We start from the raw sequence: 63013 nt of genomic DNA on the forward strand, positions 1-63013 counted from the left end.
AAAACAAGCTAGCTTGATGAAAAAAACAAATCAAACAGTAAACACTCAGAGAGCGTGAACCTCCCCAAAGGCAGCTCACTCTCTGAGCAGTATTCAATTTTAAGGGAATATTTTGTGTATATTTATTTTATTTTATTTGTACTTTTTAAACATACTTTACTGCAGTGCAGTAAAAAAAATCAGGTATGCCTGCTTTAACTACAAGGTGACATCAAGAATGGTGTTTTGTTAACTATCAATGTCTTTACCTTTCCAAGGTTAGTTAGCATGTAACAATGAACCTGAACACAACCCTTATATACATGGAGATGAAATAAACACTACTGATAATGTCTGACTGTTGACACCAGGTTAGATCAATAGCCAGGCAGCCTATTGGCTGGCTGCCTCAACACTTGAGTGCCTCAAACTACTGATAATATGTGATAGACTGTGCTAGCTACAGGCATTAGCTTCATGCTGCCTGACTGGCTGCCTGAGCATGAGTGCCTCTAAGTATACTGATAACGTCTAATTGTGACGTCAGCTAAGAATACGAGCAGCATGACATGTTTACCTTGGTTACACAAACTAGGAGTAGGTAATGGATACTAGGTACTGATTTGTAAATAGCCTGACATGAGCTTATTATATAATATTATACTACAGTATATTTCTAACGATGCAGCTCATTCTCCTTCTTTTTGAGCAAAAGTATAATAATTTCAGTTCAAACCATTCAGTCTGCTGTATATTGTCTGCATTGCAACTGGTCTTGTATAACAGACGCCACAAAAATTTATTAATGCATGTCATCTTTTTCTATGTTTCTGTATATTTACCAAAACAATCATCTAAATCCCATAAATTAAAGACCTGCAGGTTTTCTGCAGGTCTTCCAAAGTTTTTCTTTGGTCAATTTGTTGCTAGTTTTCAGTCCAGTCCTCGTACCTCACCATTTTCAGAAGAATGGTTTTTGCTTTTTATTAAATAGCACTGACCTATGAAATTACCAAGCATAAAAAAAAAAAAAAATACCCAAGTCAAGGGATGAAGCTGTGTGGTGTCGACACATTACAGACAGCTTAGCACAGAACCAGTTTTAAATTGTGTCTTTAGGCACTTTGTTACTAACAGCCTGTCACAAAAAAACAGACTTTGTTCCCATTTCTTTAGCTGAGTCTATGAAAAATGCCAAAGATAACACCGTTTGACAGACAATAAATTGTATTTTAGCACCAACAATGTGATTACCAAAGAGCTATTAGCTAAATAAGGTATTAGCTATTTTTTTTATATAGTGTATACAGGATAAAAAAGAAATAAGGGTATAATGCTGTAAATGTGTCTTTCCTTGAGGAAATCCAGGTTACAGATATTTTAGTTCCTGTAGTGGAAGTGCAAATAACATCCATGATCATCAACCTAATTATATAGCACATTTAAAAAAGAAGTCATAATCATAGAATAATGATAATAAAAAAAAATCTACAACAACCAAAATTTGCCAATTAAAATCTAAATGTTCCTTTAATTTTGTCCTGAATCACTGTGATTCTGACTGTAGAACAACCAACTTAAATTCCTTTTAAATGACTTTTGGTGCAAATAGAGCGAATGTTGTGGAGTACTGGCAGTCTTATTTATAATTTAACAGCACTTGATTCTTTTGCCACAAATTCTCTTTCGTCCGTGGGAGACATTAATAACTGTGTCATGCTCAAGTGAAGCAGCCTGGCCACGTTAGCAGCTCCAAACTCGGTGCATTTACGGCGCCTAAGTTAGAGGCGTGTCAATGAGTTTCATTGTAAGAATTGTTTGGTGAGTGTGTGAAGCAGCTGAAGAGGCACCAGTCCCAACTGTATCTCATTAGCACAACAATAAGGAGCATTATCATCAACCCTGCTGTCCCCTCCCAAAACACAGGTATCACAGGCCTAAACACACACACACACACACACACACACACACACGCACTGACACACCTCACTTACTGACCCTAAATCAGGCCAAACTTGGAGGGCCACCTTGAATTAATCATTTGTGGAATCTGGGCTGTGCTGCTGTATTTTGCAAGCCAACAGTTCCACACACAAAGGTGTGTTTTCTCTGCCTCAGAGAACATTTTATTTACTTTTATTTGTCTTCTGGAGATCAGTCCTCATAATACCCACCACCTGCCTGACCCCTTCTTCCCCTGTCAAAGCAAAAAGGTGCCCCAGCCCCCTGGTGTAGCTGCGTAAACTGATTTATATGACCACGACATGAAAAGTGCAAGCGCACACACACACACACACACACACACACACACACACACACAGGTATGACGCTGGCCCAGCAGTTGACAACATAGCTGGCATTAGCACAGCTCTTATCTGCTTTATGACTTCCACACTGGCTCGTTTATTTGTGTACTTTGACTTTCGCTGTAAAGCTGACTCTGACCTGACACAGCACCGTACGGTGTCAAAGGTCAAATCTGGATTTTATTTCAACACATAAATTACAGCTAAATACGCTCATATTTGGGCCACTGGAAGAGTTTGACCTGCAAATAAAAGTAAACGGAGTGTGCTGCTTTATTTTTTCCTCGTGTTTCTGATTTATTTCCATCTTATTTTTTGAAGGTGGCAGCTAAAGTCTTAGATTTCTTTAAGCACCCTGGTGACTGAAGCAGGTATCATGTGACCATGTTTGAATCCGGGCCGGGACCTTTGCAGCTTGTGATTGCCCCCTCATTCTCCAGCACCTCCTGTCTTTTTTCACAATAAAAACTGTGCAGCAGAGGCAGACAATAATATACTGGTGGAGCTGAAGTGCTGTGAGGATTTATAGGGTAACAGGTTTGCTAGGTGACAAATCTGATTGTGCAAAAACTAGCATATCATGACTAGAAACAACTGATTTTGGAGGCCTTCCTTAAGATTTTCATGTTCAAAAAGTTCAAAAATATGCAGACAGCTGAACTCTGCCCCCATATTTATTATCCAAAGCCGTGGGGATCAATGTGCTGCTGATCCATCAAATTTTATTTACTGGCTCATAGTTGAAATTCCACATTCACCACATAAGTGTTGCACAGGGTATGGCTGTGCAACACTTGCCATCCAAATGGCAAGGTTTAGGAGCAGAACGAGGCTGTGCTCACTCCAAAATACACAGTGTACAATGGCGTGTAAAAATCAAGAAACTGCATTGTGATGAAACACAAACTTGCTCATAGAAATTGATGTGTTATGCATGCACATTTTTCTTCCTGCACTGGGTTAAAATATTGTTTCATTTGAGTGCTGTAAAATATGTTGGTCAGTGTCTGCGGTGTTTAAATGTTCTGTATAAACTGACTTGATTTTTCACGTTTCCAGGCTAAGCAGGCAGGTCGTGACATCAAACTGTAAAAATCCAAATGGGCTGCGGGTTACATGCACCTTGTCCTGCTGATTGGAGTGCTGTCAGTATGATTTCGTTGTGTCCCCACGAATTCTGCTGTCATGCTGGTGCTGCAGTCTTTTATCAAACTGAAAGGTCTCTGTTTCTTTGCTGCATCCTAATAACTCACTTTACTTCACAATATTCACGTTTTTTGGGATCTCACAAAGACTGCTTGATTGGTTGCGTCTTCTAAAACGCAACTGACGCGATAAATTATGACACCTTTAAGTAAACTCGTTAATGGCGTGATTTATGTGGTTAATTGCTGTATGAGAGAAAAATGTTTCTAGCAGTTTTGATACCGAATACCGTTAGACAGATTTCAACTACACTGCAGAGAGGAGAGGGAGGCAGAGTCTCGGGTTTTATTTGGCAGCTCTGTGGAAGGATAGGGTTTTTTTTTTTTTTTTTTTTTTTGTGAGGTGGTGCCAGGGGTGTACCCCTCCCCTCTCGCTCTCTCTCTCCCTTGTCCTCTCCCCCTCCTCTCTCCTCCTTCTGCTCCCCCAGCCGCTCTCAGACCATTGTTGTTGTGACTGCCGTCCAGAGAGCAGCGGAGTGTTGTTGGAGGGCTGGTGTGCGAAGGTCGCAGTCACTCGCTCCTCTCTCTCAGCAGCTGAACTAAGCAGGACTGTGGAGGGAGGCTGAGCTGCACGTTTGATCAGCAGAGCTTTCTGGGATGAACCCACTGAGCAGTGGAACCTGTAGAAGCGCTGCGTAAAGACGCGCGTACAGAGTTATCCAAAACGGTGCTACAGTATAACCAAGAACGGACTCAGAAGTACGGGGCACATTTTTTTTTTTTTTTGCACCCGTCTCTATAAATAGGATCCTTTTCAGCATTTTCATACAACTTTTACACTAAATTCCTCGCTTGCTGTTTGGTTTTGTTTATCTCCATGGATTTAGCGCTGTGAGCGGCAGACTGCAGTGGACTTTGTCCCGGGGACCATAGCGCCTTCCCCCGCGTCGCTGGAAGAGCCCGACAGCTGTCGTTCGTGTAACAGGCCCCTGCTTTTTGATGGATTTAAGACTCAACTTTGAGTTCAGTCGGATACATAAACGCTGAAACCTGCTTACAGACTGATTGGAGGAAAATCGGCAAACGTAGAGCTCCAAATGAGGATTTCAGTATTCGCTGGGATCGACCGGGACACGGAGTGATTTCCACCCCGGTGCCAATCATCACTGCGAGGACAGAGCCAACGGAAAGGTGGGTGAAAACAGACGGAGACAGCTGGAGGTCCTTTGAGAGTTTCATTCATTTAATCGTTTCAGCGGGCATGGCGGAATGGGGGGGTAGATTACGACAAAGTTATAGATCACATAATGGCCAATATTTCCAGAAGTTATTCCGTCTTTCTGTTCATTATGACAAAAATTAACGCGCCTCTTAAAATACGTGTAATCAGTGTTTTTAACTATCCCGGTCCCCCAGCTTCCACTATCACCCAACATCAGTTCATTTTTGGTCAATCGGGGGTTACAGGGATGAAAGTTTTGGTGTTTTGTGATACACACAGAAAAACAAATCAATTCACAGACACTGAACTTTCCACACACTGAAAAGATTGTGGACATCAACCAAAACGGAGTCTGAACTTTATCAAACCGCAAGTGCCATTAATGTGTAAAAGAAAGAGAGAAAATATAAGTAAGTAAAAATTTATTTGTATAGCACATTTCAGCGGCAAGGCAGCTCAAAGTGTAATTAACGTAAGAGCTCATATATTCTGCTGATCGCATTTACTGACTGAGGAGTGCACACACGTGCGAACATCACAGACTTGCCGGTTTATAACTGTACAATAAACACTTGGATTCATTATAAACTACATGAGCTGTGTGACACTAATATTGTTTTGGGGCGGTTCGTTAAGCGTGAATTATGGGACTGAAATATGCAGCTGTGACGCCCTTCCCTCAGTTTTTGGGCTAAAAAAGTACAATACAGCAGAAGTGTTTTGGCTCCAGCTGAATGCAGCAGAGTGCAGCAGCCGGGCTGCGTGCCAGCGGCATCAGCAGCAGCGGGAGAAAAATGTTTTCCAGTCCTTAATTGAGAAAGAATACGTTTCATTCAGCAAGCTGGTTCTTTAAACAGTGTGTGTGTGTGTGTGTGTGTGTGTGTGTGTGTGTGTGTGGGTGTGGGTGTGGGTGGGTGGGTGCGACCTGCCTGCATGGAGCGCACGCACCAGGATCTGGCGCCTGTGCTCAGTCGGCTTTGCTTGCAGCAGAAAAATCACTGTATTATTCATACAAACTGTCACAGTTTATTGTTTCTATGCAGAATGTTCGCATTTATATACTTACACTTTACTAACCCTTATGCCGTAATATCGTTTCTATCTCAGAGTGAACACATTTGAATTGAATATTTGAGTTTTTCATTGACTTCTTTAATGATGAGCTGGATATCAGTGTGGTTCTGGACTGTTTAATAGATAAAACAAAACATTTCAACCCACCATATTTTACAGATTATTAGATTAAGCACAAAAATAGAATAAAACTATCCTTGGTACTGTAGCTGGCCCTATCACCAGATCTGGTCCTGGGCTTTGGCAGCACTATCAAATGATTTTTCCATCACTAAAATAATTTGATTAAAAGTGAGAAAATGCTTCCCGAACACAAAACTCCTTTCTCCCCCCTCCAGTCACCAATTTAACTGTATTTTTCCGCCTCCTGAGCCTGAAGTCTCATCAGCTCCTAGTCGAATCCCTCTGCTGCTCCTTCAGATTCTGTAGCTTCCTGGCAAGTTTCAAGTGTTTTCCTAGTAAGGGCCCATTATCCCGGGACAGACCAAGCACCATCCGCTGACAAACAACAGGCAGTAACAGCCCTGCTCCTTATTCATCACGCAGGAGAGCCTGGACAATGTGAGGCATACGAGTGGGACAGATAGCAGGACATCTGGTTAAGAATACAGCTGCTCACAGTCAATACAGGCTCTCTCTTTAACTATTTGGCCTGACAATTGTTTGTGTTTTTGCCATCTGGCTTAAAACTGAACAGAAAAGTTTGTGTCTTTAGCTGCTCCCCTGCTAGATCTCCTTAGAGAATCAGGTTTCTGATCAGCAGATAACCGTCTGCCATGTGTTTGTTTGCCCCAGCAGGCTCCACATTTAGAGACTTTGGGGGTCTCTGAAGTTGCCAATGCCAGCGGCTGGAGCGTGAGGCCCACTATAGGCTTCAAGCTTTCAGTTTTGCCTTTTAACCACGAGACACGCACAGCACCCCCAGAAGATGACGCCGGTCTGCATGTTCTGTGTTCTGCTGCTCTGTCTGGTGAACAGAGTCACGGCTAGAGCCACCGATGGCTTAAGAATAAAAGGTAAGTTGGGAAATTCTGCTCTGATATCACACAGTTATTATTAACTCACCCTCTTGGGGGTTTGTCTTTGCATAAACGTTAGATAAGCATGTGAGGCTGGGGGGATTGCTGGTTTGAGCACAGACAGATAGCGAGCCTCATTTTCATCTTTAGCCATCGTTTCATCAGAAGCAATATTCTGAATACGTGCCTGGATTTGTATGGACCAGCACACTTTCCCTTATGTGAAAGTTTAGCTCAGAGGAAGTCGAGGTGACAGCAAAATGATTATGAGAGTTTATAGTCGAGACTCAGAAGGAGTGAATAAGTCGGAAGCTCTCAGTGTTTGTGCTGCCGTAAACTGAGCTACCTGATCCATCCGTGGCTCCGAGGCACGGAAGTGTAAATCTGCCTGGCTGCATGCCAGCTGTGGAGGATGGGGAGGGGTTGGCAGGGGGCTTTTCACTGATGCTTTATAAACAGAAGCCAATGCAGTGCACCAGTCACTGTTAGTTTAAAGTTCCATTAAAATGTCTCTACTGAGCTAAGCCACAATCAGCTCTTTATACCACCACCAGCTTTCAGAAACTACACTTACATGTGTAAGAATGAATTTATCTGCTGCTGCAAACTGGTTTAAAAGTGAGATTAAAGACTTTAGGGTGACATTTTTTTAAGGATGTGTGTAGATTGATGACAGACAGGATGGACTGTTGTCCCCGAGGCACAGAGAACAGCAGCTATCTCTTTTTCCGTCTCTGTGGCCCCAGTTTGGACTGTGGGGCCATCGAGGTGTGCAGGAGGGGGCTCCAAAACACCCCCTCAAGAGATGTGAGTAAACAGGCAAACCAAGATGGAGAACAGTAAGATCTTTATGTTTTGTAACATGCACAGGATACCAGGATTTGTATTTTACATGCACAAATTATCTGCATTGTAAATTGTAGCAGTTCATACACTATTGCTTTGATTCCTGGCAGCTTGGTGCAGGTTGACGGTCACGATCTGAGGTTGTCTGTATGATGTCGGTCAGAAAGGCCTTTTCTACATAAGTGTAAACTTGGCGTGAGAAGAGGGAGTAAAAGTACTAAGAGAGTACTGCGATGACTACAGCTTAACAGAGGCTGCAAAGGTCACAATACACTGGTCTGGCTCCAGAGAGGACAGTTTTATCAAACTGCCACTTTTGAGGGAAATGATGCAAAAAAAATTACCTAAGAAGGAAAATTTAAGCTCAAGCTGAAGAAGAAAACACACGTATGTTTTTAGCCTGATTTCCTTTAAAGAAATATACTTGTGCATCCAGGTTGGCAGTACCAGTACCACATATCACCACCGTTTTTGGAGCTGTGGATGGCCTCGAAACAGTGACTGACACTTTCCTAACTTCTGGTCTATATTGATATTCACCTTCCACATTATTTGTTTATACAAACCAACTCTTGTAGTCGGCTAAAGCTGGCCCTGCCCGATATAAAAATGTTACTAAGCTTTTAATAATCATCTGAAATAATTCTGTGGGCATTTTATGTCATGTTACTAATTTGAAACCAGCTCTGAGTGCAAATAAATCACAGTGCACCTCAAATGTAATTATGGATCTAATGTTACTAACTGCATGTTGCTACTAACAGCAAACTTGTTTTCAGTCCAGATTTTTTTTCTGCTGCATCATTAAAGATTACATAAAAGTCTAAGTTTAGGTTTTGTCTACGGATAAAACACAAGATAAGTAATTTACCCAGAGCTGTCAGAGTTTAGAGGCTGGTTCAAACTTTGGTTGGTTGAATCTCTTTAATTTTACATGCATATGTTTTGTCTTTTTCATCTATGAAATCAATGTGCAGCAGCCGTTTGCAACAATTCAAAAAACAGATTACCCATGATGCAGTTTTTGCATAGAATATGGCTGACTGCATGCTTCCTTTGCTGGTATGCGTGTGCACCCTAAAACTATTATTACTCTGTAATTATAACCGGGGGCTACAACCTGACGACATAATGAATTCCAGCAATTTTTCATGAAAAGGAACTAATCAGAAACCGGATGATTCTGAGATGTTTTTAGCCGGCCGGCCTCTAAAAATCACCGGATGAGAGTGCATGTCTGAGGGATCCGGTGCTGTGAGTTCTTGCATCAGGGCACAAATGCTTCTTCATTGTCCCACAGAGGGCTCTGCTGCCAGCCCTGCTGGCCGGCCGGCCGAGCGGGTTTGTTTGTGTTGTGTTGTCTTTGCCCCCTCGCCTCTGGGTGGCAATTCACACTCTGCTGTGAGTTCATCTCCGGGGCACCATGCCTGTTTCTGCAAGTTCATTAGCGTTGGTATAGTGTGTAGTTCATCTCTTGATTTACTGCTAGCTGCTTTTTTTGTTTGTTTGTTTTTACAGTTACAGTTTGCCTCATTAGGTTGAAAGGAAATGTGTTTTTTTGGGATGTCGTGTTCTTAAAATTTTGGACTCAGTCTAAACACAAAATGTTGAGTTTGTTTGCCACCAAGCTGTTTCTTTTAATTTGATTTCCTTTTGGTCAATTTGACCAATTGCCATTTCTGATTTTCCACTCAGAAGCTAGTGACTGTATATTTGTTCCTGAAAGGATTACCTGCATGTACTCTGGGTGTTTGGAAAAAGAGGCAGCACTTCACTCCGACAAGGGAACAGATTGCCTTTTCACTAAGCGCTCGCAGGAAGCAATCAGACAGAAAATTGCCCTGGAAAATTGCTCGTTCTGAGTGACTGAGCAGAAAGCGAGGTCCCCAGCCAGGACGCACATATGCTCCAGCAAGTGAGTGGGTGAGTGACCCACTGAATGGATGGCACTGTGGCTGATGGTGACACCATAGTTGCTGGGTTATCAGGGCACTCTATCTGCAGTTCCCGGTAGCATTAAATGTCTGTGGTTGTTTAGGAACGTTGGTGCGCTTCTGTTGCCGGACCTTTCAGAGGTAAACTGAAACCGCCGGGATGTGTTTTTACAATTTTTGCCTTGTTCACTTAGTCATTGAGACCATGATGGCTTGTAGTAGTTTACAGACTCCTTTGTTTTGCTAAATAGCAGTACTCTGGCACTTGAAATGGGTTCAAGGTTGAGAGAAGAAATCAGTGAGGAGGCTGTCGCTTCTGATTTTAAATCAACCATGAAACCAGCCTCATTGAAAGTAAAAATGATGACTGATCTTTTCTGTCTTTCTCTTTGCCATCTTCACATTTGTTTTCCAGATCTTCGAGTCACCAGGCCTCTGATAGTTCCCGGTTACCCAGAAAACACCACGGCAGTGGTAGGTAGTCAGGCAAAGTTGGTGTGTAAAGTCCACAGGCCAGCAACCACCAAGGTGCAGTGGCTGAAGGTAAATGTCAGCGGACCAGGACGGAGCCAGGGAGGGCCTCCTCGCCTCAAGGCTCTGACGGTGAGAACGGATCTGCCAAGCGATGCAAAATAAACACTGTATTTACTGTATTCTGAACTGTGTTTAAAATCTGTTCTCATCACTTCAAAATAATCTGTTGTGCAGGCACTGCAGAACAATGCATCCAAGGTGAATACCCTCCATCTGTCCAACATCACTCTGGAGGATGCAGGCGAGTACATCTGCATGGCCGAGAACACCCACGCGGGACAGACAGTACAGGCCATGCAGTCGGCATGGCTGGAGGTCCTGCCTGGTGAGGAACTTATCATTATATGGATATTTAAGGGTTATACAGATATCTTACCCTGAGCTTAGTGTCAATTTTAGTCCACTTTAATTTACCATCTCTTGGCTTTTTTTTTTTAAACTAAAACTTTTCTCTTCCACAGGAACCATCATTTCCCAAACTGTGGACCTGCCTGCTACTAAAATCCCCTCAGGTAACCTTATTCACTTTTTTACTTTTTCTCAGAGCTGTGTGTTTGTTTAAATGAAATCTCTTCCGGTGTCTGTAATGTGAAAAGATACATTTTAAAAGTTGGGAGTCGCAGAGTTCAAAACTTGGCATCCTCCTCCACAGACTTCTCTCTGCTCTCTCAGCTCATTAGTGAGCCTTCACCACCCCTTATATTCACTCTCCGACTGCTGTCACGTTGCAACATGTTCATGAGCTTCAGCCTCCCTTCTTTCTTCTTTCTTTTCTTTGCTTCTTTTTGAGGGAGTTTGCGGTGCTAGCTAGATCGCTCTCACTCTCACAACAATCCACAGAGGAACAAAAAGATGAAGAGGGGAAGGGGGAGTGGAGGTGGGTTGGGTCAGTAAGGCCCTGTCTCCATGGTAATGTCATTGTACTTGTGTGTATGTGGGGACTGGAGATAATGGGGTTTGAGGAGTTGAAGGTCATAACTGGAGGAATGGCTGCTTGACTGGCCTACACTCTGTGGTGAGGTAATTAGAAACACACAAGAAATAAAAAGAGATGGAAATAAAGAAGGAGAGCTTGAAAAAGGTGCACAGACTGACCATAAAAAGCAGCGTAGCGTGCTGATACCATATCTGCTTTTTGCAGATGTTCTCCGGGACCTGAGTGAGGACACCGTGGAGCATCTTCTGTTAGAGCCAGGCAACATCCTGAAACTGCGCTGTGACATGAGCACCCGGCCCGGCATGGCTGTAAACTGGTACAAGGAAGGAGCCCGGGTTCTGCCCACACCTCGCATTCAGATGCGTGGTGCCATCATGGAGATCACAGATGTAACGTATGAAGATTCAGGTGTATATATCTGCGTTCTCCGGGGAAACAAAGAGCCTGTGAGGAATTTCACAATCACTGTAGCAGGTAAGTGCACCTACAGTGCTGTCTCGGTGCTTCACCAGATGTGTTTTATGCATAAACTCGCTCCCTAGTTTTAAAGAAAGCTACTAAATATTGAGGATTGAGGCAGGCATGAATTGTTCTTGGTATGTCATCTTCTCAGACTCGCTGGGATCCGGGGATGATGATGAGGACAATGACTTGGAGGATTCTTCAGCTGAGATAGAAAATGACCAAGTTTACTTCTACAGACGTATGTTTGCTGTTTGTTTAGCAGCTGCAGTTCCTGAATTTTGTGCATTAATGGCTTATTAGCTGGTCTCTGTCCATGCAGGTCCGTATTGGACGCACCCCCAACGTATGGAGAAGAAACTATACGCTGTTCCTGCAGGAAACACGGTGAAGTTTCGTTGCCCGGCCATGGGCAGCCCCATGCCGAGCATCCGCTGGCTCAAAAATGGACGTGAATTTAGAGGGGAGCATCGCATCGGGGGCATCAAGGTGACGAGGGTTACAGTCTGTCATCTTGTGGACAATAAATAGATTTTTATTCACTCTCTTATTCATGCAGTTCTGTGCTTCTTTTGCCAGCTGAGACACCAGCACTGGAGCCTGGTGATGGAGAGCGTGGTGCCCTCAGACAGAGGAAATTACACCTGTGTGGTGGAGAACAAATATGGCTCCATCATTCACAGCTATGTTCTTGATGTCCTGGGTAAGTATGCTGCTGATGTCTTTGATGTTTAAAAAATAAACTAAAAAAACATATTTTATGACACCTAAAGTGAAGGACATGAACATTACATGAGTAAGCACTAAAAATAAAGCCATAAATAACAACAACAGAAACATGGTATTATTCTTAAAATGTAAATTTGGTGGATCTACAGTCTGGCTGATGGTGTTGAAAAAGCAGAATTCCTTCAAATATAAGCCTCCAGTAGGAGAAAGGGGATAACTGAGTGGGTGAGCACATTGTGACAGGGTGCCTGGTGTCAGGCCGCGGCGGACAGGATGTGGATGGTCAGACATCCACTGCAGTTTTCTACCTGACTTGTGACAAGAGACTGAGGAGGGCTGCGGTTTGTTTGTTCGTTTGTTCGCTGTGTCTCCACCGCAGGGTCAGTTTCCGTCCCCGCTGACGGGGGGAGAAGACTAACGAGGCAGCTAACGAGATCAGAGAGAGAGAGAGTGACCACAGATCAAAGAGACTAGCGGCAAATAGGCATGCTAATGGAACCAATTTTCATTCCAAAATGACATTTCCTGGTCTTTTGCCAGCATAGAAACACACTGAAAGTGACAATGACAATTGCTGGCTATTTTAAGGTCCTCATTTGCAAAGGATGCATTTTTGTCAGCTTTTAAATGATAAATAAAAAAATTAAATAAAAAAAAGTGTTTTTAAGAGGCAGGCAGGTGATTACCCATTACCTGCTTAAACAGACAGATCTTCGACAGATAAATAGTCTCCATATGCTCAGCTGTTGCTTTGAGATGAGCAAAAGCACTGACTGGTTTCTCTGGAGCTTTGTACAATGTTTCAGTCTGAGGCCTTTGCTTACCTCTGCCCTGTGATTTCTTCCAAATACAGAGCGTTCACCTCACAGGCCCATCCTGCAGGCAGGTCTGCCAGCCAACACCACAGCAGTGGTGGGCAGTGATGTTCAGTTCCACTGCAAGGTCTACAGTGATGCCCAGCCTCACATTCAGTGGCTCAAGCACATCGAAAGGAACGGGAGTCGCTACGGTCCTGATGGGACTCCGTACGTTCAGGTCCTCAAGGTTGGTAACACAACGAGATTCCATCCTTTCTCTTTTTGTTTACTGTCAACTACTCAGGTAGCTTATAAACCAAGTCATACATAACCTAACTGTTTTCTAGCTGTCTTCACATGTCCCCTTTTTGCATTTCGTGTCACACAGACTGGTAGTCTGAACATGTCAGAGGTGGAGGTCCTCTACCTGTCCAAAGTTACCATGGAGGATGCGGGCGAGTATACCTGTCTGGCTGGAAATTCAATTGGCTTTGCCCACCAGTCTGCCTGGCTCACTGTCATTTCAGGTAAAGAAGGAAGTGACATGACCTCATAAAAGAATAAACACTCTACACTACTTTGTGTGGTCCTTTAAAAATATTTTAGCATTGCCTTTGCCAGCTAATCAATGACCTGTAACAGTTTTGCTATCAAACACTGCACAAAGCTGCGTTCAGCAAATCGATTCTTGTTTGCAGACTTCGAGATGTTAGTTTCTAAATGTTGTTCTGAGTTCCCCCTCCCTATTGATTGAACTTTTTGTCTAATCTGTCCTTTTGCACCTGCAGAGGAAGAAGCAGCAGATGCGATGGACACAATGGAGACCAAATATAGTGACATCATCATCTATGCCTGTGGTTTCCTGGCTCTGATCATGGCCATCGTCATCGTGGTGTTGTGCCGAATGCAGGTCAACCCCAGAAGGGAGCCATTTGACGCGCTCCCGGTCCAGAAACTTTCCAAGTTCCCTCTTCGTAGACAGGTATGTGTGTTATCAACCTGCGTTGACACAATGACAAGTACAATTGACAGGTCATCTGAAGGATCAAACTAGATCTGAAGGTAAAACTGCTGAAACCTGATATCTTTATCTCTTTCTTCAGTATTCAGTGGAGTCCAACTCATCGGGGAAGTCCAGTGCGTCTCTGATGAGGGTGGCTCGCCTCTCTTCCAGCTGTTCTCCCATGTTGGCTGGAGTCATGGAGTTTGAGTTGCCCTATGACCCAGACTGGGAGTTCCCCAGAGAGAAGTAAGTCATTTGCGATGTAGAAACACTTCTGCCATTATTTATAAAGCTGCGGATGATATTTTGGAGTGGTTCCTGCATTCACAATTGTTTTGTATTATAAAAAAAAAATGTAGTCTGAAATGTTGAGTAACATTGAAAGTTCCGCTCTTTGCTAAAAGTATTTCTTCACTGAGTTTAGTTTGGCTGCTTGGATCTGTACTCATTTAAACATTGTAGCTCTCGCATCATGTGGGGACCAAAAAGGAAACAAGCCCGCAGGCCAATTTTGGCTCCGTCAAACCTATAGTTTAAGAAACCAGAGCTTCAAATTATGGATTTGTACAGTTTTCTTTTGGACATACTTATTTTGACTAACGGTCTCTTTCTCTTTCTAGTTTAACATTGGGTAAACCTCTAGGAGAAGGCTGCTTTGGTCAGGTGGTCAGAGCTGAAGCCTATGGCATCAACAAGGACTGTCCAGAACAGGCCACCACTGTGGCGGTCAAGATGCTCAAAGGTAAGAAAGGAATAGTACCGCAAAATATTTCCTGAGATTAACTTTGTTGTCTTTAAGGAAGGCAAACGTACCTAAACAAAACGTGTTTCACTCAGATGACGCCACAGACAAAGATCTGGCAGACCTTATTTCAGAGATGGAGCTGATGAAGGTGATGGACAAGCACAAGAACATCATCAACTTGTTGGGAGTCTGTACACAGGACGGTGAGTGTCTACCCTTTATTTTGGATGAAATCAGTATATTTCCTTGTCTTCCTCCAAAGCCATTTTGTTATTGTTAATCTAATGAAAGCCTACTTTATTTATTGATTGTTTCAACTGTTGAGGTCCCAAACCTTGAGGATGAAGTAATAACTGAAACAGCCCTTCATCCTATTTTTGCTTGCCCTCAGGCCCTCTGTATGTGCTGGTGGAGTATGCCTCTAAAGGAAGCCTGAGGGAGTACCTGCGGGCCCGACGACCTCCAGGCATGGATTACACTTTTGATGTGACCAAGGTGCCTGAAGAACAGCTCACCTTTAAAGACCTACTGTCTTGTGCCTACCAGGTGGCCAGAGGGATGGAGTACCTGGCCTCTAAAAGAGTAAGTTCTCTATAAAGAGTTGAAATGTACTAGAAGCTGTAATTGAGCATCGAGCATGGAAGGAATTCTGATTGGTCTTAAATCTTCTCTGCAATTAGTGCTTCCCTGTATTTTTCCCAAGCATTTTAGAAACTCTTTCAGAAAGGTAAGCTTTGGTGCTGATTTTTTACTCTTTTTTTAAAGTAACTTCATAACCTTAACCAGGTTTGAATCTGCAGTACAGCAAAAGTAGGAAAACAAAGTAATAATTGGCTACGATATGATAATACAGACATAATTATGATCCAGAAGAAAACAGGCTTCCCTTGAAATGCGACTGAAAATCCAATTGAGCTGCATGGGAACATTTTTAGGAGACAGGGCTGATCGAAGTAGATCCATTTTGCTTCAGTCATCTAGTTTCCTAACCCCTTATCGTATTCTGGGGTGAGTGGAGCCTATCTATCCCAACTGTCATAGGCTACGCCCTGGACAGGTTGCCGGTCCATGGGAGTGTATTGTATCCCCACAGAGTAACACAACCACAAAATGAAGGCAAGACTGAACTTCTTTGGGTCTTCAGAGTTATATATGCCCTAATGGGGCTGTAATATAAGAAATCTGGTTTTGATTGAAGGGAAGGGTGATTAGGATCGGGCTCCTTCACGTAATTCATCGTATTTTGGCACTTAGCCTTCAAATTGATTAGTCTGGATGGCAGCACCAGCTGCTCTTTCCCTCTTTCTCCTTCCTGTCACTTCTTTCTCTTTTTCTCCCCTCACCCACACGTCTCTGTTCCTTTCATTTTCCCAGCATGCACCGTGTTTGCGTGTTTCTTATCAACACGTCTGCTTGTCTGCCAGCCGATGTCTCAGACAGGCATTCCTCAGCAGAGAGCTGCTGCAGCTTCAGTCGTGTTTACACTTCTCCATCCATCTGTCCGTCCCTTCATTGCAGGGCTTTGTCCTTTTTAGCGCTGCCATAAATCTGTTAGCAAACAGGCAGCAGAGCCTTCGTCTGGGTGTAGGCATCAGGTTTCTGGCTGTAAGGCCTCCTAAGAATGCAGGAGCCTAATTCTAACCCTCCATTATGGGGAGACCCACAAACCAAGACTGGCTCATTTCGCACGTCCCCACAAATCCCACGTCTATTTCAAATGAAAACCAAAATAAACTTAATGACATCCATTCAATGTGGGCAAACACTGCTTTCTTTTTTCCTCCCAAAGGGTTGTTTTTTCTTAAAACTCCAGGATTTCTATATAAAGACATTATATTTTTGTGGACTTCACTAAACCGAGGCACTGCGTGTTGATTTTAGGCTCCCGCGTCTTTTAATTTTTGGAGAAATCTGCAGTCAGTCATTTTTACCTCCTCTGCCTCAGCATTTTCAGACAGAGAAATGTCATGGCACAAATCTGAGAGCTTCTCATGCATATAAAACCTTAGTGAAGTTTTGTTTGGCCTATAAATTTCAACTTTTGTAAAGGAGAGAGAAGCGCTGAAATAATCTAAAAATGAAAAGAAACAGGCAATATATTTTTCAGATATATTGCCTGTTTCTTTTCATTTTTGTTTCTTCTGAACAACAACTTTAAATGTGTTTATTTAGTCTTTATTCTGGAGGCTCGACGGCTCACGTCAGGATTTCTTTAATCTGACGGTTTCCTCTCTTTGCTCTTTGCAGTGCATCCACAGAGATTTGGCAGCCAGGAACGTTCTGGTGACCGAGGACAATGTGATGAAGATTGCTGACTTTGGCCTTGCCAGAGGAGTCCACCACATCGACTACTACAAGAAAACCACCAATGTGAGAAATATTTCTAGGGGGTCCTTTTTTTTTTTTTTTTAGGAATTTTTCTTCTCTAACTTTTAACAGCTGGATAGCAGCTAAATTATTGCTATCCTTTTAATTTTTCTAAGATAGAGAGCTAAAAGGATTTTAGGAAAAATACTATTTTTCTGTGTACCTTGATCTAGAATACCATATTTATTTCAGAAATAATAGTGCAGTAGTGTTAGTAATCAGTTGCTAAAAACTCTTGGGTCTGTTGCTGATCTTGACCTGTTGATATTGTCAACATATAAAAAAATGTTTAAAGATTAAAATGCAGTTGTTGTTGTTGTTTTTGTTTTAATCTCTCTACTTCTGCTTATAGACCCCTCTGCCCCTTAGCCAGTTTATTATGGACTGGTTCCCTTTACAGTTTTCGCACTCCTCAAGCCAGATGTTGGATTTTTTTCATCTGACTGGCACCAGGCTTAATGGGACTTAATTAGAAAAGAGTGGATGAAGAGGGTGCTGAGCAGGATCATGTGGGAGACGAGCGAGCATGGGGCAGCAGAGAGTGGGAATTTGGTTCAATTTGGGTATGCGGGGGCTCTGATGTGTCCGTGTCTGCCCTGCAGGGACGGTTGCCGGTGAAGTGGATGGCACCAGAAGCTTTGTTTGACAGAGTCTACACACACCAGAGTGACGTGTAAGTTCAGCTTGTCACAATAAAGTCTCAAAATGTCAGCGTGTCTCTGTATATGTTCTTCATCAGAATTGTTGCTGTTCTTTTCAACTTTAAATGCATACTTTTAACTGCTAGCCAAAACTTTAAATACTTTACAACTTTTTATTTATAAATTCAGTCAGTTACTGTCTCCAGAGTCCATCCATTGTGTGTAGCTAACAGTTAAACATTATGGATGCTATTTGCAAATAATTTCAATGCTTTAGCTGTTCTGACAGCTTTTTTCAACTTTTTGACTCTATACAGTGACTCTATGGTATAACGGTTAACCCGTTCACCTTACCCGGGAGAGATACCTAGTTTGATTCTGGGAGTAGACCCGGCCTCAAGCTAGCTTTGTGGGATCAAGCTAGTACTGCGGTTTCTCGTGTGACGTCATTGGCAGGTTACTTGAGATTTTTTCCGCCACACTGGACACGATAGAACCACTGGTCCAGGAGGCTGCTGGCTCTTGCTGGTTGAAACTGGTTGCAAAGAAGGTGATTTTTTTTTTTTTTTTTTTTGGTCGCTAGCAGATTGCTGCTGGTATTTTTTCATGTTTTACTGCAAACACTTACCACTAGTTGAGGGATAGAAAAACTTGAAAAAGTGTGACACAAACCATAAATGGGGAAGCTTCACCCACAGTTTCACTACAGCTGGGAGAGCAGCTGGCATTGGACAGACTTAGTCTGTCACTTCAATGCAAACTATGGGCAACCTGCAACAATATGCTAGCAACTGAACCAGTCACAATGAGGTTTTTGTCAATTCGCTATAGGAGTCATTTACTGGACTCTGGGCCTGTGACTGGGGCTTTAGTTTCTGTCACTGCCATCAACCTTCAGCAATCACTTGCAACTGGTTTGGGCAGTTTGGGTATTTGCCACGTGGTCATGGATCGGTTTAGTTAGCTGTTAACGTTTCTGTTCAGACCTGCTCAATTATTTAAAAGCGGAGTTAACGGCTGTACTTATCCTGTAGTTACTGCTGAAAGAACCCAGTTCAGAACCATTACCAGAGAAAACTAATGGAAGCATGAGTTCTGATCACTTACGCTCTTTATTTCCTTTACTTCTTTTCTGTGTTCAGGTGGTCATTTGGTGTTCTGATGTGGGAAATTTTCACGTTGGGTGGCTCACCGTACCCTGGAATCCCTGTTGAGGAACTCTTTAAGCTGTTGAAGGAAGGACATCGCATGGACAAACCATCAAACTGCACACATGAACTGTAAGCAAGTGCATGTTTTTTTTTTCTTTTTTCAGCTTCATTCTCTACTATTAACAGCCATGCCTGTCTATGCTAAGACACACTGCAGCACACAGGCAGAGAGCAGTAAATAAACTGGATCCACTACAGATGACACCAATAACCATGCTGACTTAGGGGGAGTGAAAAGATCAGAGCCTTGTAATTTGTTCTTTTCTAAAGGAGCTTTTGTGAAAATGACTTTTTGTCCACATCTTTTCCAAAAACAACAGCGGTAAACGTTTGTCCTGCTGTATAACGTGGATTTTTAAATCATTTTTGTATCTTTATTTTTCTGTAGCTATATGATGATGCGTGAATGCTGGCATGCTGTTCCCACCCAGAGACCAACCTTCAAACAGCTGGTTGAAGAACTGGACAGAGTGCTGCTGTCCATCTCCGATGAGGTAGGCTTCAAACATATTAACTATTATATCCAACTGTAAATAACTTATAGCACTGCAGTAGGTTTCAGTGACACACACACGGTAATGTATGGAGCCATGAAGATGTACACACACATTTTCATTGACATCGACAATCTGCAGTCCAGATGTTCAGTCCACAGACTGCCTGAGCCGAGCAGATTTCTGATCCTATAAACTCAAAGCAATAAATACAAAATGAAAAAGTGTTTGGCTGTTTGTTTTTTTACTCCTTTGCAGATGTGCCAGAAGTTAACATGTTTGATTTGTTTGCTTTTAGGTGTTCATGAGCTTAGATACAAATATAACAATCTTTAAAGTAAGCAAAGCAAAACTATCCTACGCTGTCCTGGTGGTCCAAAACCGTGATGGCAGCAACTCTCCACAACATGTTCAACAGCAGAGTGACAGCCTTTGAGAACCAGCCAAATTCAGTCTTCACTGATTTTTACTGACAGTTTTAAATGTGGATTTGTTTATGTTTTCATTTTCATGAGTTTGTCTTTTTGCAGATGTTTTTGCATGCCAGCATTTCTCTAATTGTTAAACTTCCTCTTCCCTTCAGTACTTGGATCTGTCGACGCCTTTTGAACAATACTCCCCCTCATGCGAGGACACATCCAGCTCCTGCTCCTCTGACAACGACTCAGTTTTTACCCACGATGCCTTATCCACTGACCCCTGCCTCTTGGGCTACCAGGACGTGCACTCTCGGATGAAGACGGCTCTTCGATAGGCGCCCGGACACATACATACAAACACAACACTAGAGTGGGGAAACACTACTTTGGGCTTTTGAGTGAGGTAACATCCTCTGGCTGCCAAATCGAAGGACTGCTGCTCCCTTTCTAAATGTAAAGATTTATTTGTGCAATGTTGTTCATTGGACCTCCACTGTGGCATCCAACAAAGCCCTTAGATATAGATAGCACTAAGTGCTCCATGGTGGAGATCTGAGGAAAAACGTTACATCGTGGGCTTAAGAATGAGCAGAAGAAATGAGGACAAACAAATCTTTGAACAGCTGTGGCTTTGGAGGCGCTAAACTCAACACAAGAGACCCTGGTGCTAAAAAACACCGTGAAGGGCTTTCTTTGAGATCTCCACAAACTCAACCCAAAACCAGGGCTGGAAAACCTCGGTCAGAAAGACATTTTGACAAAAACAAACAAACAAACAAAAGATTTATTTTGCTATGATAGAAGATAAGAAACTGTTTGTTAAATATAAATCTGTTTATATAAGATTATATTACTTTTGTGTTGCTTATTTAAAGAGAAAACAGTCTTAAATCTCAGGATCTCTCACGCTAAGAAGTTGCTGTAGTAGCAAAGTGCCTGAATAGATGATTTCCTGTGAATATATTCAAATATTCAAATATTGTATGTACATATCAACAACAGAAAGACAATGGCCTTTTTTAAATTATTCTGAATGACACAAAAGTGAAGGCTATTGTGGGCTAAAGAAGAGAGGAATTTAATCAAGTGCCAAACCTTCATGTCTTCACGTCCCGCTTTCTTTCCAAAATACCAGTTTTATCTCCGGTGGTATCCCCAAATGTAAATGAGAAATGAAACACTATTGGAACTCTCCAGAATCCACAACATTTTTAAAAACAGTCCACATTTTGAATTATGACTGATTGACTGAAACATAAAAATTAAAGCCTTAAGTCCTTGTGGTGAGAAGAAATGACGACTTAGGCATTTAATCATGACTTTAACTTGTGAAATTTGGGAATGAAGCCCTCCATTTGACATTTTCATTTTAACCTCAATGCCAAGAAAAGGTTCAGAACCACAAAGATTCCAGTTTTAATGAAGCTCTTATGGATTATAAGATAAGTTTTGATCGTGTCTCAAAGCCGCAAAGGTTGTGAGACTGACTCGTTTATATATTCAAGCAACCACATGACCTTTGAGGCAACATTACGCGGTGCTCCTGTAAGAACAGCTCTACACTTACACGAATGCTTTGTCAAGGACAGTGTGTCCAGGGTGGGTCCTCAAAGACGGGCTGACATTTTTAGCTTGAGGACTCTGTTGGGCTTCAGTGTCACTGCTGACAAGGAGAGGAGGGCAAGCATGGGGGGGACACTGAATGTGAAAGCCTGTGTGATTGATTTCAAATAGAGGAGGAGGGGGAAGGACCCCTATTGTCTGCCTGCAGCCCTTCACCCAGCCAGATCTGTTGGCAATAGGTCCTCAGGTCCACAGCCCGGCTGGACAATGAAAGCTTTGCAGGCTTAATGGGTGTGACTACAGACCAGAGGGAGTTTGGGGGGTGGTGCTGTGGGCATAGCTTGGGCTTGTGTGCAAATGAAGAGGCTCTTATTATGGTAATGTCTCCTCTTCTCTCCCTATCTTTATCCCCAAAGCCTCCATCTTTTAAATTACAAATCTTAATTCAGATTTGCAGCCCTGCCACTGCCATCAGGACCAGCTGTAGACAAATTCCCCTGTGGGCTAAAATGCCTCCTGGATCTGAGATCGACACAGATGATCAGCTTCTTTGGTTTTTTGGCACTGTTTGCATCACCAGTTCAAAGCTTTCACGTCTTTAAGATGTTCAGACGTTTAAAAAATGGAGGGTTTGATTTAAAAGAAAATGCTTTAAATTCATCAACTGGTCATTTTATTGTGTCTGGAGAAAACAAAGGATTCATGAATCTAAGTTCTCACTCACCTTCACTGTGTCATTTTGGAAAAACGCTTCATCCACCAAGTGTCCAAAAATCATTAATATTTCTACATTCCAGTTATCTGCTCTTCTCTCACATACAATTGTAAACAATCATGGCATTCTTAAACATTTCCTCAAGAGAATTATTTTAGAAATATCTAATTTATTGTTTTGTTTTTATATGAAATAAAGTATAATTTAAAATAAAGCAGCCCCGCGTGCTTGTCTCTGCATTTCAATTTTCAGTCTTTTTTCTTGGGTGATTACGGGTGAGACTACATACAGAAAGGCCCCAACCAACCCGGAGGTTCGAGCTACACCATGATCTGCCTCGGGGTGGAGGTCAAAAATATGCCAGCAGTTTTCATCCTTATCAGTTAAGCTGAAATGTTGAAAACAAAACCAGAAGCTCTGAGAATCAGTTTCAGAGGATAATCAGTCAGACAAAGGGAGGCCGACCCACGCAGCTTCTTCCCATCCTGGTGGTGGCCGTGCACTGGCTTCTCCTCCGTTTGCACACATCAGGACACACCCTTAAAATCCACGCATTACACACACTCATTCCTAATGTGGCTGCTTCCCACATCTCATTGTAGGAGGAACTTTAGTTATAATAAATTATATTTAAGTAAAGGCCCCTGTGGTCTGACAAACAGGATTTTATGTGGGATTTAGTGATTTAGCCCCACCATTTTAATCCTATTACCCCACAGCTTTAATCATTGGTATGTTTGGTATTTAGCACTGTGTTTAATATCTCTGAGTATTAAGAAATGTTTTCCTACTTTGATTTTGGCCTCAGTTGGAGATGGAAGTGGAAACATTTTTCCCCACTTTGTGTTGGAAATGTATTTTCTGGTCTTGTCCCAGGCCTTCACAGTTAACCCCTCATCAGGCGAGGAACCGTATACAGTAACTCTGTTTACAGCATGCTGAAGAATTTTGGAAAAAAGTCACAAAAGTTGAAAAGTCTTGTTAAAAAAAAAAAAAAAAAAAAAAAAAAAACAGCAGTAACACTGCAGAATGTGTTTGTTTTGTGTGTGTGTGTGTGTGTGTGTGTGTGTGTGTGTGTGTGTGTGTGTGTGTGTGTGTGTGTGTGTGTGTGTGTGTGTGTGTCTGCTGAGTACAAATTCAGTTCACGTTAGAAAGATGAAAACAAATGTGAGTGACTGAAACGCTCCCTGAACCACTACAGTAAACAAATATTCTTAAAAATATGTTTTCCACATTCTGTTGTTTTAGCTTTGACTCATCTGTAGATTCAAACTCATAAAATTCAGGACATTAGGACTTAGTACTGCATATTCAAAACTGTTTTCTTTTAAAGACTTTTTGCATTTGCTTAATATTTGGCCCACAGCTGGATGCAAATTTGTCTTTGTGTTCATTTCTTTAGCTTCATGTTTAGTTATCCATTTGGTTCTGATGGAATCTGTGACCTGAGTACTTTTTCACCCCTAGTACTTGTTTTTATTGCTGTCATCCCATTTCTAGATATAAGAAATAAACATGGTTTCTTTACTAATTCTGAGTAAATGACTCTTGATACATGAAAGTAGAATTTTCCACCAAATCTGTTGAATTTGTGCAATTTCACTTCTTTGTTGCAAACTCCTACAAAGCCCTTATCTTTGTAGGAGTTTGCAACCCTCATAAAACTAAAAACTAAAATAATTTTGATAACATTTGATAAAAACCTAAGAGAGAAAACTGGGTGCGGCGCACATTAAAGACACGGAGAAAAGCGAAAACAGGCAGAAAATAGAAACTGATGTGAGAAAGATGAAAGACAGAGCCGGCGAGACAGAAGAATGAAGAGATGGAGGTTAAAGGTCAAGAGGAGGGAGGAGAGGGCAGCGGTGATCCCATCCAGCCACGGCTTTTGAAGTGTCCATCTGTGTGTGCGTTTGTGTGTGCGTGTTGGTGTGAACATGATTATGTGTCAGTGTGTGAGATGTCTGCTGTGTACACTGTGTGTGGTCTGTGCATGTACGCAGTTGTGTTTGTGCGTCTTATCTCCTGCGTACAATAAATCTGGAGTCTCTTAATCGCCGAGCTCCGTTCCTGCTCCAGCTGATAAAGGTCTCAGTCTGAAGGATGTGCGTCTCAGTCTGAAGCGCTGATGTTTGTGTGATATCAGTTGTGAAGAAAATGTTGTTTTCAATTGCGGTTTTGAAGTAAAGAGAACAAGAAAATAGCAAATTGCCCACGCAGGCGGGTTCTGTATCAGCTTGTTTTAGCTTATAAAATATCAAAAACAAACCCCAAACTGTCCCCAGAGTGCAGCTGTTCATTTGTTTGCCGTCTGAGGAACAAGAAGGAGCCAGTATTGTGTCATTTTTTCCTTCCAGTGGATCTCCTTAGTTTAGGAACCAGCATATAAGTAATATTTAGTTAGGTAAGAATCCCAGAAATGTCCTGCTAAGTGGTGGCAGTGCTTTGTGAAGGTTCAGGGACTCTGGAGGTTGTGTTTACGGCACTGGACATTTCTGATTAATAAGGGAATTTCCAGCGTTTAAAAAATGCAACTGCAGACACTTTATTTGCTTTTTTGTGGCTGATGGAGATCAAGATAAAGCAGCCAGAAAGAACAACGTTCCGGCTTTTTTTATATGTTTCCTGAAGACAACAGTCAGTGGGAATTTGCAGCAGTGATTTGAAATTATTTGAAGAAGTTCTCATCCAAACGTCGTGGCTGTTGGAAGGTGATGAAATACAGGTTCTTGGGAGTTTTTGCTGCTTAGGTTAAGGCACCAAAACTACTTGGTTCGGATTAGCAAAACATTATAATTTATGTTCAACTCTGCCCCTTCCCCCCGTGCCTTTAAATGTGACACTAAGGGATCATAAAAGGGTGTCTTTATGTAATCACGTGGAATTGACACCCATCACACTATAGCTGCACTCAGTGAGCCCGGCACCAGTGAGACTCCAGTGGCTTTGACAAAAACAGAAGCATCTAACGCCCTGGAAGTAAGAACAGGAAAATTTAGTCTGCTAAAAAGTTCCAAAAGCAGCAGAAGCACACCGCACACATGATCCAGTAACACCTGAGTTATGCTTCTGTGGTGAACGCACGTGGCCAATGGCAACATGTAGTTACATTTCTGGGGAGGTGTGTGTCAGGTTACAGCGCAGGTTTTGGCATAGAGATTCAGAAGCGTTGCAGTTACAACATATCTGTACCCCAGAATTAACACAGAAAAACTAATGCACAGTAAATAACAGCATTGCTTCATTGTGTTACTTTGCTGGATAACTCAGAATTACAGTAGACAATCAGAATCAGATCTGAGGACCTTTAGAGCATCTCATTAGACCTGAAACAGAAACAGCGGGGGAACCAGCCAATCCTGATCTGTCTGATCATAGTTTAGCATCTTGCCCGATATGACCGCACAAATGTGCAGAGGCACAATTAGCTCTGTTTCTTTGTCACAATAACAGGTATAAAGATGTTACGCAGTTCTTGCATCATATTCTTACATTAATATCTATGAACACACTCAGAAAAACACGTCTACACGTGTGCAGCAAACAAACAGAAACTTCTTATCACTACAGCAAAATCTGTTCAATGTGCTGTGGTTTCTTAACTCCAGATATCACGGTGTGTGTGTGTGTGCGTGCACATGTGCACACATACATGCACATGTTTCACTGTGACCTCCAATGACCTGGCATCACAGGAAACTGCCGGGGTTATTTCATGTTTGTCCATGGCTTTTGAACCTAAAAATCTATATTTAGAGTTCAAATATGTGGCACTGCTGCTCATGGGTTCCTCACTGTGTGAGAGTTAGAAACGTGTAGATGGAGAACTTTGGCGCCTGTGGTCTCATCACCTTGTCAAAATTTCCACAGGACCAACACTATGGATTTGAAATAGAGGTGCTAGTGGGTTTTTTACTGAGTGTGAGTGCAGTGTTAGACTCAGCGGGCAGCATATCTGCTAACTTACTTCCTTCTCCATTTGTGTGATTACTCAGCAAGGGTCCGGCTTTCACTGTGTTACTGTGACAGCAAATCCAGCTTCCATTCAGCCACATAAACTACTGCTGCTGCTGCTAATGGGAAAGCCCAGGCTCCAGCTGTACTGACTTTCATGTTTTTAGGTGCTGCTAACCGAGGCTATTCAACATCCTGTAACTTAGCTTTTTGAACAAGATGCCTGACATTTGGAGGTTTACACTGCTAAAAGAAAATCAGTTATATTTCAGGATACCTGCATGCAGCTCAATAGTCCCACTAAAGCACGTTTGATCCTCATGCCACCGTCATGGGGTTTTCTGACAGTTTGAACAGAGTAGCCTGCTGAAGGTCATTCTGTAGGGCTCTGGGAGTACTCCTCCTGTTCCTCTTCACACAAAAGAGCAGAGTGCAGTGCTGCTGTTGGGTTGGTGCCCTTCTGTGTCCTTGTCCAGCTCTTCTCCTATAACGGGCCATCTCCTGGTATGTCCTGCACAATCTTGATGCTGTGTTGTGAGACACAGCAAGCCTTCTTTTGATGGATGTGCCATCCTGGAGTAACTGGACTACCTATGCAACCTGAACAGACTGCAGGTAGAGTCTCATGCTACTAGCAGTTACAAGGATGCCAGTAAAAAGCAAAACTATAGAAAAATCAGGCAGGTGATAAGGAGAGAGAATTGGTCTGTGGCCACCACCTGGACATGCACTTTCCCATGAGGTGAATCTGTATGTTCAGCATAAAAATTTTAAGCTGCTTAAAGATTAATTAAATTTTATTTATATAGCGCCAACTCACAGCAACCAGTCACCTCAAGGTGCTTTATATTGTACGATAAAGACCCTACAATAATTAGCTGTTATGGCTGTTTTATCAAGAGCTGCTTTGATTTCTCTGAATCCATCTTTCCCCACAGCACAAATTCCCCTTTCCAGCATGCTCTTTCTCAAGCTATTTACATAAAATCAGCATTTTTCATGACTGTCTCCCCAATGAATGTATTTTTACCCAAAGCAGTGGCTGCAGCTGTAGAGAGACTTCATCAGGATGTTTCACCGGCTCAGCTTTAGCGCTGCTCATTAGTAATAGAGGAAAAATTGTTTGCAAAAATAAAATTTTTCTCAGAACAGTTTCACTGCTTGACCATCAGTACACTTTGAGAGTGCTGCTGTGCTAACACTGCTCGTAGCACCAACGCGCGCTCAGAATATCTGAACATTTGTTGCTGAGGTCAGACATTTTCATGAAAAAGGAGAGAGAATGGACTTTCTGAAATATCTCCCCAAAACTTTCCTGTCTGTCTTAATTTTTTAAATGTAATTGAACTAGAAAAAATATTTGAAGTCATCCTGTAAGATGTGGAAGTGAGCAGGTTGTTATTCTACTCACTGTGTGAAAAGACTTTAGCTCAGATGTAACTGAGTCTCCTTAAGTTGTTTGATGAAAAAGCAAAATAAAAACAAAAGAAATTTCAAAACACCAAACAGAAGTTTATTGCAGCTGTATTTGAGTATCTGGAAATTAACACATTATCTAATTCCAGTCTGTAATTTTCTGTAATTTTACCTCAACAGGATGTCGAGCTTGTATCAGCTTTTCTTCTGTGGTTAATAAACAGAGCAGTTTCTTTTCTTCTCTCTTACTTTCTGTTGTTTTCTCCACTTTCACACTCCTCACAAACCACAGTTTTCCTGAAATGTCAGAGACATCCAGCTGAAATAAAGAAAATCTGGAGTTTGAACGAACCAGCTGTGATTGTGATTCACTGTGTCAACTGTGACCCACATCCTCATCTGTTACTGGGCTTTGAACACAAAGCACAACATTATCCGGATACATTTTCATCAAATTCCGGTCTGTATTTGTTAAATAAACAGCAGTTATCATCGCTTGGCAAAGTTCAGTAATCAAAGGATCATATTTGTTATGAAGGGACTAAGACTAGACGCTTTTATCCTCCACGAGGAGAGAAAAAAATGTCTCATCTGCAAAATAAACTGCACTGTTGACAACATCTGTCTCTCCTTTCTTTCCTCATCATCCGTATACATTCTCTCATCTCCAGCAGCCTAAATATTTAAAGTTCTCAGTGCCAACAATGTTATCATATCAACTCCAAACAGCCTCTCAGATCTCCCAAGTTTCCTGGTTACCTGAAAAATATAAACTCACAAATGCACAATAGGATAAAGAGTTTGTGGAGAGGCAGAAACGAGAAAGGTGTTTGGTTGACCAAGTGTTTGGTTTAGTTTGAAGGTCTCTGTTATTGCCTCCTTTTTATGTGGTTCGGGAAAGTCACCTACCTAATTGCTTAAATCCTCATCTTTAAAATCTCTTGGAAAAGTAAAACTGAAAATGTTAACATATAAATTTTATTCATTGGACAGCGTTATTCCCCAGGGTTAACAGATGCTGCTTTCATTGCTCGCACAAGGTGTCCTTTGCCATCAGTGCTTCACATTTGCATTTAAATGTGATGCTGACAGATCCTTATGTGAGCAGTTGGGAGTGAGAGGCTTGTCTCACTGTGTCGCAGCAGAGTGGCCAAAGGACACCTTGTGCATATTGTTGAGACACTTGAACAGTATTTGATGCTCTGGGAAAGCGAATGGGCTGTGTCGATCTGCCCAGTGTAGAACACGAGCCAGACTTTTCAGGTTAATGTACCCGAAGCACTAAAACAGTAAAATATGATGCACTGACAGACGAGCTCGGCACTGGGCTCGTGTGTCAGGGCTGTAAACTGTTTGCAGATTGAGTGTTGCAGCTTTTAGTTTGAATAATGATGCCTCTGTTTGCTTTTTATTGTAGTAGTTTTTAGTAATCTGCAGTACTTTGTGCTCATTAGTTTTAAGCGCTCTGCAGGAAGGCCATTTATGATCTATGTCTTCCTGCTTGTGTGTTGCGTGTCCTTAAGCACCAGCCTTAAACAGGACACAACTTGGACTGATTTATTGGACTTTTGCAGTAACAGTCTGATCAATAAACACCTGTGTTTATCGCTGTATAAAGTTTAACTGTTTGCAGCAGCACACTGAACCCTGGACTACACACACACACACACACACACACACACACACACACACACACACACACACACACACACACACACACACACACACAGATGCAGTTGGCTGTTGTGATTTTGTGTGCAGTTCAGTGTTTGTTGGTCTACTTTATCTACTGACCTCTGGAAGTATTTGTAATTCCGTCTACAAACACAGTGTATGATAAGGCCAGGAAGACAGTGTGGGTGCAGGATGTTTAGTTAACACTGGGACAACACCAGAGCTGCTTATTACACAGAGAAGCAGCCGTAATACAACAGGCAGCCACGTGGATCCACAACGGAGCCTGCTGATGGAGCAACTCATCCTCCACACACTGTCTTCAAAACTGTGAAAAAAAATAAATAAAAAAAACTTAACCTGACCTTGGTGTGCAAGTTTGAATTTGTTTTTGGATTTTCTATGATCCACAGATGGTCAAAAGTAAACACACAGGCATGAATACATGGATGCACTCACTTTTAATAAGTGGTGCTGAAGGTTTTATATCTTTTAACTTGGCAGGTCTAAAGCCTCTTAACTTCTCATACGTGATCATAATTGACTATAACTGGTAGTTTCTCTTTGACAGCACTCATTGGATTGACCAATACTCCAAACAATGGCAAAGACCAAGGAACTAAAGAAGGAAGGTCTAATCTAACTGTAATTTCATTATATGTGATGTATAATGACAATAAAGCTATTTTATTCTAAGAAGGAGACCTGACGGAACCCTCCCAAAGGGATTAATAAAGTTTAATCTAATCTAATCTATCTAATCTGAAGGTCTCTCTGAGTCATTTCTAAACAACTGCAGATTCCTGGATCATCAGTTCAAACTATGTAAGTCCAAGTTATTCAGATGTGTCACCGCTTTACCAAAGTCTGGAAGATCACCCAAAGTGTCACCCTCAGATGAGAACCACCAAGGCTCAAGCCCGCTATGTACTGGAAACTGCTGAACATTGTCAAACATGGTGCTGGGGCTGTTTTGTTGCCAGTGGTACTGGTAGATTAGATGGAATAATGAAGAACAAGAACTACCTCCAAATTCTCCAACATCACCTCGAATCAACAGCTAGGTGGTTGAAACTTGGACACAATTTTGTGTTCCAGCAGGACAAAGATCCCAAACAAACATCAAAGCTGGTTTTGAATGGATAAAGCAGGGTAACGTTAAGCTTGTGGACTATGCTTAAAAGTCCAGTCTATGCCTACCAATTGAAATGAACTCAACCCAATTCTGCAGGACGAGTGGTCAAACATCCAGCCAGAATTATACCAGAAGCTCACTGATGGTTGAGGAGCAACTTGCTAAGAGACATTTAACCAAATATTAGTGGGGGTGTAATGTATATATTTGAGCCTGCATGTATACTTTTTGAGCCTGTGTGGAGAACATCCAAAATAAATTCAAACCTGTGCACCCAATTCTTGTTTTTAAAATCATTACAGATGTGTGCTGCACAATCAGTCCACCCTGGACAAGAACAGTTCAGAGAAATCATTAAGAGCCCCAAATTACCACAACATTTACGCCCATGACGAAACTTCTGACCGCAACTGTATTTGGTGTTGGACATTTGAATGTGGCTCACAGGAACAAAATACTTCACTAACACAAAAGCAGCTTGGTCAGTGAAAGCCGCCCTTTGTGGGTACATTTATAATCATGCAGTTAAATCAACAAAATGGTTACAGTTAAAGAAACAGAAAAGCTGTTTTTAATTGGCTTGTTTGTGGTAGTTTGACGGTGTTTGAAATATGCACCACTGGAGCCCAGAAGCTACAGCGAATCTTTCTGAGCACACGCAGTGCCGACGTGTCCACGGTGAGAGGTTGTGGTGACATTCATTTCAGAGGGTCAAACTCTGTTTTCCACAGTTGTGCAATGAAGTTAATCAAACTACTTATTTCACAAACCTGTCATTATGTTGCCATCACAGTTTGTCTTTTTCTGTCAGCAACTGCTCCAAAAAAAATCCCAATATGTAATTTTTGTTCTCTCAGGTCCTGCTAATCAGCAAACAAAGCAAATTCACATTCCTCCAGTATATGGAGCTAGGGTATGTTTAGGGCTAATGTTTTCTCCTATGATAACTTGGACCTCACAGGGTTGGTAGCACGACAGCTGCATAAGCTGTTAAACTTTAAACTGGATCTATTTAAACATGATATTCCAGTGCTTTCAGGATCATACTGTCACACGATGAAGGAAATGCAGACATCACGTTAGCTCTTTGCCAGATCAGTTTTTTTATTGGGTGAATATTTTATTCTATAAATACCAGTAAACTTTCATCAGTTATGTAATATGTGCTCTGCTAGCTGCAGCCGAGTAAAACTGAATTGGCAGCAAATAATAAATAAGCATAAAAAAACATATGAATGTCTGCATCAACAACTGCATGCATGTAAATTCCTGCGACAATCTGATGCATTTTCTGTCATGCTGCTGTGACCTTGCAGCATGACTTTTTTTGTTCACTCTGCAGGTTTGCATATGCAACATATTCCCTCAACTAAAGGAGAAAAATTTGTGAAAGTGTCTGACTGTACTGACTGAAGTTGTGTTAGTTTTCTGTTTTCTTACAGTAATAGTTACCCGGTGGACAGCCATGCAACAGTAACATCATGGCCAGAAACAGAGACTCATTAAACCCCTTAAACTCCATCCCCACACGTTCAGTAAAACATAATAATACATATATGCTAAAGTACAGAGTGTACCTTAACTTAACCCATTTGATGACCTGAAAAATTCATAAACACGTAACAGTCTCTCCATGAAGATGTGCAGCAGCTGTACAAAAATATTAACTTTGGAAATATTTCAGTTTGGCTACGTTTTTGTTCATTTAAGGCAAAAAAAAAAAAAATAATAAAATAATAAAATAAAAAAATCCTGCTGAAGGAACGTCATTTAAGATGTTTTTACTGCTTTTTAATGTCAAGATGGATCAGATCTGACCTGTAACAGCATTATGTAAAGAGGGTTAAAAACAATACTTTTGCCATCTATGTTCATAACTTTGTGTGTCTGCCTGTGTGTATTTATGTGTGAGTATGTTGGAAACAGAGAGATGATTCGACTGGAACAGTTTGCAACAGAGCAGATCAGGTAACATCAGAAGAGCTCAAGGTCAAGCACAGCCCAACACCCCTAAACTGTAGATGCCCCCCCCCAAATTGGCAGTTACCCTCAGTCTCAATGCATTTAAAACTCGCAACGGCAGTAAATATGAGCAGAAAACACACAAAATGCTGTTCCTTTGTCTCTTCTTTCTCCCATTAAATAAAATACTCCCAACAGATAGGGTCACCATGTGAACCTAATATGGTTGAGCACATAAAAAGCTACATAGTGACATCGTTAGAGGTGTGTGTGGGGGGGGGGGGGAGAGGCAGCATCCTGAGCTGAACATGCAGACAGGAGGGGTGCATAACTCTGGATTCCCCTCCACCCGTCTCCGTTGCTGCCGACTGGCCCTCGTTATTTATTGCTCTGTAATTTCTACAGACTAATTGATTTGGCTCGGCTTTCAGGCTGCAGGGAGACAGGAAACTAGGAGGTTAAAAAGGAGGAATGAGTTTAAATGTGTGTGTGTGTGTGTGTGTGTGTGTGTGTGTGTGTGTGTGTGTGTGTGTGTGTGTGTGTGTGTGTGTGGAGAGAGAGGGATAGACTGAAAGAATTGGTCAGAGGAAGGAGAACGAAAATGTGCATATGAGAACAAAGCAAAGGGAGAGAAGACGAGTTTGCCGGCCATGAAAGTAGATAGATGAGAGCCACACACTGCGTGTCTCACTTTCATCTATAAATAAAGGAAATAAATGTTTGCAGAAGTATTTGTTGTGTCTGATCTAAGCCCTTAAATGACTGCATGTGTAATACCATGCATACCAACATTTTATCGCAGTTATTAACACTCCTCCTTCGGTGCGCAAGAGCTCAATGTGCCTTTTATTTATTTTTATCACATAAAGCCAGAAATAGACAAATCTACTCACAATAATATGTTTATAAGGGCTTCATATTTTCTCTGTAAGCAGGAAGTACCAGTGAAACACACAGTTTTGGTCAGAAGTGGACATGGGCGTGAAAGTCATGGTAATTTGGGGCTTTTAATGATTTCTTTGAACGGTTCTTTTCCAGGCTGGAATGATTGCACAGCACACATCTTTAATGAATTTAAAAAGAAGAACTGAATAAGAATGGAAGCTCACCTGATCTGTAAAGGTAGATTGCTCCAGGTGTAGGCCCCACCACAGCAAAAACATGATCCCCTCTGAGCTTACACCTGGTTTTAGGTACCATCAGGATATGTAGGGGAGCAACAGCCCAGAGAGGTAAGGTGGGGTGAGGCCATCCAAAGATTTAAAAACAAAGAACTTTATAAAGTATTTTAAAATAAATTGGAAGCCAGAGAAGGGAAGCTAAAACTAGTGACAAATGGTCATATTTTCACATTAAAGATGTGTGCAGCACAATCATTCCAAACTGGGAAAAGAACAGCTCAAAGAAATCATGACATTCGAACCCGTGATGAGTGGATGTAAACCTCTGACCTCGACTGTATGACTTAATGCAATGAGTCAGTCAACATCAGTAAGTTGTAGATACACTGAAAACAGAAAATGAATCTTTGCAGAAATACGATAGGTCAAGGCTGAACCATAAAGTCATCCTGCTAACTGTGGGAGACTCTTTGCAGACTGATGTCATAGATCACATGATCAACAGTCTGAAAGGTGTAAGCAGGTAGAGTTTTGGTAGCAGTGGTGGATTATCTGTGGCAATGTACACACAACAGTCCTGATTAAAAAAAAGCATTTCATCAAAAAATCTGAAGAGAGGGATCTATAAAGTTATTCATTATGAAGAATAATGTAACATTGTTACACCCATTTCAGTCAGGACTGATGTGGCATCACATTTTAAAGCACTGCTTAAGCTTCATTTCTTATTATTTATTGAGCATTTTAATGATTTGTGTGTGATTCTGTCACTTAGTGTAGAGATCCTGTAAGATAAAATGATAATATAAGCCACAGGAGTTAATTACCACGTGGTTATAGTGTCCTAATTTAAGTTCATTATTTATGCGTGGTGTTGGTGGCAGTTACATGGCTTAATTACCTCTTGTGAGATATGAAACAGTCTTGGGTGGAACAAGGTATAAAAGGCTGCTTGTTGGTGATTGCAGATGGTGGAGGTTACAAGTGCTCCATAGACCCTCCATCTCTGTTAACACACTCGCCTGACGTGAAACATCACCAGATATGAGGATGCATCTGAAAGAAGATCTGCACCATACTCTTCATAGTTGCATTCATCACATCTCTGCTGCAGGATGTGGAAAGGAAGCTAATGCAGCAGCTTGTTGTACATGGGAAAGACCGCCTTCAAACGAGTGGTCCATTTTATTTTTTATTTCCCAGAAATAAAAACCTGTCTTCTTGAAGGTGCTGTGATTATGTCCCCCACCACCCCACCTTCATCGCGTGGATTTTTGTGGGTTGTTTTCACCATCATCTGGAAAACTAGTACACTGCAGAAAAAAAATGGGATGAGGAAGTCCAATATATGAAGAGCTGCAGTAAGAGTTGTAATTATCCTTTAAAATCCATTCTGTAATTAAGTGGTAAGATTACCTGTACTTGAGCACGCCACTGATTTGATTTTTATCGTGTAATAACATGAAATTAAAACAGCAGCTATCTTGATTGTAGGAACATGGATTCAGTACAACCCAAAAACTCGACTGTTTGCTTTGGAACCGCGTCAGGTGGAGCGTAAATGTAAACATTAATTATATGTAATTAGTACTAAATGGGGTAAAGAATACAAGACACAAGTCAAACCGAGCAGCCTTTTGGTTTGTGCATTAGGTCAACATTAGATTTCTACGATTTATAGCTCCATGTTAAGTGGTTTCACGTCAGCGTTTCAATTAAATTGTCCCCCAGAATGCACTCAGCAAAGGTCAGGAGCTCTCTGAGATCAGGCTGCTCAATAAGAAAGGCATCAATGAACTGCTGTCCACCCGAGAATCAGCCAACAGCTACTCCACTCAGTCAGAGAAATTAAATTAAGAGAAGGCTTTCAGAGGGCACTGCCACACCCTGCAGGTTAAACTGCCCCCTCAGGCCTCATTTTAGACTGAGACTCTATAGACAGCAGATGGATGAGGACTGGAAAAGATCCTCCTCTACTGCAACCCTAAAAAACCTGTTAGCATTAGCAAGACTCGGAAAGACAAAAAACAATCATTTTAATCCTCACATCAGTGAAGTGACCCTTCGTCTCTGACAGTAAAAACCTCACAGCGGTGAATCCAGGAGGTCACTGCAGCACCGGAGATATAATCCAACACTAATCCAATTTAGCTTTTTTACCGATGAAACAGTGGTGATAATCTGAGGACAAGAGCTGAAAGGTGGATTTAATTATTTTAACTTTTGGGCAGAGCTGAATTAATTAATTGTTTGGGGTGGCTGTAGCTCAGTAGGTAGAGCAGGTCACCTACTGATTGGAAGGTCAGGGGTTCGATTCCTGGCTACTCCAGGCTACATGCCAATGTATCCTTGGGCAAGATACTTAACCCCAAGTTGCTCTCCGACCGTTCCGTCGGAGTGTGAATGTGTGTGGATGTTATATATTTAAAAAGCACTTAGCTTAGTAAACATGGAAGTGCTTGTATGAATGGGTGTGCATGGGTAAATGTAAAAAACGTGTTGTATAAGCGCTTTGAGTGCTCTGACTGAGTAGAAAAGCGCTACATAAGAACTAGTCCATTTACCATTTACCATTTCCTTTTTTATCCATCCATCCATCCATCCATTTTCTTCCGCTTATCCGGGGCCGGGTCGCGGGGGCAGAAGCCTAAGCAGAGAAGCCCAAGCTTCCCTCTCCCCAGCCACCTCCTCCAGCTCATCCGGAGGGACCCCAAGGCGTTCCCAGGCCAGCCGAGATACATAATCTCTCCAGCGTGTCCTGGGTCTACCACGGGGCCTCTTCCCGGTGGGACATGCCCGGAACACCTCACCCAGGAGGCGGCCAGGAGGCATCCTAATCAGATGCCCGAGCCACCTCAACTGGCTCCTTTCGATGTGGAGGAGCAGCGGCTCTACTCTGAGCCCCTCCCGGATGGCCGCACTCTTCACCCTATCTCTAAGGGAGAGGCCAGCCACCCTTCGAAGGAAACTCATTTCTGCCGCTTGTATTCGCGATCTTATTCTTTCGGTCACTACCCAAAGCTCGTGACCATAGGTGAGGGTAGGAACGTAGATCGACCAGTAAATCGAGAGCCTCGCTTTTACGCTAAGCTCCCTCTTCACCACGACGGACCGGTGCAGCGTCCGCATCACTGCAGAAGCAGCCCCGATCCGCCTGTCGATCTCCCGTTCCCTTCGCCCATCACTCGTGAACAAGACCCCGAGATACTTAAACTCCTCCACTTGAGGCAAGAACTCGTTCCTGAGCCGGAGATGGCACTCCACCCTTTTCCGGCTGAGGACCATGGCCTCAGACTTAGAGGTGCTGATTCTCATGCCAGCCGCTTCACACTCGGCTGCGAACCGTTCCAGTGCGAGCTGGAGGCCCCCCCCTGATGAAGCCAACAGAACCGCATCATCTGCAAAAAGCAGAGATGAGACTCTGAGGCCACCAAGGAAGAAGCCTTCCGCCACCTGGCTACGCCTAGAAATTCTGTCCATAAAAATTATGAACAGAATCGGTGACAAAGGGCAGCCCTGACGGAGTCCAACACCCACAGGAAACAAATCCGACTTATTACCTGCTATACGGACCAAGCTCTCACTGTGGTTGTACAAGGACTGAATGGCCCGCAACAATGGGCCAGACACCCCATACTCCCGCAGAACCTCCCAAAGAACACCCCGAGGAACACGGTCGAATGCCTTCTCCAAGTCCACAAAGCACATGTAGACTGGTTGGGCAAACTCCCACGCACACTCGAATATCCTTGAGAGGATAAAGAGCTGGTCCAGCGTTCCACGACCAGGACGAAAACCGCATTGTTCCTCCTGAATCCGAGGTTCGACTAACGGATGCACCCTCCTTTCCAGCACCCTGGCATAGACCTTACCGGGGAGGCTGAGGAGTGTGATCCCCCGAAAGTTGGAGCACACCCTCCGGTCTCCCCTCTTAAAGATGGGGACCACCACCCCGGTCTGCCAATCCAATGGCACTGCCCCAGATCTCCACGCGATGTTGCAGAGGCGTGTCAACCAAGACAGCCCTACAACATCCAGAGCCTTCAGGAACTCAGGGCGAATCTCGTCCACCCCAGGGGCTCTGCCACCAAGGAGTTGTTTAACTACCTCAGTGACCTCACCCCCAGTGATGGTCAAGTCATCCCCCTCATCCCCAGACTCTGCTTCCACTACAGAAGGCGTGTCAGTGGGATTCAGAAGGTCCTCGAAGTATTCCTTCCACCGTCCGACTATAGCCTCAGTTGAAGTCAGCAGCACCCCCCCCGCACTATAAACAGTGTGAGTGAAGCACTGCTTTCCCCTCCTGAGTCGCCTGACGGTTTGCCAGAATCGCTTCGATGCCGTCCGAAAGTCTTTTTCCATAGCCTCACCAAACTCCTCCCACACCCGAGTTTTTGCTTTGGCCACTACCCGAGCTGCATTCCGCTTGGCCTGTCGATACCTGTCAGCTGCCTCCGGAGTCCCACAGGCTAACCAAGCCCGATAGGACTCTTTCTTCAGCTTGATGGCTCCCTTCACCTCCGGTGACCACCATCTGGTTCGGGGGTTACCACCACGACAGGCACCAACCACCTTGCAGCCACAGCTCTGAGCAGCAGCCTCAACAATGGAGGTGCGGAACATGGTCCATTCGGACTCAATGTCCTCAGCCTCCCTCGGAATGCTGTCGAAGTTCTGCCGGAGGTGGGAGTTGAAGATCTCCCGGACTGGGGCTTCTGCCAGGCGTTCCCAGCGCACCCTCACAATACGTTTAGGTGTGCCAGGTCTGTCCAGCATCTTCCCCCGCCACCTGATCCAACTCACCACCAGGTGGTGATCAGTTGACAGCTCAGCTCCTCTCTTCACCCGAGTGTCCAGAACATACGGCCGCAGATCTGATGATACGAGGTTGCGTGAGGTTGAGAGATACCAGCTAGACATAGTTGGGCTCACCTCAACGCATGGCCTGGGCTCTGGAACCAGTCTCCTGGAGAAGGGCTGGACTCTGTTCCAGTCTGGAGTTGCCCTCGGTGAGAGGCGGCGAGCTGGGGTGGGTATTCTTGTATCCCCCCGGCTTGCTGCCTGTACGTCGGAGTTTTCACCGGTGGACGAGAGGGTAGTTTCCCTGCGCCTTCGGGCTGGGGAACGGGTCCTGACTGTTGTTTGCGCTTATGCGCCGAATGACAGTTCAGGGTACCCACCCTTTTTGGAGTTGCTGGGTGGGGTGCTGGAGAGTGCTCCATCTGGTGACTCCATAGTCTTGCTGGGAGACTTCAACGCTCACGTGGGCAATGACAGTGAGACCTGGAGGGGCGTGATTGGGAGGAACGGCCTGCCCGATCTGAACCCGAATGGTGTTTTGTTATTGGACTTCTGTGCAAACCACAGTTTGTCCATAACAAACACCGTGTTCGAACACAAGGATGTCCATAAGTGCACATGGCACCAGGACACCCTAGGTCGCAGGTCGATGATCGATTTTGTAATCGTATCATTTCCTTTTTTATGTTAAGCTAAAAGCACAAACATATATTTTTGTTATTATTATTATTTATTTATTTATTTTTTTTAGATCTGTATTATTTTTACTTTATTCAGAATTTATTTTCCTGTGAGTTTTTTTTTTTTTTTGCTTGACTTGCAGAACTTTATGGAATTTAATAAAAAAAAAAAAAATCCCAACCCTTTGTTAAAAAGAGCGTCGGTGTCTGTTTGACGTGTGCTGTAATGCAGTGTTACAGGAGGCAGGCAAAAATGGGCTGTTTCCTCCGGAGGGAGAAAGTCTGAAAGCATCAGAAGAATGTGTGAATAATTGAATCCAATCCAAAACGAAACGACGCCATCGTTTAATGAAGAAATATTTCTGGTTTTGAAGCCAGACGCTCTGGCGCAGGCTGGACTCTCTCACACATCGAGTCAGTCTCTTTACTTTAGTAAAAAGTAAAAGGTAAAAGGTGCTTAAGGAAGTCGGCTTTTTCGGCTATTTTGTCAATGAAGGTCAACATGATGCACTGGAGAGGATAAAAAAAAAAAATCCCCAAATTCTCACTCGCAGGACGCACTGAGCAAGATTCATCAGGTTTTAATAAAACAACTGAGGCAAGTACAACAACTCAAGATTAGCAATATGTAATAAAAGACTGAATTACTCAGTGGAGCGCTCCCTGGTTTCTCTTTCCTGAGGTTATCAGAGTCTGGTTTTTCACAGGCCCAAATGCAGGTCACTAACACAGATTTATTTTCCAGATTCTCCGTTTTGGCAGCTGTTTTCCTGGATTGTAGAAGGCCGGCCGACTGGTGTGGCAGGTTTGGTTCCTGAGCTGGAGGTGGACAAGTCAAGGTAATATCAAAGTGACTAGAGAAGGTGGCCTAGCAACTCTACAGCACAGAGTAGGACAACAATCTGGCAACGAGTGGAGAGGTGACCCGGGGTTAAATACTGCAGGTGAGCGCTAATGCCACGCAGGTGAGCCCGAAGAGGCCATGTCTGTTCTGGGGAGAGAGACACTTTGAGACACTTGACTTGTAGATGTCTCAAAGACAGTCTGTAGTAGTGAACATCATTACTATACTACTATACTATACTATACTTGGGTTGAGCCTCCGTTATGGGTGAAGGCTCTGACATGGTAACAGGTTTGAGTCTGCAGGTGTTGTGCAGAGCTCTGCAGACCCACATCTGTGTAGTTGTGTGGGCTGCTCTTGTTTTTGCTTATGCTGCTGTTGGACCTTCAGCTTAGGCCCAACCAAAAGAGAAGACAGAAGTCATACTGTACAAAGAGCTTCTCTGTGTTCATGGCTGGACAGCATTTAGTCATGTAACTGCTCTCAGGGACACGGCGGTCTGTGGTGGTTTTGCCCCCTTGTGTACCACTGAGAGTATATTCCTTTTATATCTGTTGCTTTTGAAATCACCCTGAAATGTGCATTTGTTTATGGCCACGTGGTAGTCTGGTAGGTGGTTAGTAGGCATTCCACATAACTGCAACCTCATCACATAATTTCTGACCTGTGACCTTTTTGTGTGTCTGCCCGGCCCCTTCTTTCTCTCTCTTCATATCTGCAATCACCATCAAATAGAAGCAAAATAAATCATCGTGTCATTTTTGATGTGAAAACCCGTTAACTTCAGTCACGCCTCAAGATAAATTCCACAATCAGATTGCCTTCTGTGGTTTGAAAAACTTCCACCTCCCCTCTGGCTTACACAAGCTTTCCATAACTGGATAAACCACAAAAAAAAAAAAAATGTTGGAGCTAACAGCCATGTATAATGCAGCGGCAGAGGCAGAGAAGGTGTGAAAGATAAACAGACAGCAGATGTCATCCAGACAGGGGGTCCGTCTCATCCCTCCCCCTCCAGATGACTCCGCTGACTCTCTTTTCTCATGTTAGCTGCTAAAGGCTTGGAAAATGTGGAAGAAGAGCCGGCATGGCGGGAGAACATAAGCTTCGGATGTTTTCAACAGAGAGGCCGAGAACGAGGTTTTCAAGACTCCTTGAAATAAAGAACCAAGACTCGAGACCGAACGGGTGCTGGTGGACCGTCGTGCTGCTGCTGCTCTCGGTGACAGTTAGTAATCCTCAGGAGCCAATAAAGTCTAAATGATTAATTATGGAATGGGCAAAACTTAAAGAATATAATTATACCACTGATTTATTTTTTGGTATATTCCATATGCCCGCCTATGAGTGGTGAAGCCTACGCTCATTATGATTTTTCTGTATAACAAATAAACACTAAATTCTCCCTTTGCAGTGAATGCTGGATTACAGTCACACAAACAATTCACTTCATCTAATTCCCCCCTCAGGTTTACTTGGCAAATTCAAAAAGCAGACCGATGAGTGTGAGCAGCAGTTCAAGCTTTATTCTACTCATTAAAGATGTTTATTGTAATCTTAATATAAACTCTGAGACTCGATGATGATGCGGACGATTAAAAAAAAAAAAAATGACAGCTTCAGGTTGTTTACACTCGGCTCTTTGGTGACTTATTGCGACGCCCCCACGGAGTGGTTTTTAGGAACTCTGCTTCGTGTCTGTTAGTGCTCCAGTGACCACATCACAGGTCGATCCACACATGCTTGAAAGGTTTCAGAGCCACGACCATGTGTGAGCTGCAGTAATTGGCGGTGGGTAATTGCCTAGGCATCACCAAGCGGGTGCGCTTGTATGTATAAAGGGTGTGTGTGTGTGTGTGTGTGTGTGTGTGTGTGTGTGTGTGTGTGTGTGTGTGTGTGTGTACTGTGTCTCCACAGTGTCTCAAGGTCTTCGGTCTCTCGGAAACTGCTGACAGGCCCCCATTAGATACTTCATGACTGTCAAAGCAGAAGAAACAATTCATCCTGCATGTGCCCGTTCACGCTAATCTGAAAACTGATTATAACACCAGCAGGACAAAAGCAGAGCACGTGGTTACTCGGGTGATCATGATTGGAGTATATGTGGATGGCTTTGTGGTTGGGAAAATCAAGTTAGCAGCACCAACTCTGCGGCATTGCCCCCCCCCCCCTTTTTTTAGGTCAATATCAGGAATATTTTCAAATGAGTGGCACAAAGGGGACCAAGAACCAGTCAGAGTGTAGACAAAGGAATATTTTAAAAATGATCAAAAATTCCTGGATTGTGTTTGCCGTTGTCGCCCTTATGAAAAGTGGTGCAAGTCAAAAGTGATGTCACAGCCGCTCGCTGTGCTTTGGTTTGTCGTGCACCTCTTGATTTTTGAATCCCATTGTGTGCGATCCAGCTGGGTGGAGAACACGAGCGTAAAATCGTTTATGTCTTTACTGCCATTTCAGTGAGATGCTGCAACAGACTGAAAAGATCTTCTAGAGAAAGATTTCAATTTCTTTGCTCCCTGTTCTGATGTCTTCGACTCCTATAGCAGCACGGATAGAGAGGTGCTTTCTGAGTTGCAACACCTATAACTGAGGAGAAGACTGCAGCAAGTCCAGCGCAGCAGTATAAAGGACAACGGGGCAGTTGGTGTCTTATACTGATCAGCAGTGGTAACACATTGGCAGTCTGGCTGGAGGTCCATGGATGGCCCATCTACCTGCCGGGAGCGTCTGTTTTCGATGGAGGTAGTGTTATAAATATGTGGTACAACCACTGTGAGCTACTCTTTCTTTATTTGTTGTTGGTCCGTCTCCCACGAGAAGAGCAAAATTATAACAAACAAAGACCTGAAGTGAACCTGAATGTTAAAAACAACGAAAAGCAGTCACTGGACAAACCTTCTGCCAAATCGACGTGGATTTGGAGCTGTGGTGTCCGCACTGATGCAAGTTTAAAGTTGCAGTCTGGTTGCAGCCGTAAATATGTTTTATTCTATTGAGTGGTGGAAGTAAGGCGTGATGGCTCGCATCTGTTGTCACCTTTGCAAAGTAAAGGAAACAAGGAAATAGTAGGGAGCGGATCAAATCACTGGGCGGCAAATGAGAGCGAGACCATTCAAAATGTATTTTCCATCCGTTATTCACACAATGATTTTGTGGCTGTGCAAACAAACCCCTGCAGGTCAGATGAGTTGTATCACTTTTTTGAAAAACCTTATGACTTTTTTTTTTAGTTAATAATCCCTTTTTGTCTTTTAATTTTGCTCATCAGATGGTTTTTAGTAGCTGTTATCTTCTCAGTTCTAACACACTAAAAATAAAATAGTGCAGCTTCAAATGGAAACTAATGATGGTTGTGGCATCCACCCAATGACAGCCCCAGTTCACTGACGCTTGGCAGCTAGTGTTTCCCATCTTACTGAACTTTTTAAGCGTGTTATGATTTACTCACTAGCTGCAGGAATTTGGTTATAAATTTCAGAAAACATTCCAAGGGAATCCCTTAAATTTCATTAAACTCAACCTGATAGCTGTTGAGACATCTTCCTCAGAACCTCCGCTTTTTGGTGAGGTTAGAAGAAAAGCCAAAGGATCACCAACGGTAACAGGGTTCATCCTGTGGGCATGAACACAGTGCACTGCCAATCCATTGTGACCTGAGGGCTTTACCTACAGCTTTCATTAAAATCCATCAAAGTGTGGTTGAATGTATTTCAGTGACTGACTAAAAAGTACAAAAATGAGTATAAATTCATTTCATTATCTCTCTGTTCAGTAAATCAGCTGGTTTAATGTTTGTGGATCTTTCATGAACTGATCTGGTTGTTTTCGGTGTTGACCACATTTAATACTTTCAGCCAAAGTGAAAACAAAGCAATGAACTTGGCAACATTTGAATCCATTGCTAAGAAGTGATTCAGCCACAGCAGGGTCTGTGTACATGGGAAGCGCAGCGGGTGAGCAGTTTGTGGTGGATAGATATTTCAGCTTGCAGGAAATCCAAAACCATTGTAGGATTATTTTGTGATTGAACTGAATCACTTGTCAGTCAGATCACGCAAAGTCAAAGTAATTTATTCGTTAAATATGTTTCTGTGACCTCCTCATACATACCTCTGTCTCTCACAGGGATGTTTGAGGCATTGGGGAAACTGAATATTGACGTCTGGTATCCCTTTCACCCTTTCCTAATTCAATATAATTCAGTCAATAACATTTAGAGGTACACTGAAATGTGCCAAAATATTTTCTATAATTCACGGCAGGAACTACGGCATCAGTGTTTCAACATTAAGTGGCTTTCAGTCTAAAAATTACATAATGCTCTCAGGTTACCTCTCTGCAGACGTGCCATTTGTTTGTGCAAGCCTTCAGCGTGTTAGTGCCGTTTATTTATTCCTCATTGAAATTCCAGTTTTCCCTCAGTTATCATTGATTGACTTTAACAGATGAAGATTTTTACAGGCTTATGTTTGTAAAAAAGATTGAACAAAGAGCGATCTGTAGCTTTAGCCTTATATTATTCAAAATACAGAGTTATAGTTGAGTCCTCCTTAATGCTTCATGAAGGCAGCCTTATTTTATTCATGGAACGGTCACATATCGTTTGTTCATTGCTTTTTCACAGCTGTACATTGTTTGCATTGTTGAGCCATTTAAATTTTGTGCATAGCAAACACAGGTAAGGTAATAAACAGATGAAAACTTGACTAATGGCCAATTTACACTCACCAGACACTTTATTATGCACACCTGTGGCTACTGCTTATTATTGCTGTCTCATCAGCCAGTCACATGTCAGCATCTCAGTGCATTCAAGGATGTCAACGTATTCAAGATAACCTGCTGGTCAGAAAACCACAGCGGGTACAATTCCTGTGAGCTAAGAACACATCAGGGGCAGTTGTTGGGGTGCAGTATCTTGCACAAGAGCACTTCAGCAGGTGGAATGAAGGAGCTGGGGATCAAACCAGCAACCATCAGATTACTTGACCCTGGCTTTCTGGTTTAGTTGACCTGGTTACTAGGGATGGGCACGATACCACTTTTTAATGTCCGATACCAATATTTTACATTTGGATATCTGCCGATACCGATACAAATTAAATGCCTGGATACATTTAGCATAAGTCAACAGTCTCTCACACAACAAAATCAAAATCTTTTAGCTGTCCCATGTACAAGACTAAGGACGATGAGGGACAGAGATTTTTCAGGCAGTGGCGCCAAAGCTCTGGAACTGTTTATCACTCCAGCTCCATTTAGCTGACTCTGTGGCATTTTTTAAAAAACAGTTGAAAACTTTTCTGTTTAACCAGACTTTCTGTTGACTTTATTTTTTTTCTTTTTCTTTTAATATGTTAATGTTAATATGTTTTTAACATGCTGTTTTATCTTTTTTTTGATATTGTGTTTTAATTATTGTACAGTGCTATGTGATTTTTTTTTGTCTGTGTAAAGCGCTATATAAATAAACCTTACTTACTTACTTACAACAATCGCTCTATCACCTGAATCCTGTTGCTCCTATGTGAGAAGGTGATCCATTGGCTTATGGTATGTTGCAAATTTCAGTAGGGCTGCAACTATCAATTATTTTAGTAATCGAGTATTCTATTGATTATTCCATCAATTACCCGAGTAACTGGATAAGAAATACTTTTTTCACATTAACAGTTCATCTGCATATTTTAACTTCCGTACTGCAGTTTTTCCCTGTGTGAAACAAACAGGGTGGATGGAGCAGCTACAAAGTTCTCTTTTCTTCACTTACTGAACAGGTGGTTGATGAAGGACCTCCAGCTGTTTCCCAGTAAAGGTTTAATGGAGGTTACAGGGAGAAAACTTTCTTCTGCTCCATCTGAGCTCACCGGCTCAGCTGACTGCTGCTGTTGTGTTATCAGTGTGTTTATTTTGAAAATCTGGGGGCTGCGTGAGCGTAATCTTGTAATGCTTTATATTCACAAACATTCTCCTAAATACGTTTTGACTGCAGGTCTACATTTAGTCACTAATCAGGGATTAAATTATAAAAAATATTTCGACGGGGAAGGAGTCCTTCACTCGCAAACTGCGGTTAAACTGGGAGCTGGAGTAGAGAAAAAAATAACAGCCGAAATTCTCAGCACAGCGAGCACAACACACAAACATGCAGAGAGCGGTGGAGGCGGAAAAACATGTCAGCGATGATCCACTCAGTGTCAAAGGGAATCCGTCAGAGAACTGAGGGGGTTATTTACTAACTCCTGATCCCCACTCCATTCCAGTAGATGGCGGTAATGCAGCTCTAAGCTAGGTTGGTCAACCGCAAACCCACAAGAAGAAGAAGATGATCCAGAACTGTAATACAGCTAATGTAGGTCGGATCGGATCGGATTGCATTTTTTATTTCTTTCCGATATCGATCCAGTAATTTAGGCCAGGATCGGACCGATACTGATACTGAATATCGGATCGGCGCATCCCTACTGGTTATGTTTGATAATATTTGTGTTTATGGCTTAAATGAGGACACTTGATGTAATTCCCAGTTTTGCCAGGTTAAATTTTTAATGTATTAAATGGAGCTGTTCAGCTTTCTCAACAGCATCAATAAAAGTGAAAATGTTGCATAGTGTGACTTGGATTCTGGCCTGTACTTCTGCCCGCTCTGTTTCAGGTAAACTGACTGTGACTGTTATCAGGCTAATTATCAGATCTGCTCTTCCTCTCCGCCTCACTACTCCTGCAGGAAAACAGGAAGGCAGGATTAGAGCGACGCACTGCGCTGAGATCCGGAGAGGCCGGACGAGTCCCTGAGCGGAATGTGCTCACTCTCTCTTTCTTTCACACACACACACACACACACACACACACACACACACACACACACACACACACACACACACACACACACACACACACACACACACGCACACGCACACACGCACGCACGCACACACCGGGGGAAAAGAGAGTTTTAATCACTGGATACGCAGTCTAAACAATCACAATCAAACACAATCTCTTTCAATCTGCTGCACACCCTCATTAAATCCATTAAGTGATCATGACCAAACAAATAGGACAAACAGCTCGAGGAAAACTCTGAAGGACTGTGAATCTAATAAAAAAAAAAACATGGGGTGAGGAGGACAAAGAGAGAGCCAAGAAACAATAAGGACCCGAGACTGCAGCCAAGAACGCTGCAGTAATGTTTACGACCTGCAACAGAGTTCAGACCCAATCATTATAAAGGAGAGGTGCTCATTATGGTCCTTTATGGGAGGAAACAAATAGTCTCCTGTGACTCACATTTTAGTTGAAATGCAAAGATGCAAAACAAAGTGTAAAAAAAAACTGCAGTTGGCCGAGACAACACGCAGAGTTATCTTGGACAGATATCTGTGACCTTGAGCGATGTAATTGAGCGGAAAGGGGATGTAAAACATCCGCTGCTGGGGTTTAGTGAGACTGTGTATATACACACACACACACACACACACACACACACAGAGAGAACAGCAGTGGCAATAGTGTTAGTCCCAAGCTGGCCTCTGTCTGGCATTATCTCATAGCCTGAGCACTCCCGCTCCTCTGAGGCCGGCCAGCTCGGCACACAGAAGCATTTCGTGCATCTGCCTCACATTAATCGGCAAATTATGGAAAAACTGCCCGTCAAAAGACATTACTGAGGGTGAGGCGGTGGGGTCCACACACACTCCACACACACACAGTCCAACCTTACACTGTTCACCGCTCGTCTTTGCACTGACACTGAAAGTGACTGTAAAGCTTTGTTTGTAATAAAGATATTTTTAAATGTTTGTTTTTTGTTATATGAAAACATGTCGTCGTGTTTTTGTTTTCTGTAACACACTGATAAATAATTATAAGATAAGGCCACAGGTGTCCCCCACCCCCCCATCCCCCCCACCCCTTCATGTTCACAGCCACCTACTTTACAGGGGGCCCTCATGACGCTTGTTGTCATGGATACCATTCAAAGCTATGACCACCATGTCCATGGGCAGCGAAAAAGAAATTCACATGACCTCATCCCCCCGTGCAGGTGGTTTCTGTGCCATTTCTTTACACTGACTGCAGAGTGAAAGCAGTGAGCAGGAAGCTGCAGATTAGCGCTGGGTTATGGTGACAGATCACCAAATTCAGTGAAGAATGAAGCTCATGCAGAGAAGATCCTACAAGATGCACACTGTAGGGGATTCCTTTTCTCACTTTGGAAAGGTTTGCCACAGAGGCTCTAGGGATTTCCAGGGGACTTCTAGACCCGGTGAGTGCAAAGCGTCCAGGATTATCATCAGCTTCTGTGTATTAAAGCTCTGGCAGCAGTCAAAATAAAAATACTACATTTCTGTGTGAAAGTGTTTAGCTTGCTGTTAGCACAGTGAGTGGAGACATTCACTCTGGCTATCAGTACTTTCTCTCACTCCCAGAGTGTCTATAAAACACCTGAAGTTGCTCATTGGTTAGCAGGATGCTGTCCTGCAACCTCGAGCTGACAGTTTGAGCCAAAAGATGTTCTCCCACTACAACATTCCCAAAACACCTCACCTACGAGGTGTCCAGCAGGCATCCTAGTCAGATGCCCAAAAGCACCTCGACTGGCTCCTTTCAACGTGGAGGAATAGAGACTCTACTCTGACTTTAATGACTGGGCCTGTCGCTGAGCTCGTGGCCATAGCTGAAACACAGAAAATCTAAAATGTTCATGCACCATTGTGTTGTCAAATGTAAAGCTCAATACAAAACTATGAACGTCTCCTGGGTAAGATTATCAGAAAATATACACAGTTTGTTCATAACTGTGAGTCCTCCTTCATACCCATCCTTTCACTCTGCCTGCTATTATTTCCATTCTCAGTTACTACAAACAACATCCACTGCAGTAACACAGCATGTCCGAAGAACTCAGGGCTCCTCTTTAAGGCTTGATTGACTTGTAAGTCAGTTAATTATCGTTTTGGGTATTGATTATACAGTAAGTTTCAACTGCTCTGTTACAGTCTCATTATTTGGCAGACTTTTTGGTGTTTAATTTGCATTATTATAAACTTTTCTTGTTACACTACAAGATTTTAAGTGCAACATGCAAAGTCTTTGTGGTATCTGTGTTTATATATCTGCATCTTTCCCTCTGTTGCTGATTATAAGATTAACGCAGTAGGGCTTGGTGTCTTTCCTGGCTTTGCCTCTGCTCTCTCATCAGAGCAAACATCCAGTGTATCTGCCTAACCGCTGAATGTGCTCAGTGGTCAACCCCCCCCACCACTGAGATATTTCTGTAATGAACAAACTTTCTTGACCCTGACATTCACGCTCAGTTTGTGTTTGTCAGCACTTATGGTTTACCCAGCATCCCCCAGGGTCATGACTCACTGACTCATGTAGGTTCTGAAGCATCACTTTGTGACACTGACTCTTTGTTACCATGTCAGACTTTAGATATTTCTGATCTGCGCTGGCGGGAAAACTTGAGGACATGACGCATTTTTAAATAAACAGGTGTGGTACATTAGCAAGCCGACATGCGATGGATCAGAGGGAGTGCACAGAATAGGAGTACAACCTGATATTTTAACAACAGCAGTTCCCAGATAATCAGCTGACACAGTTGCATATATTTCATTATATTGTTAAAGTTACATTAAAATGTCTAAAAAAAAGAGGAGTACCAATAAGAACCTAGAGCTCAGCATCGCTGATAGCACGTTTCCACCGCCGAGGTGCCTTTGCTCGTACCAGTGCTGGTGCTGATTCCAATGAATTGATTCCACCGCGCTTTGTGAACTGATCCTTTACGTATGAGTGTGGGTGGGACCTCGTCTGGACACAGAAGCCAAAGGAGAGCATGCTCCCCTTTTGCAAACTCTATTTCTTGTGCTGCAAATACGTTTTACAGTCCAAACCAAACTACTGCAGCATCTGTGTGCAGCACAGAGGGAAACACAGACAGCGATTAGCGCAAGACAACAAGTACGCACTTTGCATACTTTTATCTGTGATATGAACTGATGCAAAGCAGCAAGGCCCCTTTACACGACACCGTTTCGAGTGGAAACGGTGTCGTTTTGATGGTTTCGGCCTCCCGTTTACAGATGATGTTTCAGGAATGATCTCTGTTTACACAGAAATTCTAGAAACGGTGAAAACAACATAGTTCCCATTGCCAGGCCACAAGTTGGTGGTATTTTTGTTTTGCAAAGCTTGTTTATGCAACACACGCATGCGTGGAGGGACTCAGTGGGATGCGCTGCAAAGATTTGCTCATTATCTACAAAATGGCCAATGTGAGAATCTTTGTGTTTAAGTTTAAGTTCAAAAGACTGAGCAGCGCAAGAAGCACTCGTGAATCCGCCCTTGCGATTGTTGTTCATCTATTAGCGCGTGCGCGGAAAACTGGTGCTCGCAACCATAGTGCGCATGTGCGAGTGCCCCTGTTTCCAAAAAGCTTCGTTTTTGTCTGTTTACACAGAGACGGAGGCGTTTCAGAAATGCTCCACTCTGGGGCCCGTTTCCAAAAAAGTATCATTTTCATTCCGTTCTCGTGTAAACGGGAGGCCCAAACGCATCAAAACGACAACGTGTCCTCTATGAACAGGGCCTTGAGGCCCAACCTAATTCACAGGAGTGAAAATCGCACCACTTTTCTCATGTAGTACACAGCATGCAGTGAAATAGGGTTAGAAAACTTTGCATTGAGACGGCAGAGTCACGCCCTTCTGCTGCTAGCGTCCCCCGTTCATGGTTCCAGACCAGCTAGCACTCGGTGCTGGAGTTGAACCCGTTTCTCGGCTGAGCACCGAGTGCGTTCGCAGTGGTGAAAACACTGAACCGTTCAAATACTGACACCAGCACCGGCACCCAGTCAGTGAAAAAGGGCCTGAGAGTCTTTTGCTCTCAGTAAATGATGCATTTTAGTTCTGTAACTTTGTAAACTGACAATACTGATTGCCATCTTTCTAATCTGTACATCATTAGTGGCCTCCTATGTAACAATTTTAAAGAATTTGTTGGCTCTGTTATCCAAACAGTCATCTTTATTAGATAAAATAAAACAAAAATACAGTGTTACTGCTTTTTATTCATATTAAATGCTTAACTTCTCTCGCTGTCTGATCTTTAAGCATATGAATCCAGACCTACGTGGCTTCATATTTCCCCCTCTGATTTACTCCACAACAACACTTGTTGCTCATTTCCTGCAAACTCAGAAACATGCTTTAATTTGCCTCGTTAAGGTTAAATGTGGAATGTATGTGTGTGTATGTTTGGATGTTTTCATGCCATCCAAGAACCACAGTGAACACAAACAGCGATAATGATTTAAAGAGAGAGGAAACAAGGAGAACGTGAGAGCAGTAAGTGAATGATGGACTGACACATGTGGAGTAAAACAGAGGTGGAACACAGCCAGAGTTTACACTCCGCAGCTTTTCCTGATGGTGTTCTGCTGATTGGCCAAGTTGTTTAATTTAATGTCCAACAACTTTTGTGATTTCACAGTCACAGGGCTGCACAGACGACTGAATACCAGGGTATAACTGTCAAACTGTTATTTACAGATCTCTGTTTTAATTGTGGTACTCCACTAGAGTTGATAAAAGCTAATCTAGCTCCTCAAAGCCTTTGAGCTGTAAACCTACTAAACAATTATTTTCTCATTATGAAAACAAAATTCATTCTTGGAAATACACACTGCAGTCACTACACTCTTTCCACTTCAGTCAGCAGTCCACTAGTGATACAAAAGGCTGCTATACAAACTGCAACCATTAAGGCATTAAGGAAGCCTCAGCAGCCTAATGTTAGTGACGGCCACTTTCACATGTGTAAAAACATACATTCACTGTCTCCACTGAAACTCTGTTCAAAGTTATCTGGTTTAATTGTTAGCATAAGAAAAAACAAAGCAGAGCGATATAATGTTACCTTTTTTTTTTTTTGACTTTGCAACATTAACATTCATAGATGGAACAGCTTGATCTTTTCGCTAATCGCTGTGCTAACATACCTAATGCTAACATGCCCCACAGTCTGAGAACCACTGGCCTAGAAGAACATGCAGCTTCACATTGGGCTGAAAGAAAGAAAGAAAGAAAGAAAGAAAGAAAGAAAGTGTATCGGCTGTTGTTTTGTGCGTTCTTTAGCCAAATTTAACTTTCACAACCAAAACTGCATTTTTAGCCAAATATTTTGGTCCCACTAAAACCCTCCTATGAATAGCTGTGGAGGAGCTTTAAGAATATTAAGGAGCAGGTGGCCCATGCCGTGCTCAGAGCTACAGTTATGGCTGTGCCTGAAATGATCGTATAAAGAAACCTCGGCAACTTTTTGTGAACAAGACCCAAGAATAGACAAAAAAAAAAAAACTGTCAGAAACTGTATTCAGAGCGGCAGAAATCTGAGGATTCACCGGGAAACACTACACACATGCCATGTTGGCCATATTTAAAATGAGTATCCACATCACAGCAATACATTTAGGACAGAAAACAATAAAAAAAAAACAAAATACATCTGTTTATTTATGCATTCATAAATTAAAATGTATCAATTAATCATTTCTACTTCTGATGCTTTTGATTCATGTGGCAATTCAGTTACTCTGTTTATTAATGGAATAATTATTAGTCAAAGAAGCATGTGCTGGTTTTTTGCAGTAAAAAACAAAAACCAAGTGGAAACCTTGTGGCTAGAAAAGAAAAAAAAAAGCCAGTGCAGGTCCTCTATTGAGTACTTGAGGCTGGATCCAGTCAGTCCACCTCTGTACACCATCACAGTAGATTTTACAGATGGAAATAAAGTGCAATCTTTCGGCTTTAATTTGAGCGGTTTAACAAAAGTTTCACATCAATTGTTTTGTAATTACAGCCATTTTTCATGAAAAGTGTCTACTTATGATGTTGACTTGATGACCGCTCAGAGAGTGTTTGATTTGATTGGATGTTCAGAAAGCTGTTTTTCTTAACCATGGAAATCATCCTCTGATCCACTTCAGTCATCTTCTGTTGTCTTTCAGCCTTTCAGGTGTTGCTCAGTCAACTGGTGCATTTGTAGATGTGTAGCAGATGCTGATTCGGCTGCTTCTAAAGTCTTTCTCACTCCTTCTTGGCTTTTCCAGCTTAATGGTGGCCTCCTTGCCTGGCCTCGACATCTTTTGAGAGTTCCAGTGTACCAAACACTTGGACTCTGGGTCCTTTATCTGCTTAATTTGTTATTCAGTAAAGAGGGCCTAGATGTATTTGCTGTTTCCTGTGTTGGTGAATTTTGGAGCTGTTGGAGAGATTTTTTTTTTTTTTTCAGTTTTCATGAAAATTTAAAAAAAATATCTCAGCCAAATTACCACATTAGTTTCTTGTTCACCAAATTGGTGATTAACACTTTCAGATTAATACAAATGATATGTAAATATTTCTGTCACATTGTTACATTTCACAGAGTTACAAACAAACTGATCATGTGACATAACCGACTATTAATAACTGTTTTGTTTTACATTGAAGACACTGGTGAGGTAGGATTGTAGATTTTGTCCTTATAAGAACTCGTTAATGGTTAAAGCTTCAGCTGTTTTCTGTAAACATGCCACGTTATGAAAAGATCATAGATATATCAAAGATATATACTGTGTGTTGCTTTCAGTTCAAACGCACATGCACACACAGCTGCAAACACAAACTCATCATTCATGGGAGAATCTTCGAGCGGTGTAAACTGATCCCACCCAGATATAGTCAGCCTTTCAGGAATCTGACGGGACTGTGAAAGTCGCAGTGTGAGGTTTAACATCGGATGAAAAAGATCACTCAGGAGGGATTGAGTCCTACAACACAGCGCCCATACAAACCAACCACGATGTGTTTGTTTTTGCCTCTGAGATGTGAGAATTTGATGCAACGCTGCAAAATTTAAGGTATCATTTTGACTCTTGGATGGATTTCAGCGGATGAATCTGTGCTGAGACGACCTTTCGGAAAGCAAGATGAGAAAAAAAGACCAAACATTTCAACATAAACAAAATCACACACAGTAACCAACTAAATCAAGTTCTATCCAAGTAAATGAGCTTGAAAACGCATCTTTTTTCAGTCACAGCTTTATGATTGCACACATGTACGATTAAAATTGAATCTCAGTGTTGCAAATTGGAATGAAATCAGCATGACTAAACTTGTTTCTGAAGATTTAATTGTGCTTTGACTACTTTATTACCTCCTGAGCTCCAGGTACTTGGCTTCCCTTAATTCACTCAAGTGGTGTGTTGACAGTGAAAACAAGCCTGGCGAACAAACGCCAGGAGGGATCCAAGGATCTGATTGCACAGCCTCAAACCCCCTACTTGGCTTAGGCTGCAACGGAGGCTTGGAGGGAAAGATGGACAGTTATACAAAGGATCTGGAGTTTTGCCAACGTTTAAGTACGCCAGAGGTTTCTTTAAATATGCCTGCTGGAATGCTACCTCACAGAAAGCATTTTCACATTTATGAGGAGCTGTGGTTTGATAATTTTCCAAATTAAAACTAGTCGGATGAAGGGCTAAATTCTGACTGAAAGAGTTGGGACTTGTCCCCGCTACTAAACTTATACTTTTAGTTCTAAAATGTCTAAAAGGCCACAGCTTAACAACCTGCTGTAAAAATGCGTTTTATGCCTTTTTCAAAAACATATTTTTTAATAATACATGTGTTTTAGCAAAGATTCCATTTTAAATTGTATTTTTAGGCACTTTGTTATTAGCAGCCTGCTGCAAAAAAACGCATAACACAAGGTAACGAACTTCCACTTTTGTCTTGTCTTTGGGTTTAAACTATGTTTTTTTCTAGTTGTGTACATGTAAACAAACTAAATATACATATTTTTAATCCCAAAAACGTTGTTTTTGTGGTTTGGGCAATGATTTTCCCAGATGATGCCGGTTACCAGTGGTTTTCATTTAGTTTTTTAACTTTTTTTTCAAACTGTTTTCTCTTCAAAGATTGCCTATAAAAATGTTAGAAATGTTCAATGTTTGACATGAATAATGCACATTTTCTATTGTTTTACAATGAAAAGAGTTAGAAAACAGCGCTTTCTTGTCAAAGATAAGCATTGTGTTACGTAGTGTAATTTGTTGCCATTTCTTTAGTTGAATCTATTAAAAATACCAAAGACAGCGTAGCTTCACAGGCATGAAATTTTTCCACCAACAAGGGGACTCCTAAAGAGCTAGCATTAGCCAAAACCTTTGTAATTCTCAGCAGGGAGTGCAGCACGTCCAGTACCTGAAAGGAAAAAAATCCAGCAAAGACCGAACACGAACCTGAGAGATGCATCTGACCCTTCAACTGATCCATCACAGAAACCTCATCAGTGAATCTTGTTAGCTCATGGTTAATCATAAGCTAACATGAAAATGATTAACTATAACCAACGAAAAGATCAAAACCTAAATATTAACAGGGCTGCCTGTGCACCCAAACACCAACTTCCTGTTGAAAAGAAAATTAAAAACATGCAGCACATCCACACGTGTTCATTTCTTTTTTGTAAAAATCTTCCTGTAAAATCAATCACAGTACATTCATGCAAAAAGCTTATCTGGAAACATAAAGTTTTTTTTTTTGTTGTTTTTTTTTTACTGACCTCCAGCAGTGCCGGTGAAGCTTTGTAACCACAACAGATGACCCAAAAAATAATCTTAGAGTCACTTTGTTCAATGAACCCACGTTTCTGAGCCAACATTGGGTTTGATCATTTGTTTGTTGACAAAATCAAAAACCAAAGAATGACAGCCCTCAGATTCACTGGAGGAAGTGACGGGTGATAATCAAAGAGTTTAAATGTGTTTTTGCCACTTTTTCAAGTTCACTCAATGAATTTAGATTTAGAAGATTTTCCTGCTTCACACGTTTTGTTTGTGGGCGAATTTAGGCATTCAAAAAACATTTCAATGACACCAAGAGTGACAGTGCACTTGCCTGTCCTTCTATAATACCTGTAGATATTTGTCATATTTTTACCACTGCAGCAACTGGCAAATGTTAAAAAGTCACATGTCTACAGATTGAGGACTGTTGATGGCAGGATCTGCAGTGCAATCTAAAGATCACCTAGCTAATAGATTAGATTAGATCAAACTTTATTAATAATAATAAAGACATTTTACAGTATTAGGGCATGAGTGAAGGGGGGGGCAAGGAAGGGTTAGGTACACTGGATTGCATGGAGGCGGGGGTGGTGTAAAGGGAGATAGAGAGGTGGTAGAGGGAGGTAATGGGGAGGAAAAGGGGAAGGACAAACTCTTAGGGAACAAAGAGGCACTTATACAGCATGCAGCAACAGCTGAAAACATCTTTAAGCTGGGCTAAACTGAGACTTTGGTCTGTGTGTGAGTGTGTGTGGGGCTGTGCAGAAATCTTGAACCTGTGCTGGTTTTAATCTTGCCCTTGGAGCTTACATTGGCAGCACTTTCATTTAGGAAATGCAGCTCTTTGAAGTCTTAAACAAGTCAATGTCAATCAATTAATAGCCAGCAAATTTCACACCAATCTGCCTGTTAGTTTGTGAAATATCTTCTGTGCAACCTGAGCTTTTTGTCAAATGGGAAAGCTCGCAAATTTGGCAAATGAAAGGAGTTTAATAATAATTGGCAATAACAAATAAATATATGTAGTAAATTTCATGACACAATCCTGCAAATTTGACAGCTTTAACCCAGTGATGGAAATGCTGTAGTAGTTATTCTGTGGGATTCATGCTGTGGAGAACATTTAAGCCACATCACAATATGGCTGTTTATTTTTTTTACTGAACACAATGCAACGCAGCTGATGCAAAGTAAATAAACAGGAAGTTATTCAGTGATTCAGGATGAGTATTCTCAGCACATCAAACATCTCGACCACCGCCAACACCCAAGCCTGTCCGTTATACCAGATACTCCCAGGGTGAGGAGGACATGTGTTTTTTGGAACCTCCGGACAGCTTCTCTGGATTTCTAGGATGGTTCTGCGGGTTCTGTGAAGTCGCATCCATGTGTGAACCAGAGAGTTGCTATCCTAAGCAACGTCAGGATCTCGTGCAGGACCAACAGTATAATGCAGCGAGATGAGATGGACAGGTGGACTTATGCTGGGTTAGCAGGCACACCCAGCTCAGACAGAGTAAAGACTTAGGATGTTCACAGTTTGCAGTTTGGAGTAGAGCTGCTGCTTCTTTGTGTTGAAAGCAGCCGGTGTAGGTGGTTCATATAAATGACTTGGAAATCTCCTGGGTGCCTTTGTTTGGAGCTTTTACAGCATGTGCAGTTGGGAGGAGACAGGAGTGGACCAAGAAGCTGCTGGAGCAATTATGCATCTCAACTGGCCTGAGAATACCTCCCCTAATAGAGTCTAGAATACCCTCCTTAGCCGCTGCAACCTGACCTCAGATAAGATAAAGAAAATGGATACATTATTTGAATTAGGAAGCTGAGTAGATGTGATTTTAATAATGTGTATTTAATGTTTTTAAAACCTGTCTAGAGGGGGACTCTCCAGCTGGTCAGAAAAATCTCTGTCATCCACTCTTCCATGCCTGAACCATTCCTCCTCTCCTATCTACATCCCCTCTTCACTTCTTCACACTCCCTTTCTCCCGTTCCGTCCCGCCCTCCCCAATCTCCCACGCTTCCTCCAGGCCAGCTGTTGTTTTGAAGGCTGTGAGTGGAAGGTCTGTAGGTCAGGACCTGGGCAGGACCTCTACAGTCATCAGCCTGGAGAAAAGCAGCCATTGTAAAGAGAAAGTGCACGAGTCATTTCAAAGATTTAGAGGATGACTTGTGTGTGTGTTTTTTAATCTATCTATCTATCTATCTGAATAAAAAAAAATGATGGTACCTGTAGAAAAGGCTGAAAATAAGTTGAAAGTCGTCACTGTGCTGTTCAGTATCATGGTGTGCACCATCACACTGAACATAGACCATAGAAAGCTAAGGACAGAGCTCAGAGAAAGAGTATTGACAAGCATGTTAAAGGTAATGGCTACAAGACCATCTCCAAGCAGCTTGATGTTCCTGTGACAGCTGCACATATTATTCAGAAGTTGAAGGTCCACAGGACTGCAGCCAACCTCCCTGGATGTGGCCGCAAGAGGACAATTGATAACATATTGAAGAGACAGATAATACCAAAGAGCCCAGAACAACCTCCAAAGAAATTAGACTCCATGGTCAAGCTTCATCAGTGTCAGATGGCATCATCTGACACTGTTTGGGCCAAAGTGGACTTATTGGAAGACGACTGACCGAGGAGGACACCACTGTTGAAAACAAATCATAAAAAAGCAAGACTGGAATTTGGCAAAATGCATATTGACAAGACACAAAGCTTCTGGGAGAATGACCTTTGTACAGATAAAGACTAAACTGGAGCTTTTTGGCAAATTATCAGCTCTGTGTTCACAAACACACAAATAAAACACACAAAGAAAAGAACACTGTACCTACTGTGAAACATGGAGGAAGCTTGGTTATGTTCTGGGGCTGCTTTGCGGCATCGGGCACAGGATGCAGTGAATCTGTGCAGGTACAATAAAATCTCAAGATTATCAAAGTATTCTGGATCTGGGCATCAGAATAGATGTCCAGATCAGAAAGCTGTGTCTCAGTCACAGATCACGGGTCCCCCAGCGGGATAATGAGCCAAACACACAGTTATAAACAGCCAGGAATGGCTATGAACAGAACACTGCACTATCCTGAAGTGGCCTTCACTGGTCCCTGATCTAAATCCTATTGAACATCTGTGGAAGGAGCTGAAACATGCAGTCTGTAGAAGACAGCCTTCAAACCTTAGACAGCTGGAGCAGCTTGCTCATGGGCAGTGGGCCAAAATACCTGTCGACAGGTGCAGAAGTCTCACTGAGTTATAGAAATCGTTTGATTGCGATGATTGCCTCAAAAGGTTATGCAACAAGATATTAAGTTAAGGGTCAGGCGAGATTCATGAGTTTGGTTTTTAAAATAATTCAGCTGAACCACAATTCAAAACTAGTTACATTTATTATTACGTTTGTCAGCTTCAAGTTATTTCAGAGACCATCGTGGGGTTTTTTTTGTCTTTAACAGAAGGGTACCAACACAAACACACACACACATACTTAACAGATGACGTGTGTGTATTTATGGGATTATTCTGACTTTTTTTCTGGGTGTCTAACAAAGGGACCAAAGGAGTGTGTGTGGTGCATGTCTTAAGTTTGTTTTTCTTTCCTTTTTTTTTTTTTTAGAAAGTAATTTGGAATGTATTTTATTAAAAGTGCTTTCATTAATAAAGCATAGCATCAGTTCAGGCATGCCGCAAAGTGAAGCTCAGCTGCGATCCCTCTGATCAGCTTCCAACATCAGCTTATGGCTTAGATGACACTGTTCTGTGCTTCCTGCTGGCAATGTTCACATAGTGCACGCTTTAGTGTGACCTACCTCCACTCCAGATCTGATGTCGCTGGCATCATCAGCTCTACCAGAGACAGCCTCAGCTGTGTAGATCCTCAGACTGCTTTCATCGTATAAATACAACACAAATCACATCTGCTTGAATTAACTGAGAACTAAGTGATACCAGAATCAAGCTTTTAAGTATTAATGTGGATTGTACTTTAGATAAAACTGCACGTTATACTGAGGAAAAGTACAGATTCTCATTTTACTAAACATGCAGATTAACTGCAATTTTGCAATAACATAATAAATAATAACTACATTTTGCTATTATTATTATTATTTTGCTATCATATTTGCCTTTTACAGTCATTTAATCTTGCAGTTCTCAGGAAGCCCCGTCTGTAGTCCGTGTATGTTAAATACGCCAGTAAGATGAGGGTTAAAGCTGGCTTATTTAGAGCTGGTTTGAATGCAACAAGTTCAGATGTATGTAAAATAATATCTGTAATATTTTTATGATTGCAAATGTTGGTTATTGATGATTAACTATATTCTATTGGTTTAATTATCATGTTTTGATCTTAAAAATGCCAGAAGCTACAGGCAGCAATAGATCAACTCCTTCAGTCCAAATTGTGAAAACTGAAAACCAAATTATTAACTGTGTGTGAGATATATGAAATATAAATGTGGCACAAGGGCCAGGACTGCTTTGAGCCGAGGTCTTATTGTCAAAAAATGTTTTTGTTCCTTTTTTGTTACAGTTTGAATATTCTGAATATGCAGATTCAGTTTTGTGAAAACTGATGTTTTCCACAGAGCTCTTTGCAGTGCAGTGGAAAAGTAAGTACACCCCATGAGTCAGTAGCTTGTAGAACCCCCTTTAGCATCAAGAGTAAGTAATCATTTCCTTTATGACTATGAGTCTCTCACATCATTGTGGAGGAATTTGGCCGACTCAGCTTTGCTAAATGACCCAATTTCTGCAAAGCTTTTGCTTACAGACAGATGATCTCATATTTGACTGTAGAGTACTTTAATACACAGAGGAGTTCATGGTCAACTCAATGACTGCAACATGCCCAGGTCCTGTGGCTGCAAAACAAGCCCCTCCCCTCATCACCTCTCCACCACCGTGCTTGACAGCTAGTATGAGGTGTTTGTGTTGATATGCTGTGTGTGGCTGTAAGTGTGGCTGTAAGCCATTATTGACTGTGTTTTATATATATATATATATATATATATATATATATTTATTAGGGGTGGGACTCGATTAAAAAAATTAATCTAATTAATTACAAGCTTTATAATTAATTAATCGAAATGAATCGCATTTTAACCACATTTAAATATTTAACATGATAAATATTAATTTAAGTTTAGTTGATGAATGAATCAATATACATAAGCTTAAACTTCAAAATTTTGTTTATTTTCCCACCAGTCTACTACACAGACCAATGAAGGGTGGAAGTGCTCCTGTGATAAGCAAACTCCTGAAATTAAAGTTAAGCATCATAACTGGATAGTTTTACTCAACATTAATGGCTCACTTGTTATAGTTGAAAATTAATCATTCTCTCAGCTGTATTCCTTGATGCTGAAATGTGTTATGCTTGGTTAAACAGCTTATTTTGAATCAAAGACTTAAAATTAAACCACAAAAAGGAGAAAAAGTTCGTTCTCCGTTTAACAGCTGCTTTTACACAGCTGTGCTTCACACTCACGGTTGCTAGGCGACATGAGCTATGCAGAGGTGAGGGCAGGTGATGCTGATATGAAGGCTAGCTGCTCACTTCCGGCCTTTGTGGTCTTCATGGGCTGCAAAGGACGTGGGCCGGGTCCTTTGAACGATGCGGCCGCTGAATTTTTGACATTGTGCGTCGATATAATCTGTATGCCTGGAACTCGTGCACTGAGAAACGTTCCACGGTGCAAAGTGCGATTAAAATGCATTAAAAATTTTAATTTATTTCCCCGTAATTAATTAATCAAAATTAACGCGTTAAAGTCCCAGCCCTAATATATATATATATGGTGATGTTTTCAAAAAATTCAATCTTTATGCTTCCACTGTTCATTTTTCAGCACAACAATCAAATTAATGAACCAAATTTTGGTGTTCTGTGATGTGATTTCATGTTTTACCCCAACAGAAAATCAGTATGTCCTGAAGAGGCGCTCTCAGAGCCTGACAGCTTCGACTCAATGTGAGCTTTGTCTTCAGCATCAGGGTGGAGAAGGTGAGTCTGGCCTGTTTGAACGCTGACCTTTGAACCTAGAGGTCACATGTCCCTGGAAGCCATTTTTGAGGACCAAATCAACACATAGCAGCTGGAATAGTACAGAACTGTTAGAAAAGTTATTCCTTGGAGGTCTAACCCCAAAGGTGAACAGAACAATAATGTGTTTCCCCTTAACAGCATTTTAGTCTGACATGGTCCCAATTTTCCCATCCATCTGCCCTCTGCTCGATGCTTTCTTCTTCTTTGCAGAGGTCACAGCTCCTACTAAGACCCAAAGATGTGGTGCTGTAACTGAAAGTCTTGAGCTTAGCACAAAGTAAGTTTTACTAAAAACTGAGAAATAGCACATGACAAAAATCTCTTTCCATCCAGACTGAAATCACATGTTTCTACCTTTCTGTTCATTTTATATACTTGTCCAAATAAACCAAGAATCAAGAATCAAGAATCAAGAATGCCTTTATTAGTCCCACAAATGGGGAAATTGCAGTTAACAGAACATCCATCCAAAACAAAAACATAACACAGACAGGGGGGGGGGACAGATGTCTGAGGTCATGCAACCGTTTCTCAACGGCGCTACCTTTAGCAGAGAGACAGAAAGAGATACATTAGGATAGTTAGGTTCAAAAAAATCATCTCATACTGTGTTCATAAAGAACACCTTACGAGATTCCAAAAAACACCTCAGCAAAAAGCATATTGCACATATAAAGCCGGGATAGCAGTATGGTGGGTAGGGTCAGGGTCAGGAGGGGACGCAGACGGAGACGAGAGGGTGGGGGCATTGTGGAGCCCAGATGCCAGCTCCCAGGCAAACAGTTTGCTGATAGTGATGGAAGTTCATCAGCAGCCTTGGTACACCAGATCCAGCTTCACAAATCACAGAGAGGGCTGAGGGGGATAGCGGCCTGCCTAAACCTGCCTAAATTCTGTAGTCAGAATGGTACAGACAAAATTTTAATAAGACACTGGCATATCTGATAAATAATGACTTACACATCCTGCATTTCTAATAACCTAGCAGGCAAGCCGGCAATAAGTCAGACTCACTCCCAGTGGGTTTTGGTTGGCCTTTGTCACCAATTCTGTTCATAATTTTTATGGACAGGATTTTTTGGTGTAGTCAGGTGGTAGAGGACTCTGCTTTGGTGGCCTCAGGATCTAATTTTTGCTTTTGTGGACAATATGATTTTGTTGGCTTCATCAGTTGGTGACCTCCACCTCACACTGGAGTCATTCATGGCTGGGTGTGAAGCAGTGAGAATGAGAATTAGGGTTAGATCCCCGGCTGAGACAAAATACTTTATATATGTAAATGTTATTAACATTTCATCCAGATTTGCTGCCAGGTCCGTTTTACACTGCTGGGATTTCAACAAATCATAGAGAAATGATTATTAAGAGAGCGTACAATCAAATCAAATTTATTACTTTGATTTGGCCTAAAACTAAAGTGATTTCCACATTGGTTGATTAAAGGAGAATCACAGATCTGAGTGTGCTTCTCTGGTATTATGCTTAAGATTTAAAAACTCTAATTTACTGCTGATATGAAGAAATAAACACTGATCACTCAGTTTGGGTTTTGTTTGTGTTTTTCCTTTTTTTCTGTGTGTGTGTGTATTAACTCAGGTGAT

General features: G+C 42.2%; 1 protein-coding gene across 1 annotated transcript; it reads left to right on the forward strand.

The window, feature by feature from the left end:
• The first annotated feature begins 3932 nt into the window (after positions 1-3932).
• fgfr4 (fibroblast growth factor receptor 4) lies at positions 3933-22294 on the forward strand. Its single transcript, XM_030745837.1, has 21 exons — positions 3933-4621; positions 6525-6742; positions 9941-10128; positions 10234-10384; positions 10521-10571; positions 11201-11470; positions 11610-11699; positions 11781-11947; positions 12038-12161; positions 13041-13231; positions 13373-13511; positions 13773-13966; positions 14088-14233; positions 14608-14729; positions 14825-14935; positions 15124-15314; positions 16980-17102; positions 17702-17772; positions 18883-19020; positions 19340-19445; positions 20029-22294. Exons 2-21 carry the CDS (start codon positions 6655-6657, stop codon positions 20197-20199), a joined length of 2832 nt encoding a protein of 943 aa, XP_030601697.1. The 5' UTR covers positions 3933-4621; positions 6525-6654; the 3' UTR covers positions 20200-22294.
• Positions 22295-63013: the final 40719 nt, after the last annotated feature.

Source organism: Archocentrus centrarchus, chromosome 14, assembly GCF_007364275.1.
Source record: "Archocentrus centrarchus isolate MPI-CPG fArcCen1 chromosome 14, fArcCen1, whole genome shotgun sequence".
Taxonomy (NCBI): Eukaryota; Metazoa; Chordata; class Actinopteri; order Cichliformes; family Cichlidae; genus Archocentrus; species Archocentrus centrarchus.

What these genes read in the sequence shown, in the direction of transcription:
- fgfr4 (XM_030745837.1), top strand. Translation starts at nt 6,655, where the DNA reads ATGACGCCGGTCTGCATGTTCTGTGTTCTGCTGCTCTGTCTGGTGAAC. An exon ending in TGCTACTAAAATCCCCTCAG is followed by an intron (nt 10,572 to 11,200) that starts GTAACCTTATTC and finishes TGCTTTTTGCAG; the next exon opens with ATGTTCTCCGGGACCTGAGT. An exon ending in CGTACGTTCAGGTCCTCAAG is followed by an intron (nt 13,232 to 13,372) that starts GTTGGTAACACA and finishes CGTGTCACACAG; the next exon opens with ACTGGTAGTCTGAACATGTC.